Here is a 72,089-nt window from a genome sequence, read left to right on the forward strand (position 1 = left end):
TTGAGATTGTGTTAAACAATTTCAGCCAGAGGCACTTTCATCAAAGTTTATTACATAATAAACAAGCGGGACAATGGTGTTTGTGATATTGCTCTGGTCTGGAAGCTCCCTGCCCGTCCATGAAAGCATGTAAGGTAGAATGCAGGGAGTAACTCAAAGCTGCTGCAACATTTATGTATAGGTGCAGTGACACTGGCAGTTAGGAGTAGGGCAATGAGCCAATACATAGATAATGGAAACAAAGGTGAGCATATAAGATTTTGGCCAACTATAGCAGTGCAGAGGTGCTTCTCCACTCCAATATCCCTGCTGTAAACCACAGCTGATTATGATTGTGTTTACAGTGCTCAGTCAACAAAACGAAAATATGTTTTTCCACAACAAGAAATATATATATCTGTTACTCTAAACTAGCGACTAAATTCTTTTCTCTCTACAGGTGTCGTCTTATTTAGTAAACGATAAACAAAAGCAGGTATTCAAACTCCCAATCTGCTTCAGGATGTGCTATTAATCTCTCTTCCTGTACCAATTTTCTGTATGCATGGCATGCACATTAATTGCTTATTTGTATGTTCGTCAGCATGTCATTTTTTTCTTTCTCATTTCCTATGTGAAAATAATTACAAGTATGAACTGTGTTCCTTAATCACTGTCATATTACAGCTGTGTTTGGCCTCATCATTCTGTTGTAAACTAAAATGTAAATCTGATTGGCCTTCTTTTCTAGTTTAGAGAAGAACGATGGGACCAAAGCACAAAGCTACAATTAGAACCAAGTGCAACTTAAGCGGAGAGTACTGTTGCCTTAATTACTGAGAATTAATAGAGCATGCCCGGAAAAAAAGGCTATTCAGGGAACACAAGCCATTTTCTATGCTTTCATATCCACATATCCACCTTTTGCTAAGGCTTTTCTGCATGTTCATGTCTGCGTACCAAATGTAACGATGTGTAACAGTTTGTTTTGTTCCTACAGTGAATAGTGCTACTCTTGCTGTGAATCTCCTTGGCTGCTTTGCTTGGATGTTTGGGGGAGGTGGCGTGACCAACTTTGGACTGGCTATCATCTGGCTAATCATGTTCACTCCCTGCTCCTATGTCTGCTGGTTCAGGCCCTTGTACAAGGCCTTCAAGTAAGTGAAGTATGAAGTAGTAACATTATATGATTTTGTTTAGTCAGTATTCCAGCGGTAACTTATTAAAAAGTTTTCTGGTAAAGCTATTGTTGTTTAAAGTAGAAAGCGACACAATGATAACCTTATACATAGCACATACCCTGTACTAATAATGGACTAATGTGTCATATATGTTATCAAGTAACTGAGTGAAAACAAGATTATTCCTATTATTATAGGAATAATTATAGGATTATTCATCATGGCTGCGAGTACTTCTGTGATCATTGCTGTAGGCTTTTGATAGGGCTTCTTGGGTTTCCTCGCTTCTTCTTATATCCATATGCTAAAAGTATGTGCAAATCTGGAAGATCAGAGGACGACTACAGTTTACAGACTATTTCGTAACAAGGAACATGCACTATCCCTTCACTGAAGGGCAGCATAAAATATCTTCTTCAATCATTCCTTGTCTTCTGGGCTTATGCTATCTCCTTCTTGACCAGTTTTCTGAGTCATGGACAGCCAATATTTTGTCTAGTACAGTAGCTGATGCCCTGATGCCAAATTTGGGTCTTACCCGCCTCTCTGGTGAAGATCAAACCAGACCGACCAAAGTACCGAGCCAGAGCAAGAAGCCCGCAGTCCAGCACAGTCCTCCAACAAGGTCGTCCATGTCTGGTGATCACTACAGAAAGGCAGATGTGGGAGAAGTGACACCATGGTTTTAGAGGCATGTGATTGAATAGTTTCATCATGACTGATTTAGAATAAACCTGGAAATTATCAGCTTGTGTATTCCTAAACATAAGCGATGTTAGAGCCACGATGGAGGATGAGGCCTGTCTATATTACTCCTCATGGTGCAGAGTGGGAATAACCTATATCATCATATGGGCTTAAATGCCTTCAAACCAAATGTATAGACAACATGAATAACATCACGTAGGACACAACATATATTCAATGTATAGTAATGAAACATTTTGTATGCAAATGTAAATATTTTTTGATCATGTTTTTCTTTTCTTTTTAACTTAGGAGTGACAGCTCCTTCAACTTTATGCAGTTCTTTTTTGTGTTCATGGCCCAAGTTGCCATCAGCATCATCCAAAGCATCGGCATCCCTGGATGGGGAGTATGGTAAGAGTCTGAGATTTAAAAGCCATTGCAAATGTTTATCTTAAATAGTTTTTAAATAAGTTATATTTGAATAAGGAATAAGATTTAAAATCAGATATTTTGCACGTTTATCAATCTTTCATTAAAATTATATATTGTTATGTTGAGTGAAATGAGACAACACATTCTAAAGTGAGTGCTATTACAATAAGGAACAGAAACTAATACTTAGAGCCAGAGGTGTCAAGTAACGAAGTACAAATACTTCGTTACCTTACTTAAGTAGAAATTTTGGGTATCTATACTTTACTGGAGTATTTATTTTTCAGACGACTTTTTACTTCTACTCCTTACATTTTTACGCAAATATCTGTACTTTCTACTCCCTACATTTTAAAAATAGCCTCGTTACTATTTCATTTTGGTTTGTTTTCACTCCGGCTTGTCATCGTTCAAAAACACACACACAAAAAAACCTCTCAGCCCCGTTGCCCACAGATACGCACACAGGTGAGCGCTGAGCACACACCAGCGGACAGAGAGCGTCGACAAATATGTCGCGTGAAAAGTAGACCGCTATATCTGCGTTTTTAAACGCTCCCAGGGTGAAGATGCAACAGCAGCTCTCATGTGAGGAGCAACCGGAGTTCTCCTCGCACCGGAGCAGCTCTCTGAACCCGGAGCAGCTCTCCTGCTCCAGGTGAAACGAGCCAAAGTGCTTGTGTCTTCTACCAACAATGAGCTGCTGGCTTCACATATTACAAAAGTAAAAAGTACACGGATATAAAACTAAGTCATTAATAAATACATGGACAAATGCCTGTACTTTCGGGTAAATGGTTACAGTACGCCGTTAACAGGTTACGCTTGAGCATGCGCGATTTGACGCGACGCTATGAGCTCCGTGAGCTCGTCTTTTCCTGCTGTTGCGTTTCTCAAAATAAAAAAACAGATCTAAGCTCAATATTGAGCATGAATTGAGAGAGGCCGTATCAAATCTACAACCCCGTTTATAACATATGTGTCGAGGAAAGCAGGTCACTGCAGCCACTAATACTGATACAACGTGATGGCTCACACATCTGCACTCATTCTGTTTTGTTTAGCAAAAAAAAATAAAAGCTTATTGTTTTCCACAATGAGCTATTTAGTAGTAACTAAATATGAGTATTTTTTGCACAGATAGAACTTACACAAAACATTGTCTGATGGGGCAATCTGATTTACTTGTAAGTGATTGCAATTTTTTTTATTCTGTTATTTATAAAAGCACAGATGAGTCACACAATTATGTTATTTACAGAAAAAGTTTGAGAACCACAGCTTTAAGTGTTTGTGTCGGAGTCGCCGCCGCCGCCTATTTTGCACTATTACAATACTTATAGGCAACTAGTTATCATGTCTTCCGCTCCATGAAACGCATGTTAATGCTCAGTACACATATGGTACTTTAATGTATTTGCATTGTAGTAAAATGTGATCATTTTAAATGGGCATACAGTATATGCAGCTGAAACGGGTAGCCTAGTGCATCCCACATTTTTCAACATAACATTTTAAAACATTATAGTCATTATGGCCTTTATAAAAATGATTGTTTTACTTTTACTTTTAAACTTTTAAGTAGTTTTTAAACCAGTACTTTTACACTTTTACTTAAGTAAAAAGCTTGAGTTGATACTTCAACTTTTACAGAAGTATTTTTAAACCCTAGTATCTATACTTCTACTTGAGTAATGAATGTGAATACTTTTGACACCTCTGCTTAGAGCCAGCAAGTCTAATGCTCAACTCAAATACCAGAGCCATTGTTGAAGTATAGATATTTCCACAAGCGTTTATTTAATTAATTCATTGCTAAACATTAATTAACATTTTGTATCAGAAGTTGTTTGATCAAACTACAAAATCTACTTTGAATAAAACATTTTGAGGTCAAGCAATACGTTCTGTAAGGAAGACTATATATTTTTTTAAAGACCTTGTGCGCTGCTTTCATTAACACGAGAGTGATGGAACGTCAGAAATTGCCCTCATATAACTTTTATGATTGTCCTGTCATTAGATTTTGAGAGGCTGTTAAAGAGATCCTTAAAATGTCACCTTACTCAGGCTGATGATCAGAAATGAATATTGTGATAGCCTCCATAAAGTTTATAAATGTCACCATGTGCAACTGGATATTCTCATGTATGAGCTATAACACTTTTAAACTTTATATTGCAGTACTTAAAGTCCACAAAAAATACTGACATTTAACATCCAGATGTTCAGTAGTGGTATCATGATGAGCAACACCAGACAATCCAATAACAGATAATTATGGTTCATGTTGTGTTTATAATCAAAAATTTATTAAATTAAATTGTGTTAATGGTCGTCTGTTTCTTTTTCAGTGGTTGGTTGGCTACCTTGTCCTTCTTTAGCTATAATATTTTGATTGCGCTCATCATGTTGGTCCCTACTATCATGTTCACTGCAGTGGCCTCGCTGTCCTTCATTGCCCTCACCAGGGTAAGAATGTCATATTTTAAAATTTATACAAAAGGAAACGTAGACAGGCAATTTCTTAGAATTTGTTTTCCGTCGTTGTAACTTCCATGTTGTCTTTTGCCAGAAGTATCATTATTTATTTTATTGTGGTAGAAAATAATGTTACAGGTCTTTTTCAGTCCAGGATTTGAGATATCAATGTAGCAAAGTAGCGTTGTTAGGTTGATAATAATAATAAAGCCCAGAATTACATTAAATCCTTTGCTGTCCCTGAAAAAACAGTATTCCCCCAACGGATTGGGGGAATATGGTTGCATAACTCGGAAAATATAATGAAAACCACTTACCTTCCTCACGTGAAGGCTTGTTGATGATACCTTGTGAAACCGCCTTGCCTACAGATCCATAATTACTACCGTGGCAGTGGGGCCAGCATGTCCAAAGCTCAGGAAGAATGGACCACAGGAGCCTGGAAAAACCCTCAAGTCCAGGCAGCGGCCCAGCAGGCAGCCATGGGGGCAGCTGCTGGAGCCATGCAGGATCAGTACACCAGCCCCCAATATAACGACAACCAGATGTAGCCTCTTCGAGTCAGAGCTGTCAAAGAAATGATGTGACAGTTATGCCAAAGTGTGATTAACAGGATTAGGACAATATTACAGTTTCCAACAATAGTGTTGATTATTAGGTTAAAAACACTTGCATATTTTAACATTTCCAGGTTTTACATTTAGGATAAAGCATTGTAATTTAAAGCAAGTTCATCATTTTGTAAACACATAGCTATGAACATCTGTGGGTTGCTGGTTTTCGTCTTCCTGTATGAAAAGGGCATGCTGATTATTTGTAGTGTTTTATATCAGTTCATATGTTTTGTTCTGTTTGGGAGCTTGGAATGAAACTAGTCTTGAATGTTTATTACTTTGGTGTCTATGAGAGAGTTTTGTGTTGAAGTACTCTTTGTGTTGATCTGCAATTTTTTGGAAAGTAAGCAAAAAGATTATTTTTGATGTACATTTTGTTGTGATGAAGATTCAATTATTTAGTATTATCTTATGTATTTACCAATGCACAAGTATAATGATACATTGTTGAGGGTGTAAAGTTACTTTAGTTTGTATTGTATTTTGAAGACAAAGGTAAACCAAAGATGTATTAAAGTACCTCTTGTTTAAATCATGGTACTTTGTGACCTCAGCAGTGTTTCACCATATCTCTATACAGTGTATCAATGGTTGCACTGTAATGTTGAATAGAAGTCTGTCTGTGTCACCATAAGAAATACTATTTTTGCAAGACTTCAGCTGGAACAAAACAACAACAAAATGTATACTTGCTTGATGCTGACTCCTTGAAGTACTTGGAACTTCCTGTTGGCATTTACATCTGCTCTTCACATAATTACCTCAGTGTTAATGGCTGTATTTAAATTAAGCTGAAAACAAGTGAAATATCGGACCGATTATGCTCATGTCAATCTAATAAAAATGTTCTCCTGCAGTGTGGCTATTTGACCACAGAGAGGCGCTGATGGTTTTTAGTATGAAATAAAAAGCTCCAACATTTACAGATTACCTTCATTTATCCTTCACAGATCATATTCTGTATTTAGGATAAACCCTTCTATTTCCTGATTCTCTCTTTGTTTGTGTCTGTCCCTCAAATCTGCATTCTCACTCTCCCTCCCCATCACAATGAATGAGTACTATATGGAAATCAAGGTATTATATCATTGTAACGTCAAGTATTGTGTTAATTTCCGTTATTTGTTTTGTCAAATTCTGTATCACATTGACACAGTTACACATATGGTCATTTGAAGTTGCTGGGGACCTGTTGGGTGCTAAGCAGCTATAGAGCAGGTGGCTGATAAAAAACCTTGCCCGAAGCACCTCAAGGACAGTAGTTTATATAGTTTTAATAGTTTATCTCTGACCTCTGGTAACCGCCATTGTAACGCACATACCGTCATACCAGGCTGAGATCAGAGATCTTATTGAAAACCCTTATTGTTTACGTTTAACCTCGAGAGACGAGCTGCTAAGTTTAAGACTGCAAACAGTTCCCTGTGATATTATTGTGCAGTTGTTTTTTTCTTTCCTGTTTGAGTATGTTGTTATATTTGCCCCATTTAATCAAGACATTGTACTCAATCATTAAAATGTGATTTTGAATAGTTTCCAACACATTACACACAGCAAATGTTACTGCAGCCATATTTAAATAAAAGTAGGAGCCACACTATTTGCCTTCATGTGGTAGTGGTGTCTCTCTCTCTCTCGCTCTCATGGTCACAATGATTGTCCACTAAGGGCACTATATGGCCGTTTTTTCGCCTACTAGAGATCTATTTATATAATCTGTACAAGTGCATAAGATATCTGAGATACTGTGTAGGGTAATTGATACCGCTTGCCTAAATGCAATTTAGTTTTTTAAATCATACACAAGGGCCAACACAATTTCTCCCATGACATCCTGTGAGCAGGTGACCATCATAGATGGTCTGATTCAAAATACACTTTAAATGGATTTAGCTGTGGATGTCCTCTTCCGCAGAGTCTGCTTTTCCCTGTGCTGTGAGAGTGATATAATTACGTTGTAGAAAGGGGAATGAAATTATACTGCAATATATATACCCAGAGGACCGACCAGCAGCCACCAACAAACACTGTAATTGCTATACACATGGAAATCTCTTGTGACAAGTGGTGACAGCAAGGACTTGTGCCTTCAGGTATACAGGACTGGTTGTCGGCAACAGAATACAATTATTGATTTGTAACAAATCAAGAATGTACCGATACTTTTCATTTTTAAATTCTATTATGTCCACTTGTAAAAACTGGTTGGTCTTGCTGATTGTGGGCTAATGTCACAACCAGTTGGTTTATGATTCCCACACAGGCCAAAATACAAGCCAAGATACTCTTGCGTGACCTTTATGAACTTGTATAGCCCCGACTTGTGTTGGGGGTGCTGCACTAGCTTGTTTGTGACACATGTGGGGGTGAAGAAAGCAAAAGTCTCAACACACTCTGTCAGGTGTTCCACTTGTGTTTCACAACATGTATGTAGTGAGGGGTTTTTGTGTTTCTAAACCCACTTATTTTAACAATAGCAGAAACGTTTATCTTGTTTCCACCAGACAGCTGTTTTGAGTCCTTTGCATAGACATACTATATGCTGCTGTGTCTGGAGTGAACCAAAGCAGCAACATTTAGGGGGCCTAAAAAACAAAACAATGAGCATGTTAGCACATGTGACCATGCCCCACTGTATGAGCCCCCCGCTCTGCACTGGGCGGTTATCACTCTATTTACGAGTGATAACCGCCTAGGCTTTAACCTCTGGTTACCCATCAGGTAAAGATTGTCACCTGTTACTGTTAGCAATGTTCAGTTGTCGTCATGTTGAGAGCCCTGTGGAGGCACTAGGTACACAGTATGCTCTGAATTTCGAATTTAGTGCCTTTAAAGTTGGGGTAGACGACTTTGGAGAAACCAGCAAGAGTAAGCTTGATATTGAAAGTATCCAATTGAAACAATCCCCACCCCTCCCTTCAGACCTTCCTTTATAGCTACTCCAACAAAACACATGAATGTTCACTTGCCTGACTACTGCTAGAGGGCGAGTGCACGAGAGGGTGTTGGGGAGCAGAGCTGTCATTGCTATCACGATGTAAAGAGATTTTCAGCAAATATAAGGTAAAATGCTTTAAAAAAAATGTGCCTGTCCTAGTTTTAATGCAACACTTACACCAATAAGAATGATCTGGTACACAACGCCTCCTCATTATCAGTCAACAGAAGAGAACAGAGAGGTTGGAGAAAGGAAGGAGGCGGTGAGGTCCACATAAAGGCCACAGTATGACCTCAAGTTGGCGGAGCACAGAGGGCCTTTGTTTAATTTCTCAGGAGAGATGGAGATAGAGTGCCCTTTCAGGCTGTTAAACACACACCTTACCATCTGGACAAAGCTACACAGACGTAAAGTCATGCACTCACACAGGCATGCATTTATGCTCGTGTATCACACACAGATACACATCTGCACATAGAGCTGGGGTCCCACCACCCAACATATTTTCTATAAAACATTTTTTGAGGTCCTGGACCGTCTCAGACTTCCTGTGGATGAAATGTAACAGAGGGGTAGGAAGTGTTCTCTGTTTAACAAGGTAATTCAAATAGTGTGAGAAATATACACTCACCTAAAGGATTATTAGGAACACCATACTAATACTGTGTTTGACCCCCTTTTGCCTTCAGAACTGCCTTAATTCTACGTGGCATTGATTCAACAAGGTGCAGAAAGCATTCTTTAGAAATGTTGGCCCATATTGATAGGATAGCATCTTGCAGTTGATGGAAATTTGTGAGATGCACATCCAGGGCACGAAGCTCCCGTTCCACCACATCCCAAAGATGCTCTATTGGGTTGTGATCTGGTTACTGTGGGGGCCATTTTAGTACAGTGAACTCATTGTCATGTTCAAGAAACCAATTAGAAATGATTGAAATGATGAATGCTTTGTGACATGGTGCATTATCCTGCTGGAAGTAGCCATCAGAGGATGGGTACATGGTGGCCATAAAGGGATGGACATGGTCAGAAACAATGCTCAGGTAGGCTGTGGCATTTAAACGATGCCCAATTGGCACTAAGGGGCCTAAAGTGTGCCAAGAACACATCCCCCACACCAATGCACCACCACCACCAGCCTGCACAGTGGTAACAAGGCATGATGGATCCATGTTCTCATTCTGTTTACGCCAAATTCTGACTCTACCATCTGAATGTCTCAACAGAAATCAAGACTCATCAGACCAGGCAACATTTTTCCAGTCTTCAACTGTCAAAAGTCAACTAGCCTCTTTTTCCTATTTGTAGTGGAGATGAGTGGTACCCGGTGGGGTCTTCGGCTGTTGTAGCCCATCCGCCTCAAGGTTGTGCGTGTTGTGGCTTCACAAATGCTTTGCTGCATACCTCGGTTGTAACGAGTGGTTATTTCAGTCAAAGTTACTCTTCTATCAGCTTGAATCAGTCGGCCCATGCTCCTCTGACCTCTAGCATCAACAAGGCATTTTCGCTCACAGGACTGCCGCATACTGGATGTTTTTCCCTTTTCACACCATTCTTTGTAAACCCTACAAATGATTGTGCGTGAAAATCCCAGTAACTGAGCAGATTGTGAAATACTCAGACCGGCCCGTCTGGCACCAACAACCATGCCATGCTCAAAATTGCTTAAATCACCTTTCTTTCCCATTCTGACATTCAGTTTGGAGTTCAGGAGATTGTCTTGACCAGGACCACACCCCTAAATGCATTGAAGCAACTGCCATGTGATTGATTGATTAGATAATTGCATTAATGAGAAATTGAACAGGTGTTCCTAATAATCCTTTAGGTGAGTGTACCTCACTGGCCATTTTGCCATTCACTATCAGCTACCTGTTAAGACTTTCCTTTTATGGTCTAGGGGAGGCAAAGTTGACTAAGACTAATGATGAGCACATGACAATAATCGTAAACAAATGCTTGGATTGAGTTTACCAATTGACCGAAAGAAACCGAATGGAATCAATGTCTGGAAGTGAGTCATTTACCTCTGCCTCTGTGAATGTGTATCCACAGCGTGAGGTTTTTCAAATTGAGCAGTTAATGATCAAGATGGCTTGAAATAGAATAACAACTAAAGGGGAGCAACACAATTATTATGTTCATAATTGTTTGCAAAATCGCTCATTTGCATCTCTGTAAAGTGGTTTCTGTTAATTATAGCCCTTAAAGCTGGTGACCCACCAAAAAACTCTCTGTCTTTGTTCAGTCTCACTGAAAGATGTCATTAGTAACATAATAACAACTCAAATCAAATAATTGTACTAAGATCATCAAAAGTTAGCTGTGACCTGAAATAGTAGCATACTGTATGCAATACTGTTGGAAAGTTTACATATGCTAATAGAAGATGGCAAGTGATATAACAGTGTCACTTAGGATTGTGTAGCTTTATAATCCTTACATATAATTTGACTTTTAACTATGTTTTATTTGATCACAACATATACATAACACATGTTAGTTAAAGTCCAGTCCCAGATGGACATATGCACAGTACTGATTTTGGCTAGCTATAGTAAAATGCACGATTACTCCGCCACACTGAAAATGGATAGGTGTTTACGTTCCCCTTAAAGGAACAGTTTCACATTTTGGGAAGAACGAGAGACACAGTAGATGAGAAGATTGATGTCGCTCTCTGAGAATCGATCCAGTAAGAAGTGAAGTTTCGATCCCGCAAGAAGTGTGTTTCCCAAAATATCAAAATAGTCTTTTGGCAGTGGCTTCTGACATTTTCCAGCTTTGCAGTCCCAGCTGATTCTGATATTTGTGTTGACACAAAGAAACACACAAATCAGCAGCTCCCAAAAGCTATTGGCATCAAGCAGCAAAAAATAAACAAAAAGAATCGTACCGTACCGTAACCGTGTGGACTCTTAGGGATGCTGGAGGAATTACCATTTGCATACTCCTTAAAATTGATGAAAGTCAGCAAACTAAGCTGTAAGAGAGAGTGCTTTTTTTTTCTCCAGCCGACACCAAATACAAGCCAGATGTTTCAGTGATGAAGCAGGCGGTCAGGCAGTGCACTCAAGTGTGTCTTGTGTCTATGAAATGAGCTGCTTCTTTGTCTCGTATAACGCCCATAGCTTCCGATGTGGAGCGTTAACACAAGAAGGGAAATGTTTGTTAACTCAGATATACAGTATATGGTGGAATCAGCTTTGTATAAAGTGTGCACAGGATGAGATATTATCAAAACAAATGAGCCAGCAACTGCAACTGCATGTAAATCAGAACACAGTTTTTCCCCCTCACTATTCAAGAGTCTTCAGCCATTCAGTATCTTCCAGCCAGTGGTTTCAAGTCTGCCTCTATTCTACCTTTACAAAACCAACCTTTCCTCTTACCTTTCCCATGCAGCAATGTGTTTATCCCAACGGAAATGAAGATTTTTTTACATCTTTATTCATTTAATTAGGTTGCAAAGCAGAGCTGGAGCCAGAAGAGGAATTACCTGTGGCCTTGATATTGTGCCACAGAATCTCTACACAGTAGGCTCTGCAGAAATTAGACCTCAAGTCTGGAGGTGGGCCTTTTGGCAATGTCGGCTCACAGATAGTCCCCATTCTCTCTTTCTACTAAATTCAATTATCCTCACATAAACCTGCTGGAGTGAAGAAGGAAGGTCTCAAGTCATGTCTTTTAGCCTTTTGCAAGCTGGTTAGGGTGGAGGGGTTTGAGTTTTTATCAATAATTAGTCTATTAATCGAAATAGGGGAAAGTCTAACAAATGTCTAGAAGACTTTGTAAATGTGCTGGACAAAGAGGGAGTTAGTACGTTTAACACTATGCTTTAGAGAGATTAAGGTATTTAAGATTACATAAATCTTGCAAATACCATAAAAAATTCAAAACTGCCTGAGAGATAGTCTAAACTATTAAGTACAGATGTATGCATCCAGTAAAAGCTTAATTAAGCTCTTTCACATGCTACATGCAGATTATAGAGGCAAAGCTCCCCAGACAAAACGTCTGATTAAACACAAATAAAAACTATAATTTGAACAGAAACACTCCCTCATGACGTGACCTCACCATGAACTAATACACACATTGTGGCTAAAATGGGAAAGGGGTGGGGAGGGCAAGCAAATTACAGAAGCTGAATGTTGTCACCTTGTCATCAGTGTCACCACAAAATGATGATTATGCGCTGCATGAGTGAAATAAATGTCAGATCAACTAAACTATCATGTGGGAGGGAAAACAAGAAGCTAAAGAAGATAGGAACAGGAATGCAATTTTGGAATGATCATTTTTAAAGTGAAGGAAAAGGTTATTGGGAGGAGAAGCTTGTTTTATTATTCACTTTATTTACTGTATTTCATTAATTATTTTTAGTTTATTATAATTTTCACAACTAGTGTGCCACATACATAGCAATAATGGTTGAGCAAATATATGATGGATGTTGGAGAGGGACTGCATAATGATAGGTCAAATGTGTCATGACAGGAATAGCAGCCTCCACAATCTGCCGGTCCTCATCACAGATCCCAAAGGTCCCACCTCTTTCAGCTCCATCACTGTGCAGGCAGTGCGACTGTAATGGCCCACCATCAGCGTGCCTTACTCATGCCAGGAATTCAAGCAAAAAGCCATTCCTTATAACCAGCCCTCAGTTGGTGGTGACTGGCAACTTCAAACACCGATAAAAGGTGTTTCCTCGTGGTTTTCCATTTTCAGCATCAACAGCATTATGGCTCCAGCTCCCACGGGGGTTCTGTGTATTCAATGACGTCTCAGCACTGAATATGCTAGGAGATCTAATCAGTCTTGCTTCACTTCACTTGATCAGTTCCCTCAATTAGGTTGCAAGCTTGCAGCTGCAAAACAGTTGTTGCTTTACATAGGTTTGCTGGTAAAGTAAATGTGCCTTGTTGTGAAGGGGAGTTATTTGTCTTGAGGTTCTTTACAGCCCTCCCTACAGATCCTCTGCTTATCGACGATCAGACACTTTCCTGCCCGAAGCAAAAATATTTACATATGTAATGGATTTGCTCTTATGTTGCAAAGAGGGGCCTGCAACAGTCAAGGGGAATTACAACATGCATGTTGCTACATATAGTTAGAAAATGTATTATTAAGGAAGGAGTTTCAAGATACTGTCTGCTTCTTGAATTCCCTTGGGATGGAGCCCCAATTGTAGAATGTTGTATGCCACATGGTTTAAGTTTTAACTCTTGGATCAGGGAAAGTGGTGACACTGCACATCCTGTCAGCTGATCAGAATCATCATATTTTTATAATCACCTTGTAATCTGACAAGCTGCTCTGACCATGTATACAAACTCTTCCTCCTGCTACATGCAGTTAGTTGTACTTATCTGTCCCCCTAGTCTCCTCCTGCTCTAGTTTCTTAAGACCATACTCGCGTTGGCATCTCTGGCATTGTGCATCATGTATATTCCATATCTCAGTTATACATATGCGTCTGTGGGATTTTGTTCCGTACACCCCTTGGGGTATATTTATGTGCTCCACTCAGAATCGCACATTGTTTGGATTCACTGGGGAAACACCCTCAAGCACATTCCTGATGAATACAATTGCATATGTATTTGTTGCAAGAAATGGTCTTAAATCATTTAAGAAATTAAAATAATGGCAGCACTGTAAAAGAGGCTCTCAGTGGACATTGTGCATTACGGCCTGTACTCAACATAGGGCTATAGAAGGCTTCCTTTAAGCTGCTTAACCACAAGCTGCTAGAGAACACATAGAAGCAAAAACAGAGGCTTGCTTATCAAAAACAGATATATAACAGTAAGACTTTTCAACAAGACAGGCAAAGACTGCCCATTCTTTTTTGGAAAAGAAATACCTCTAAGTAAAACAAGGACATGCATCATTCTCCACCTCATTAGGAGTTACCTCTCTGTCTTTCTCTCTCTTACACACACACACACACACACACACACACACACACACACACACACACACACACACACACACACACACACAAAGCTATACAAAGACACACGCAAACATATTCATATCTGGTCAAAGTCAAGTACATGGCTGCAGCACTTTCACAAAACAACATAATGTGGCATAGAAAGCTGGAATGGGGTGATTTCATGTGCACAGCCTGAACAAACAGCCCATACCAAAATGAAATCCCAACACGGGGGTCAGGGTTTAGTTAGGACAGACCAATTATGAGAGTGAGAACAGCGTATCAAAACAACTAGATAATGGATTCTCACTCTCCTGGGGGGAAAGGAAATACCTCTACGAGGAATGTCTATGTGTTTTTCAAATATCACATTTCACAACTGAAACTAACTATTGATTGGGTACACTGCACACATAAATGCAATATTATAGCTCTGCAATATCTTTGCAAAGATAACCACAAATTTATATTTTTTCTCATTCATGTTGGCAAGATTTAAAATTCAGTTGTATCTCATTTGATAGTGAACTGTGACTCTTAAAGCATGCCCCTATGACCCTCCCTTCCTCGGTTGAGAAAAAAGCAAAATACAAGCCGGACTAACTGTCTCTCCTTCTATATTACTGCACAAGTATACACCCATAAGATGTTCAGCTCTGAAACAAAAAACGAGGCTTTAACTTTTTATAAAAAAACGCATAGTGTGAGTGTAAGATCTATCACAAAAACAAACTGTTAATTTCGTGCAAATGCAAATCCTCCTTACAGATAATCACATCATCACACAAGCTGTGTGTGCACTTCAGCAGAATATGGGCTCATGACAACCACCCCTCCTACCACACAAAAACAACTACATTGAATAAGCCCACACATCCACGCATGCACACAGCCAGCATAAGCAACACATGCATATTAATGACTGTTTCCTCAAGTAAACTGTAACATACACAACAGTAGAAGCAGCGACCAGGATAATACCAGTTGGCATAGCGGCCCTAAAAATAAAATAAATTTTTTTTTTTAGAACAGCCTATAATAGGCCCTGTCGGGTGCCCTTGCAGAACGTGAATGCACATGCAGCATGTAGCCAATGTGCAGCTGCTGAGAGTGTGAAATGCAAGGCAAGATAAATGGTTAATTTAGAAGGGTGGGTATATATGCATGCACTACATCTAATGGTGGAGCGGGAGGGGGTAGGAGACACCAAGTTGAATGAGTCCTGTCACAATACAGTGGTAAAACCCTTTCTGTGAAAAGAAAAACATGTATTTAATATACATACAGTATACAACCATTTAAAGTTGTACGCCCATTCCTTGCCTCCATGACAATGTAGTACATCAAACTCTTTTCCAATCAGTGTTATCCACTAATTGATCATAATAACTTTGCAACACTGTTGGAGGATCACAAAACAGAAGATCTCAATAACTCACTTCCTTTCCTGCCAAAACTGAGAATATAACTTTTTTTTGTAGTTCTATATTTAGCTTGAAAACAGTATAAGCTTCTCTCTCACTGTTGCTACATGATGCCAACTGAAATAAATGTATCTTTGGCAGTGTGGTGACAGCATGTGACCCAAGCAGATTGGTTTTAAGGTTGTCTTCATGTTCGACTATAACATCAACATTAATGTGACTGCACAGCACTAGTGCCAATACACAGTTGTTGTATTTACTGTTTGCAGGCATCCTTTATGCAGTGGGTTTTTCTGTTGTCAAAAAGTTCAGATTTGCAACCTTGCCTGAATCATGCATGACAAATGACATACATCAGCTGTGAAAATGCCTTAATGAATTAAACATATTACACCTAATCTCTTATGAAGGGGATGGGGATTTCAGGAACTTGTCACACCTGTCACACAGCATTTCCTCAGAATCTACTGATACGTATTCTGTGTAAACCTCATATGAAGCCCAGGGATCCACTGCTGGCACATCGTGTCTATATTCCAATGAGTGCACACAGCAGATGTGTAAATGTATTTATTGTAAAAGACATTTTTGACAGATGTTCATTGTTAGAAACATACAAATGTCATCACCACATGCCAAAGATGCTGCATTGCTGTCACCTGCTCTTGTTTTGTCATTCCACTGAATATCAGAATCACATGTTGTTGCATCTCATCAATGAGTGCGGTATGATCATGAGCTGAACTACGCACATCAGGAAAATACAGATCAAATATAAGAACTGACTATTTACAGTAAAATGAGCAATACATTGTTTTAAAAAACAACCTCAAAACCACTTTGTTACAAACTGTAACAAACAGATTTTGGTGCTTTGCCATTGTTCAATCATCATTAACAGATATTAAAGTTGTAATCTTTTAAAACCCCATTTTTCATACTTTTTATGGTTGGCTTTGTTTTCTGGAATAGCTATTCAATGTATTTAGATTCAGTAAATCCCTCTCTATGTAGTAGTTTAAATTGTTATATCATAGTAATGCTTAATTAAGGGAAACAAATGGGGTAAAGCAGTCTTAGGAATCTTTTTGTCGCCACAATTAGTGTTAACAACGATTGTAGACAAAAATGTGATAAACAAAACAAGATGTCAGCAAGTTTGCAGCGGATCAGTATTATATATTGCAGGGACTAATGGAACAAGAAGTCACAGTCACAGTGAGCTGTTGATGAAGAGCTGCAGGCGACGAGCAACTACAACTTCTCAGCAAGATAACCCATCCTGTTACTGTGCCTTGCTGTTGAGTGGAAAACTACTATGACATCACATCACAGTTGCTCATGGCATGACGGAGGAAGTCCAATTATTGACTGACTTCTTTAATAAATCTCTGGTATGTTTGGTTCCACTGTAAACAGATACACAAGTTGCTCTTTTGATGTACTGCTGCTTACAAAGTAGTGTTTGATGAAGTATTAAACCACATTTGTTGTGACCATCATTAACCACAAGTGTCACAAACCAATTAGAACTGAAATCCTTAAGAATTCTTACTTGAATCTTTTGGAATATTACTTATTTATTTGTTTGCATTCCAACATTGTGTGATCATTGATATGTTCAACAGAATTGTGAGTTTTAGCCATGTGCTGCAACACAGTGGTAGGAGGCCATAGTGAACCATTGCAAGGATTTTCAATGGAAACCAAACACTTAACAGGAAACAGCTCACTCAATTGGAGAGGTAGGTAATGACGGCTTTCTTACGCTCTGCATTATGATGCTTAGTCTGTAGCCATAGTTTTTTTCCCAACAACTATTTGAATAACTCAGATTGTCAAAGAAAAAGAATGAGTTCATTGAATTTCACAAATTACAGTAACAGGTCAAACTGGATAAACAAAGTACAATCAGTTACAGTAAGACACTGAAATATGTGTATATCCTATTTAGGTATAGATCATCTATGTTCCATCCGACCAGTGTTGGTAGTTCAAGAACAGACCCCAAAACAGTGTAATTATACAGCTTACATAGTGTGAGTATTGTGGTCTGGAAAGCACCATTTTCTGCCAGTTGAGTTTCCTGTTTGTGTTTTACTGAAATAAGAAAGGACAGACGGGGACAAGACACAAATATGCAAGGATTAAGAGGAGTACAGAGACCAGTACTGACGATCTTTTTTCATGTTGACTTAAAATTTGATGGACTTGACAAATGCAAATATGACCTGCACTTTTCCTCTTGCTGTTAACACAACATTAAACAGGATGTGAACCACAGTATCCCAGCCTGATCCAATAAGGCAGTGAAGATAAAAAAAATTAAAATAAACTAACGCACAATATAGTTCATCTGAGTCACTGGGCATCTCTGTCTGTCCCCACACGGCATGGATGAATGCTGCTGGGAAGACTTTGTCCGCTAATTTTAATTGTTGGATTGCAGCTAAACCCTGATTTGTCGGGAACCACTCATTTCAGCACCGGCACCGTTTCACGCTTTATTTTATAATTTATAATTCGAACAGAGCCACTCTGCCGGGAGTGTGCATATGTTTGTGTGCAGATACAGTAAACACCTTTTATGAAAGTCAATGATGTGTTCCAACATTAACCAAACCAGACTGGTAGGGATACAATATGAGACATATAGTTGGTAGCACAATCTTTTGAGGTACGCACATTGAAGGAATGTGAATTAGTAATTATTGGGAATACAAGATGAAATTATGCATTATGCTAAATTGTATGTGTGTGTGCATGTTCACTTGAAACCCCCACAATATTTTCAGTGCCAGTGGAACCCTTGTTTGCCATGGGCTCAGGATTCCGAGACAGCACAAAATAGTTGAGACAAACAACAATGAACCAACAACAAATGGATTCCATTCACATTTCAATGGAATAGCAAACAGGGTCACCCATGGCAGCCGTCCAGTGCCTGATCAAGACCTGGAAAATAAACAGACAACATTCAACACTGTTAGAGGAACTTTGACATTCCAGGCTCATGAAATATGAGCTACTGTACATAATTAATACACTGCTCTGATAAGGTCATCAACTGTCTTTGACTATGAATTACAAAGTTAAATGTGTATTCCAGACACAGGACGTATGTTTAATGTTCACAGTTTATACCATTTTATTCACACTGTGATGCCAAAACTATAAAAAGAAAACATTTGCTCTTATAATTTTATTGTGGTTAACCAAACACTCAAATTGGTGAAAGGTTTTGCTGTTTACTAAGCCCCGCCCTCCCTGCTTACTGTTGCTATGCCTGTAAATCTGTATGTTCTCGCACCGTACACAATGCAATTTACTGAGATATTAGTGGCACTATTATTCTTGAGGGATTAAACAAAACATACAATATAGGTCTTTGGTTTTAGGCAGAGGTAGACTCGCTGGCAACATAAATACTGTCACTGGCAGTTTTAAATCTACAAGAAATATGTAAAATTAGTCTTGCACATGTCCCATATCCAAGGCAAATAATCAACATCCTTTTTTCTGGTGTTATGAGTATGATAAGTAAAAACATATGATCAGGCTAATATTTAATTTGAACACAACCCGTGGATAGCTGGATAGCTTCAGTGCTTGTTTATATTTTCAAACAGTATGTATTGTAATGTATATGTAATATATGTAATGTTTCATGCAAAAAAGCTTACAATGAGGACTAACCAATGTGTTGGGGGTTGCTGGAGTGCCAACTTCCCCACATCTAACAAACTGCAGGACAGGGCAGCTATATAAACTCTGGTGTAGGCTTCTAGTTGCTGCTGATTAGCCAATCATTCTTCAGGGGAGGGACTTGGCATGACAAATAACTGGTATTTCTTGAGCTACTGTATTGAAACCTTAAATCAAATATTTGTGATACTTGTGCAATCATTTTACAGCAAAACCTTTGTTTTGTGGTCAGTTACAGAAATCAATATATAATACATCAAAAACTATTTTCAAGTGCATATATATTATATTTGAAGCCAATTGTTACAATCAAGATGTATTGTTATCTATATGTCTGTTCTTTTGTTTCAAATTAAAACATATTCAATAATTATGTTGTAATAATGACAGACAATGTTTGTAACCATAATTAGTCTGGATATAATTACATACAAGATGTGAAATGATTATTTTTTCAAATATCGAATCCTTTTAAATATCAGACATTAATGATGGAAAAAGGGCTTGTAGCATCTGCTAGTGCAATTATGTTATTGGCATCACTACCTAACTATTATATTCAGCTTTCATTAACTCCAAAAATGCTTTGGCAAACATATTTTTAAGTGTATCTTTCACTGTACCAGTGAAATTGAGGGAGGCCAACTAGTGCACTTGAACCTAATGATGCTTTCCTCATGTATAGACACTCTCTATATAAAGTCTTTTCAAGAGGATACAATAGTAATGTACGAGTGCAATGATACACTTCCGAATAACACTATTTAAAAGTTCAACACCCCTTCATCTCCAGTTGAGGGAGAAAATTAAAGTTTCAAAGACTATTCATCTTAACTGGAGAATGAGAACATAATTTATATAATCATCAAATATTTCAGACAGAAACCCATTAAGTTCACTAAGTAATTAAAAACACTATGAGGCTCTTCATAAAACTGCATTTAGCTGCCACCTTTGTCATGTGGTTCAGTGTAACTCTATGGGATCCTGACACAAACCGATTTATGGTTTGCCTTTTAGTTCACATTCTACAAAAACACAATATCTGAAAACTGCCCAGCCTTTACTTGCAGCAGATTATGAGAATATTGGTAATACATATAACACTTACCCAGTGACTTCACTAATTATTCAATTACCAACTGTGTGTGAAAAGTGTTTACGTTCAGTTTTACTTACTGTGTTATCTTGCAGTTGTTTGCTGTAACAAATCGTCCTGTGTAGTGTATGTTACACCTGACCACGTTGTTGGTGAAGTCTGATTCCAGCACCAAGAATTTGGGATTAACCTGGAGCTAAGAGACAAAGGATTACACATTACAACGCACCATAATCCCAACACAATTGATGGGTCCAACACTCCAAAAAGGAGAGTATTTGAGATAGATGACAACAAACAGGATCATGTATACTGTAGATATTTTGTTTGTCCAGCCACACTGACCAAATAAAATATGCATGGAAAACTGAGCCATGAAGTGCTTGCAGATAACTAGAAACCTAAAAATGTCAGGAACTTCATCATTCTTTTACTACCCCGATCAATTTGTTTTGGTGGCCTTGAACCTCACCGTCTTCCATGAATTATTTGACCATGTCCACGCACACTTGATTCTCACATAACTCTTACCCTTAGTATATATTTTCCAGGCTGAATGTCCGTGATATCGATCCATTGGCAGTCAATATCAGCATTGTATGTATCGTAGCAGCCTGGGCTCAGACCCTGAACGAACAGAGGGGAGGTGAGACGCTCATGAGGAATACTGATCCGAGTCAAAAACAGTTCTACTAAGACTATTGCGGGTTACCAAATTAAGCCTAAATGCCTAATTTCATGTTTTGGTTTGCTGTGTTACCTGAGTTTCAGTGGTACAGGCATAGCGCTTCAGGTGGCCAAAGTCACAGGTGGTGTCCTCCAGACAGAAGCTAGCTTTGTGTCCCTCTGCCACTTTACGGCCAGTACTGACCTCCAGTAAATCATAGTGGCTGAACTCATCCATACTGTGGTAGTGCCTGTCGGAATGAGCAAAAGACTGTCAATGTAGCAAAGGTGAAAGAAACATCTACGTTTAGGTGGGAAATCAAGTTAATTCTAGTGTTATCTGTTAGGTCGTGCCCGTATCTGGGCAGAACATATAGTCAGTTTATTAAATGTCTTAATTACATAGTCATTTTTATTTAAATTTGGCATATCCAAGTTGAGGTGTGTAACTTCAACCTTTTGAGCCCCGAGTCCCTCCTTAGGGGGGGAGAAGCCCTTCTAGAGGCCTTAGTGAGGTCTGTTCAAGTAGTCATATGAACCCCAAATGAGTTCTAATACTTGTGTTATTTTATATCATTTTATTCAGAATTCATTTGTGAAAAAAATTATATTTTCAAAAGAAAATCACTTTTATAACATTTTGATCATAACTATGAACATCCAGCATATTCCCCAAATATTTTCCCAAAATTGCCTCCTCGAGCCGCACCCGCGTTTTTCCAGATGCATGCTTCATGGCCTAAAGCAGTGATTGTCAACCACTGTGCCGCGGCACACCAGTGTCCCATGACAGATCGTCAGGTGTGCCGTGAGAAAATTTCCAATTTCACTTAATTGGTCCAAAAAATATTATTTAGCTGCCGCAAATAATTTTCCATTGTTGAGCGTCTGAGCCTGCAATATAGTGGCTGGCCTAGTAGTTTCCTATAGAACAGGTCTGCACCTTGTTCTGCTATTAAACAAACTAAAAGGCCGTATGTTATTGATCGTACACGACAGCTTGTAATTTCTGGGTCGCGTCTACAACTCTTTCCGCCCCGATGCGATGCACACAGGAGAGCACACAGTGGACAGAGAGAGCGGCGAAAAATATGTCGCGTGCTTTTCACAATGGGATTTGCTGCTATAAGCTATCACTATTTTAAGCTATGAGCTCTCATGTTTAAAGCCCAACAGTGAAGGTATTTGTAGGTCAAGACAAACATCCAACAGGCTGCAGCCTGGCGCTCCATCAATGACGTTTCTGACGTTTCTGAGGCTCTGGAAATATTCTTCCAAAAGCCCGAAAAACACACTCGAGTGACAAAGCCTGCTCACTTTGTGGTCATCATTAAAATAAATGAACACTATGCTTCCTTTAAGTCAGTATTTATCAAACTGGGGCGTATTTCAGGTAGGGCGCAAGAGGAAATGCAGATTTTACCGTACACCGTTAATGGGTCACATGCGCATGTACAACTCGCCGATTCTTGTCATTTTGCCAAAAGCCGATCTTTATTAGATCTCCGTGAGGTTGTCTTTTCTGCTGTCGCGTCGCTCAACATGGAGCATGAATTGAGAACGGCTGTATCAAATCTACCTCGTTTTAAAAAGAGTTGTAGAGGAAAGCAGCTCACTGCAGCCACTATTAATGATACAATGTTATGCTCACACATCTGCACTCATTCTGTTTTGCAAAAAATAGCTTGTTGTTTTCCACAATAAGCTATTTAGTTGTAACTAAATATTAGTTATTTTTTCCACGGATATAACTTTATTTTCATTTTTCTAACAAAGTGATAACACATTTGTTTTTGTCTGATGGAGCAATCTGGTTTAATTGAAAGTGATTTCAATGTTCTATTATTTATAAAACCACAGACTAGTACTGTGAAGTATTACTTTGTAGTACTGTGAGGTGCCACGATGTAGTATGTCCGTAAGTCGCTCCCCCCCCTAAAGCTGTAAACCTAGGGGAAACACTGAATACTGTGACATTCTGTAACTTTTTGGGTTGTTGGTGTGCCGCGGGATTTTTTTATTGTAGAAAATGTGCCGCGGCTCAAAAAAGGTTGAAAAACACTGGCCTAAAGAACAACCTAGAGAGCTGTAAGAGCCCTCTTTGTAAAGATAATGACCTAAAGAAGCACAATAAAACAAAGCCTTGTGGTGTTACCAAGGAGTTTTAGTCAAACAAATGGTGTCGTTAGGTTAGAAAATGTAAAAGTTATAACCTTTATGCCTAAACACCATCTTTTGTGGCATGCTGGGTATTAACATTTGCATACATTTTAGCTTAAGACGTGTGGCGCGTTCTAAGAAACCTCTCACGACCACGGAAGCCTTCAGAGTCGAAATGGTAGAAGCGAGGAGGGGAACAAAACAGTCTGGCCGCATTTGGATTTTTCAGGTACTAATATACTACACACATATCATACGTTATTAGACTCCTATAAGTTTTTAGGGCTACGAATAAGTGTCTTTTATTGAAATCTGACTTTGTAAAGTGTACTTATTAATGATGTAGTGTAACGTTGCGGCCGCCGCCCGGAAATGACAGAAAGGTTACGGGGTTTATGTAATTACATAAACTTAATGGTAAGTTTTTTTTTTTCTGAGCGGTCAGAAATCTTCCCACAAGGCTTTACTGTATTTCAGCAATTTAAATGAAGTTAATCAACCTTGTGGTTCCGAACATCCTTTAGGAAACGTCACTTGACTTATTTGCTTTGTTTCTTGTCCGATAATGGGCGCTGCGGGGCGCGGGGAGGCCATCAGTGAATTGACTGACCTGTTGACCTCATCTGCTAACAAGTGATGTTGCACCTTGACTGAACACATTATGAAGTATCAAAGGACAATGGATACTAATTAATAGCAACAATAAAGTACTGCTGAAGCAGGACATTAACACCCTAATGATGCATGCATGTTGTTAATTAGTAGGTCAAGACAAACATTAGCTTAGTTAGCTTGTATCAGTCGGCAAGATCAGAAGTGTTTGCGTGTGAGTGTGTACTCATTCATGCCTGTGCCCATGTGCACTTGTGGCTATTTTCATGTGTACGTGCTCATATCCGTGTTTGTATCACAATATGTGTGTTGTGTGCTGTTCAGACTGTGTTTGTTTGCACAGCTTTAGTGGCTTAGGAATGCTTGGATGCACATGGCCACTGATCATCTCAACTGATCCGGAATATTAACCAAGTGACTCTGTGTATGAGCCGGTCCATTTCAAATCATCTGCAATATTAACAGCTATATGGCTAGCACCTCTCCCAAATATCCAAGTGACCCGGGATGCTATTTAGTTTCCATTTGGCTAGGTGATTGGTGCATAACAGTAAACAAATAGTACAAGACATAAATACAAAAGTAGAAAATATTGAAATGTTCAATAAAATAAGGTAAACAAACAAACAAATAAGAGTATGTTAAAACAAGTGTATTATTAAAGTGTCAAGTGTATAGAGAAAAGATGTGCAAGGGTGTGTAACTAAATTGTCCAGGTCAGTTGGGGTGCCGCACATTATTGATGAACCTGACAGAATGGGAAGAAACTGTTTTGTGGTGTGAGGTCTTCGTCCTGATGGGCCGCAGCCTCTTGCCAGAGGGAAGGGACTCAAACTGTTTGTGTCCAGGGTGAGAACGGCCAACTACAATCTTACTTGCCGGACTGAGTTCTAAGTCGATGAGTCCACACAGGTCACCAGATGGTCAGTCTCCCACCTGTAGGCGGACTCGTCCCCACCAGAGATGAGTCCAATGAGGGTGATATCATCGGCAAACTTCAGGAGCTTGACGGACTGGTGACTGGAGGTGCAGCTGTTGGTGTACAGGGAGAATAGCAGAGGGGAAAGAACGCAGCTTTGGGGGGGAGCCGGTGCTGATGGTCTGAGAGGCTGAGACATGTTTTCATAGCTTTACATGCTGCTTTCTGTCAGATAGGAAGTCCGTGATCCACTTGCAGGTGGATCGGGCATGTGTAGCTGGGAGAGCTTGTCCTGCAGCAGAGAAGTCTACAAACAGGATCCTGGCGTAGGTTCCTGAGGAGTCCAGATGCCAGAGGATGAAGTGAAGGGCCATGTTGACTGTGTCGTCTACAGACCTGTTGGCTCTAAAGGCAAAGTGCAGGGGGTCCAGGAGTGGGTTGGTGAGGGTTTTGAGGTGGTACAGGACAAGGCACTCAAAATACTTCATGAGCACAGAGGTCAGGGCTTAGTTTAGACATTATGTGCTGTGATCTTTGTTTTTTGGGGACAGAGATGATGGCGGAGGCCTTGGAGCAGGCTGTGTGTACACGTCAAAACGCCAAAGGTGAACCATGTTGTGCAGTTGCAAATTGCAGAAGTCAACATAATGGCAGAAAATACCCTTCCAACGACATGAGCAAACTTTGCTTTTCCATACAGTAGCTCATAGAAGGTGACGACAATCAACTTTAAGCTAACTGGTATGCTGTTGGTGACGCAAATTTGAGCTAAATCTATTCCAGTCGAATCATTGACTGTATGTGAGAAGTGGACGTAGCCTTGTGGACTGCTGTTTTGAAGCCTTGAGTTTGGGATTTTGGCCATTACCATCTTGGTTTTGGCCATCGCCATCATGTTGTTTTGCAACCAGAAGTGACACAAGAGGGTGGAACTAAATACAAACAGATGCTAATTAGGCCATTTTAGGCATCACTGTCAAACACACTGTGAGAGGTTTAAATTTGTAAGACAAAGGCACGTACAACACCCAGACCAAACCAGCCATGGCAGTGACCTGTCAATCACAAATATGCCACGCCTGAAAGCTTTGGAGTCTATTTTACTCTAAATAGGACCATAATTTAGTAAATTAACATCTTATTGAACCAGCGGTTAAGACCGTAAACTCATGTTTACAGTATTAACTGAGGTAATAAATCAAGTGAGAAGTGGGGAAATTTCTCACAGACTTTTATCCAATCAGACTTCTTGTTGCACAAACGAGGAATCGTCCCCGGGTGGCTATTAGAAAGATTTGATCTTTTTAATTACTCCATACAATAAATGTAAGTAGTGTTGACTTTAGTTGCTGCAGCAGGTGAGGTAAGCACTGGATCTCCTACAGTCACACAAACTCAGACTATATCAATATTGCCCTTTCGCCTTACTTCATAGCCCATGTTACAACATAGCAACAGCTTTTACTGGAACACTCATTAAAGATTGAAGGATGACTTGGAAGGAAACATGGGTACTTTCCACTAATGGAGCAAGTGACTATTCAAGGACTCATTTTTTCCATAGGAGAGGCAACCAATTATGAACTTCTCTCAGGTACCTGCCAGTTGTTATCTGCAGCTGAACATTATCTGTATTCTGACTAATGTACATGACTGAGTGTGTTTCCAGGCTTATTCTATGTAGGGCACAGGGGCAAATATGCATTTTGTGCAATACATGTGTGAGTCACACTGTTCATATCACGTGTGTGTGTGTGTGTGTGTGTATGTGTGTGTGTGTGTGTGTGTGTGTGTGTGTATGAACCATGAACCAGGGCAGGAGGGCCTTGAAGGTTGAAGCACAGTCTTTGTTTTCTCAGAACTGCCGTTCATTTCAGTGGCAGTCTTGAGATGATTATCAACAGTATATGTGTGTGTGTATGTGTGCGTGTATGTGTGCGTGTATGTGTGCATGTATGTGTGCGTGTGCGTGTGTGTGTGTGTGTGTGAAATAGAAAGAAAAAGTGCGGGACGCAAAGAAAAAGATTGAGAGTGGGAGGTGCTGGATTATGAGGTTCCTGGAAGGGTCCCTTGCCTGGATCCCCTCACTGACTATGTCAGCTATAGAGAATGTAGTGTTGGAAGGACACAGAGGATTTAACAAGAGTAATTTGTAATTGTAACAAATACAATACAAAACATTCCAATCCTTCTTTGAAGTTGTGAGTCATTTTCCACTTGTGTTTTAACAAACAAGACTTTTAGGGTTTCTCAAATTGTAGCACGGGTTGTAAAACACAGAGAACTATAGTAGGTTCTGTGAGAACTATTTAGCGGTGGCCTGACATTTGCACTCCACAAACAGCAACCAGGATATGAAGACATGCATCCAAGCCCCTGTACAAATATCAGCCATGATCTCTCACCACTAAGGTCACAAACTTAAATAAAGTTGGACCATAACGGACAAAAACGTTCTACCAAATAAACAGGCCATTTTAATGACTTATACTTGTTTCCCACACTGATTGGCAGACAAAAATAAGTTCTCATGGAATTCTTTGTGTAAAAAAAACGAATAGAATTCCAACATTTTCACAGCACCACGATACTCAAGAGGATGCTGTTCCTTTCCCTTCTTCAAATACTCCAGGAGAAAAGATGGGGGTGAGTGTAATGAAAAGCAAAACTGTCAACTGCACAGCTTATTCAACAGAAATGTAGGGCAGGAAAGTTTATTGTAAGAATCTGGGCTAGAGATGTTCTTCCCCTAAAGAGAATTCTTTGTTAACAAACACTCTGTTCCAGTAACCCATATCCATGCCATCATACTTTAGCAGCTGTGTGATCTGGTGTCACAGATCGACAGGAAAAAATGGATTGATTTGTCATTCTAATCACACAGCCAGTGGAATGATTGTCTTGGCTTTCTGCCTCCTGGGAACCAATGTGTAAATGCAGACTGATGTCAGACAGAAACAACACTGCCAATCTCCTGACGGGCAGTACACATTCTTCTAAGATGAGAATAGTAAAGCAGGGCCTGGCACCAGTGTCAGTGGGCGGACTTGCTGAAATTGAGATAAAAGCCAATCTATGGAATATATTGTCATAAAACACTGACGAAAACCCCCAAATCACCTCATCAGTAGTCCCCTGAAGTCACTGGCTACAATCTGTCCACTGAGAAAGACACAGTGAGACATTTGCTTTCTAAAGTGATCCAACCCACAAAACTACATAACATTATTGTTCATGTAATGTTGAGTATTTTGTCCTGTTGTTTTATTTCTATACTTCCATACTGTTGGTTTTGCACCCCAATCTCCTCTTTAGACCAGGAAACTGAGATATATTTGTACTTTCTCGGCCACTAGGGCAAGTCTTGGCTTTTTTTTGCAGTATGGTGCACAATAGATCTTATGGTGCACTGTGAGACTCAATCTGCATTTACCTTCAGTAAAATTGCATTGCCATGTGCTTAATCAACTTAGTGGACATGAACTGATACCTCCTTGATTATGGATGTTTTTCCCCTTTAAAGTTTTTTTTGGGTGGTGTTTGCTCATCCAAAGTGAGGGTCCAAGGACCGAGGTTGTCAAAGCCCCTTAAGGGCAAATTTCTGATTTGTGATATAAATGAAATTTACTTGACTTCCCACTGTGTCTAGGCTCATATTGATTGACACAGGGAATGCAAAACATCATCCATCATGGTTCAGTACATTCATTTAAGGTGTTATATATAAGATTGGGAGCATTTCTATTTCTCAATATGGCAACGGCTGATCCGACAGCTCGCAGCTCACGGTGCTACCAGCATTCATGCTTGGTTTGAGCTTGCTGTAGTGATGCAGGCGCAAAGTATACATGGCAGAAAATGATGTCATCTCAGCTTTGCAGTTATTGTATAAAGGCTTAAGTATTAAGTATGCCCATGAATATGAGTTTACAGTTAGTTCTAGTTCAACATTGAGGAGGTTGGTTTATGCCATTCTGCTGGTAACACTCATTGAATCTTTTATTCTTCACAGTATATTTTGTTTTTATGGAAAATACTGAAACGTACTGAGTGTTGAGCATGAATGCGTAAGATGATCAACATTTATCAGCCTATGTTTACAGATATTATTAGTAACATAAATAATTACAGTCTGTAAGAATACAATCAGATAAAGATGGCTGCTGGCTATCTCCCTGGTTGCCACAACAGACAATAATATAGTCAGTAAAGCAATAATATCTGATTGAGTGAAATCGGTTTAGTATGAAGTACTTACTGGTGACAGCTATGCCACTCCCAGGTGTGATGTGGCCTGTTGGGCATGAAGTCGGCAGTCCCCTTGTTCTTCACCCTCTGAGGGAATCGCAGCAGGACCCTTACATCGTAGTCTGTGGTCTCAGGGCCATAGGCAGAGCTGAATGGTGGACGCATATAGCAGGACCAAAAACAATAAGGAAAACAACTGACTGCAAAAAGAATGTCTGCAAGTCTGTTTCTTATAACTTAGAGAAGGAAAGAAAAAAAGAGCAGGACCGGAAAGGCTTAGAGGCAGGAGCATATCTGCTAAATAATTCACTCTACAGATTACAACCATACACAGTTTCAACACGGGGAGGGGGAACATGGCGTTGCACGATTCCCTTTTTTGTGTGAAAGAGGATGAACAACCTCAAGTTCGCAATGCCACTGAAGATCTAAGCCATTCATCTTGTGGCTGTTGTTGACATTGGAGTGTATGGCAAATTACAACAGCCCATCTGTCGGTGATTGCTGCAAACTCAGACAGGATATGAAAGGGCTTTGAGGGATGGTTGGGCTTGTGATGGGAAGAGGGCAAATAGAGCAGCCATGGGGACAGCACACTTCCATAATTTCAATAGTGTCTTTAGTACAGAGGCAGGCAAAGGGCCCAGGCCCGGGGCTCAGGGGATGCTATTCACAACACAGAGAAATTAAACCAACAGTTTCTATCCCAGAAGGGGACCAGGATTCGGTTCACTTCAATTGTGTTGTTGGTCAACTTTTTTCATTATTTCTTTCAGGTATTATTGCACAGAACTGGTGTGATCCTGAAGGCTACCTTGGACTTGTGGATGGTTCACTCGCTGGTTAATATTGCCCAAAGGTGAAGCAGCTTATAAAGAATACTGTTTCACTAAAACTAATGCACTTTGCTGTTAAAGCATTATCTGCAGCAGGGTAAAACTTGGACAGGACATTAGAGGGCTACATTGAAAAGGGAAATAATTCATTGTTTCTTACATACTTCAATTGATTGTTTTTCAGGTGTGCAAACCTCTGAGCCACCAAGCTACCCTGAAGATATTATAGAAACCATTAAAATTAGAAGCCAGCAAAGGACATCCAGTATTGGGCTTACCTTGAAAGACATTTTTCTTCAGAAGCACAGCGGAGAGAGTACATATGGACTTTCTGGATATATGTGGAAGCCTGGACATAGTTGGGATCAGGAACCAGGTCAGGCAAACCTGAAATGATAGACAGACTGCTCAACCTATATGGTAATTCAGACACTTTAAATAACACACAACCTTGCTTCAACAAGTGAAAGTAATTTGCTCACAAACCCTGAAAACAAAAGAGAAGCTACTTATTAGATTTGTCAACCTGATGTTTTAGACTCTAACATGGTGGTATATGCCATATTTAAACAATGTTATAAACTGTAGTTCACGCTGACAAACTACATTTACAACACTGCTATGTCACTGGGATTTTACTTGATTCAATGATTAGTAATCTGTGACAGGTCACCTTTTGATCTCTTTGAATTCCAGCCCAGTCACTGCCAGCGAATTCACAAATTTGTCATCAACTTTTTATTACCTGGTATTTATGGTGATGCTGATCGGCAGATATGATGGGCCCACAGTTCAAGACTGGGTCACTCTACAGAGAGCTTTTGGCAACTGATTACTGTGAATTCCAGTTTAATTTTATAGTAACATAGAATACCAACTCATATTGGTTTGGGATAAGGCTAAATGTGCAAGTATCTGAGTTGCAGTATCACAGGAGAGCTTGTTGCAATGCCCCCAGTGTTTTTCATACTTTGAGTTCTGGAAACAAGTGACAGAGATGAAGAGATGAGGGAAGGCACAAGCGCATATAGTTACAGCAAGAGAGCCAGACAGAGACACAGCGAGGGAGAACGTGCGTGCCAGGGCAAAAACAACAGTGATCTCACACCACTGCTGTTTTGAAAGTGGGCGACTGACCAAGTCTGTCAGAAAACCTGAGGAACAAGTAAAAAAAGCAGGCCTTACTTGTCAGAGTGAATGTTTGTCTGTCCCCTTCCCAGTAAAGGCCATGCCAGCAAGGGTCTCTGGCGCAACTTATCACCCCTCTCTGTTTAGCATACAAAGGCCAGACACACTTTAATGTGAGCTCGTACAAGCAATTGAAAGTCAAACCATCCAACCTCTCATCCTGGAAGTGTTAATAAAATCACAAACAATTACGAACAATTTGAATTTCCGTTGCAGCCATCTTAAACCATGGAAAAGAAAATAGATAGTAAAATAAAACACTGTCTTTTGATTTCGGATTAACACAAAGGGTTTTAATAACAGGAAGTTTTTGATTTTACATTTGTCCAGTTTTTTAATCCTGGTAAATCCTCCCTCTCAGCTCCAAGTTGAAATTAGGGCTTTGCCTTTGCAAGCATAGTGTAAACATCCTATATGACAGCTCTCTCCGAGGCAGACGTAAAGAACAGGGGAAGCCTCCTGGGGCAGACCATGATGTAAACACTGTAAAACCAGTGTGAATGCAGAGTTTTTCCAGCAGAACTCTCAAGCTATTTTTTTTTCTCCCCACCCTAAAAAGGCTTTGTTCTCTGCTTCCTAATCTTTTGAAATGTGAAATCGGGTGTCTACAGAGGGATGAAGTGTATTGAGAAGCCAGAGCTGATCAGCTCTCGACAGCATGTGACAAAGCCACACATTACACTCTAAGTGGGGCACGGAGAAAAGAAACTCAATCTTACCATGTTTTTTATACCATCTAATATAATAAAATATATGAGGGCTCCCGCTCTAGATACTGCTTTAAGCACCTGGCTGTTAGCTGCAGGGGACTGACAAATCGGAATACTTGAAATTCATTGAGGTGAAAAATCAGAATAGCGTTTCATGATTAAGTATAAAGTATATCACAGATTCTTTTGCTAGGTAGTTTATTTTACAGTCTATGCCCTGTCGTTAATACAGTGTACATCCTATCATGATTATTAACCATTTTACTTTTGGTCAGTAGATACATTATAGATTAAGTTCAGCAATGGTGAGATGCTAAAACCGTTTTTCTTAATTTGAAGATATGATGTTGAAGCTAATGATTGAAATAACAGCAGCTCTGCCCTTCAGCTGCCTAATTAATTCATTTTACAGTCTAATTATTCTCATGTATGGCTGCTTGTGGCTTTGTCACAGAATATGAGAGCAATTCATGGTGAGTTGAAATGATGTGGGGACAATATGCAAAGTTTTTTAACTGATCGTTGCCATTTTACTTAATTACAACCACTGAAACATAAGAGCTTCCGAAGCTACACTCAAAATAGTGCACAATCCAATTCAGCAACTGGGCTAGAGTACTAACAGAGAAAACTATGCACGTGAATAGAGTTGATTCATCTGAATGTGTTCTCAAATTGAACTCATTGTTGATCATAGTCTGTTCTTTGTCAGTTTGCCTGATAACACAATACAGGGATTTCTCAGGGGGACGAAAAGAGAATGAGCCTCAGGAGCACGCCATCTATTTATTTAACCTTAGTATTCAAACTTAATAAAAGGACCTTGCTGACTGATGTGAAAGCCAATGTGTATTGAGAAAAAACACTCACTTGATCAGTTGATCCAATTTTGCACATATGGCACAAAATGATCTGTTTTTACCACTTTGAACATACAGTGTACTGTGTACTGTTGTTGCTTTATTTATGCCGCACCCAACGGCTGTGGGTCAAGCCCTATTCATTGTATGTGATTATAGGAACAACTTGTATGTCCAACCATTTGACAGTTAAAAACAATGACTAGAAAGTGGTTCTGGTTACAGAAACTAGTTTAATGGCCCTAAACTTAGTCATTGCTGTTATCTGTACTCTTTGGTTGTGAATGGTAACACTTGCCAGCTAGTGCACCAATGCTAAACCTGGGTGTTGTTGTATTTTCATGCATTAGAGAGTAGATTACATTCAGATAAATACATTTCAGAATGTATTTTTATTATTTTAGGAGCATCGTGTTCATTGAAACATATCTTTATTTTGATATATAGTAGTGTATCGTATGTACTTTACTACCTATAGTAGGACACAACATTGTCCTTAGAATAGGCATTAATATGATACATAAATATGCTTGTCTGTTGACTAAAGTTTTAAGTAGATCTAAAACTTGTAGATCACAATATTTATAGTACTGTAACAGCTTAATGATGTGCCATGAAGCAGTGCAATAAAAACGTCAGCTTTCCAACAGCTCCCAATGGTGAAATCTTTATCACAATGATTACTGGGAGCACTCAGGCATCTGCACACATGTTGGCTTTTTGTGCTGTAGAAATAGCTTCCAGCAATAGAGTGGCTAATGAATGATGGTTGCAACACATACAGTACACCAGAGAGACTGCAGCACAGTTAGGCAGATCATTGAGTAACACAAAAGGTAAATCTACATTATTAAGAGTCTGAGAAATTCATTGGAGGTCCTCCTCTCCTGTCAGCTCAGACCAGACACAGCTTCTGGTGGTTAGAGCATAGAAAACCTTCACATGTTGTTTGCATTTAGTTAAGTCATGTTTTCCTCCAGCATTAATAATAAGCTCAAGAAAAACAGAACTTTATGAAACTATATTATTTAAGCCAGGGTATTTCAGGTTTTAACATGCCCTCTTACCCTAAGAACTCTGACTATAATATTTGTTTGATTTCCTGTAGCTGAAGCAATGGACCCCATGTGTAACAGGGACTTTCCATGCTCCCCCTCCCCCTCAGAGAGTGGTGAATTACTGTAGCCCCCTCCCTTGTTTCCCCTCTCCTGTCCTCAAGCCCAGGAGGCAGACATGGCCCACCAACACCCCCTGTCACCAGACCCCCTATGAGGTCACCACTGCCATTACCCAATTCTACACACCGCGTGAACCAGTCAACTTTTGTGTAGCACAGACCTCCCCACACAAAAAAACACAGTGGTTTGTGTGTGCTCTCTGTACATTGGCAGGGTTTGCTCAACACCTGGTTTCAATAACCATACAAGTGGGAAAAGATGAACCGTGGGTCCACTTTGCTCTGTTTGTAAACTAAAAAATAGGCTGAACTTTGAGTGGACATTTTATTCTTATTACTCAAGATATCTGACAAACATGAAAGAAGAATATTGTAAAAACATGACTGCTGGCTTAAGGGGGTGGTGAGCTCTCTACTCCCCTAGGTTTTACAAATTATAAATCCATGTGTCCAGCAACGACAGAAATTAAATCAAAGACAGAAACACCTATAAGATGAATGCCCACAAGTGAATATGCTCCCTGTTACCACTGAAAATGTGAAATATTTGAAGTGCCTTGGAACTGGCTCCAAATCAGACTTCCCACCCATGTGCCTCTCCTAATATTATCAAGATTTGACATAGAGTATACATTGTGTTTGCTCACAAAACCCCAAACAAAAAGCTTACCGTACCTCTCTGTTCTGGCCTGTACACACTCCCGACATTCATGCTGGGGTTCTCAAGGCCAGTGTTTGGAGAATTTCTACCTGGAGAAACGGGCTGCAGGAAAGGAGGCTGGGGTCTTCCGAATGGAGGAAACTGCTCATACTGAGGGCTCCTGACTTGTGGTTGACCGGCTGTTCCTGTCCTGTCCACTATTATTGGAGCTGCCTGGTTGGCATCAGGGGCAGAGACAGCAGGGTAAGCAGGGACAGCAGGGACAGCAGGACCAGTCTCCCCATTGAAGATACTGTGGGTGTATCTGTGGTCCAGACCATCTACAACTGGTGGTTGGGCAGCACGTGCAGGTACCACAGGGTTGGGCCCATAGCCATAAGACTGGTAGTAACGGTAGCCATCGTCAGTAAAATCAGTGGGAGCACCAGCGAGCACTGGGGCCAGACCTCCATACACTCCACCAGTATACCCCTGTCCAGCGCCATACCCTCCAGCACCATATCCTCCACCACCATATACTCCACCGCCATATCCTCCACCTGCAACCGGCTGAAACGGTGGCTCATAGTTCCTGACTGCCCCTTCTCCAAAACTAGGGTCGTAAGGTACTGGTTGGAAGGGAGGCTGTTGAGGAAATGGATTCTGTGGGTAGGGTGGTATATAAGAGGATGAAGAAAAGGATGATGAAGATGATGACGAAGATCCTGTGGAGGGCCTGAATCGTGTATTAGAGGATCCTTGGAACTGACTACCCCCTGTGCTGCCTGCAGTTTGTCTCCAGTTATCAGGCACTTGCCCAAATCCAAAAGGATGTCTTGCCTGACCACGGACAGTTTCAGAGGATCCTCTCGGTGGAGCCTGCCGGCGGACATTGCCTCCCTGAGGTCTATGTGAAGAACGTGGACGAGTGTCTGCCACAACTACCCTGGGACCTCTGTCCTGTGCCCCTGCTCCAGCAGGGACATATTCAGCTCCACTATTCAGCAGGCTAAACAGCCGGCCATTGTTCTCCCATTGTATCACCTGCCTCCAAGGGGTGGCAGAGCCGTCCTGTCCCTGGCCCCGACTCTGGCTCTGCACCTGAGTCTGTGTAGCAACCTGAGCCTGCACTGAGCCCAGCAGGACGAATACCAAACATGCCACAACAATAGACAACATACTGGCTCCAAAGACGCTTCAGCTCCCCACACGGTAAAAAAAGCCTTCCAGTCCACCAGCAGCTCAAACTCAAACCACCTGTAGCTATGTCAATAAAGCATGTGCATCTTCTTCCCGCAGGTACAGCTTTGGTGAGAGTGTGGAGACAGACACAGGGTTGAAAAGTAAGCCCGTGGTTGAGTGCATCTGCAGGTCTTCACTGCCAGCAGTAGAGGACCAACGGGTGGTGTTACCGTCTGTTGCTGTGAGAATATGTCCTGACTTCTTGTCGGTCTGTTGGCTTGCCTGTCAGTAGACTGAACATTGCTTTCTGCCTTCTGGAAAGAAAAGTCTGTGCACTGCACGACTGCAAGCTTCTATTTGCCTGATTGCTTACAATGGGCTGTGAAAAAATCTCAAACTTTTTCTAAGCAGAGGTCCCACATGGCCCTAGTGCTAGTGATGTTTCCTGGCCTGCAGCAGCCAGGGCTACGTGAGGCTTCCACAGTCAACATTACCATCTGAAAAGGCATTCAAATGTATAATACATCTCACTTTCAAGGGTTATGCTTTCTCTTCTCATCCTGTACAGTACAAGCAGAGATGCTTAGAACATGGCCTGTATTTTTCTAAAGGTGTTTCAAAGGCTTGTTGTGTTTTTGCTTTGCCTTTAAACCTTGGAGAAATACAACAACCATGTGCAGCTGGGAAATTACAGGTAACAGGCACACTGTCACAGAGAACCTCACTGATGCGGTTCAAACAATAGACAGCAGGTTATTTTTTACTTGATCCTCAAGTAAAACTTTCATTAAGCGATGTTGACATAGCACAACCAATTAGCATTTAAAAAGAATATACTGTCTGGTAATCTGTAATGTGACTTTATATGAAACATAAAAATGTGTCTTGTATCTACAATACAATTGGTCAATATTTATGTGCTGGGTATGTTACGACATGTGGTCTGTATTCTCCACCCTAATAAATTTCAAAGTGAGTCAATTATGAATGTAGAAAACCCTCCTCCAAACACACACACACACATACACCAACACCTCTCTCCAACCCTCGTTCCCATTGCTGCTTGTAGTAAGCTGAATGCACAAAAGACATGCATACATCAGAGCTCCAAAGAAAGACAACACTGTGTGTGTTGTTGTCTGTTGATACTATCAAAGCCCTGTTGCACTCTGAGACCCTCACTTAGACTAATGTTCTGAGAGACAAGTCATTAATAAACATTTTCATGTGGAATTTAAAACCGCTTGGTTACTGCTTGCCTTGATAGAGTGAGTGCATGCAGACACAATTCTCCCCGTTTTCTCCCCGTTATCAAAGTCAGCAGTTTGCAAGGTATTTTCCTTGGCATGGATTGCAAGGGCAATGGCCACAATGTGCCACAGTCCAAATAGAGAACAACATTTATTTCGGGCTTTAGGCAGTCAACATCCATGTTGCCTCTCTGAAACAGGATCCAGAAAAAACAACCTGATGTGCACATGCTGATTTCAATTGAAGTCCTCTCCCACAAATGCACAAGAGAAGCTCCATCATGATCATTCCTGCACAATGGAATGTAGGGAGAAGTCTTCAGGGGAAATAGTTGGCCGTGCAGAGCAGAATATCAATATGGATATGATCTCATTACTATAATGCAATACATCTGGGTCTACAGACATGAGCTGCTTTCTCATACAGTTATGTAAGGACTCATAACAACTTAAAAGTTGACACACTCATCACTGAACATCAAAAGTTATTCACTTTACATTGTATTTCTTCTTCAACTTAAACACAATTAGTTATACAAAATCAGCCTGTTAATAAAATACTTCCTAGTCCCACAAAATACTATTAACTGTTATGCTAGTGCTCTATATTCAGATGTTACAAACACACCACCACTAGCATCTATTATATTGCCATGTGACAGGTGAAGTATCTTCTTATTTTGAGCTTTTTGCTGTGATACCCCATGAGGGGATTTAGCTTGAAAGTGACACAAAATGGAGAAATTCCTTGAGGAAAGACAGTGTCAGTTTATTCTGGGCTTACACTGTCCCACTTTGTTCAGTACTTTTTTAAAGACAGAATTCTTGCCATCTTTTGGATCAATCTTGCTTTCACCTCTCATCCTGCATTAGTAATACAACCCCTTTCGGGCTTTTTTTCCTTCTTAATTACAGATTGATCCCAGGGGATTTTCCTCAAGAGACAGAAATTGCTTCTTTAAAGAGGCAGACCAACAGAGAGCCTTGAAATCCTTTCACTGAAACATTCCACAGAGATTAGTCTAAGTTGTGAGGCAAGGTTGGTTGTTTTTGTGTGACTGCTGTGTGCGTCTCCTGTCTGCTGGAAACACCATGTACTCTGTGAAGTTCTGTGAAAGAAGGCATTGATCTGAGTGACTGTGCAGCACAGGAGGAAAGCCCAGGGAGTAGGCATCCTGCTGAGAGCCACCTTTAGCTGCACAGAACCAGAGCTATAGAGATTCTAGTATTTACTTGGAACTACATTCATTCTCTCAAGATAGTAGATGGAAGTTCTCATAATATGTGACATTTTACCTACATTATTCTAGTGAACTAAGAATTTTGGACGATTATATACTAGACGTACAAACTACTACAATATGTATCAAACCAAACTATGTCCTGGTTTTGTGTCCGATAAAGGAAACTAAAGCAATATTGCCTACACCGACCAATCATAGTCTTGTGATTAATCTGACAAAGGTTTTTACCTGATGCATCTTTTTTTAATCAGGCCAGATATCACTTCTTTTTTTTCTTCTTTCTGTCAAAAGAGACGCCTGTTCTCCATGGAAACAGGTTTGGAGCAGTGCAGATTTAAAGCTAATTTTGACAGCTGACAACACAATGTTAAATAAAGAGAAGGGATCTCATAATTAGGGAAAATATCTCTTTCTTATATGACAATCTTTCAACTTTGCAGCTGTCAGATGTTGCAAGTGTTGCACTTTGCAATATACTTATTTGATCCTTCCTCATTACAAGAGGAAATTGTCTGATATACAAAATGAAAGATAGATGACGAACATACAGGAAAGCAAAAATTAAGACTGGCTGCTTGTGTAGAACAGCTCCTATCCTGCACATACCAAATCCATATACTGCATTTGTGTTTAAGGATTTAGAATGGAACAATGCAGCTACGGTTCAGTAAACTTGTTAAAAACCGAAGAATCATATGATGTCGAAGTTTGTGTATTCGATGTCAGACATGATAATAAACCACTTCCTGAAGTTGGTCAGGGATTTGACACATTCAGCATTTAGTTGTCCTACAGCTTTCCTTCCCATCTGTAATCTGCTGGAAAAACATTAAACGTTTGCTGTGGCTGCATTTTCTGTGGAACATTTCCAGCTATTTTGTAAAGAATGTTTTGGGTCATGGGAGGGGATTCTGTTCATTATTTTTATTTAATCTAAACGTTAAGGAAAGTGCCTGAGCTGTTAAGAAGCACTGATTTAATGTAAGTGTTAAAATAGGTCAGTTGAATTAATCAAACACGGCCGCACTAAAATGAGTTTATTAGTGCAGTGAAAGCAGTAAGATGTAACAATACAAACTGTATCTGTAGTTTGAACCTGTAATAACTGTTGACTCCAGAGGAACATATCAGATCCCTTGTCTTTCATCTGGTTTACTCCCCACTCTCTCCAATATCAACTAATTACTTCCATTCACAATCCTCACTTCCACATCACCATTGCAGAGACAACAGCTGAAGTTGGCGCTTGTGAGCACATTTGGTCATACCGTTGGAGCAGCCAGCCTTTGATGTACCCACCTGCTTCCCATTAATTCAATTTTCATTCAAGGAGAGTCATTGCGCACCTGCACTCTGTTTTGGGCTCAGTATCAGAAACAATGAGACAGAAACAATACAAATGCAGAGAGACAAGTAGTTAGGGCACATATCATATAAACACCCTGAGAAATAAATCCCGATTCGAAAACCCAACTGGCTGGGCCGTTTGCTGCATGTTATTCCACTAGTCTCTTTTCCACATTTCCTGTCACTCCCCACGATCGTTATCAAATAAATGTAGAACATACCCCAAATAAATGTTGAAGAAAAAAAGACACGAAGAGAAGGATTATTTGTTTCACCCTGAAGTAAGTGCACTCCTGCAAAGTATAATTTTTCGTGGAATGTATCCTTTTCTCTGAGCATATTTATAATGTCTTAAATTATTATTACACAACAATAGGACTGTGTTATGAGGTTTCTAAATGCTTGATGTAAATATGTGTAGTATAACAAGCTACCTTAAAAGCTAATAAACCTGCAGCAGATTAGGATATTGTTTTACCACTTGCTTCATAGTACAGATTACAGCAACATATATCATTATATATATCATGAGTCAGGATGAAAACTCTCTGTGTTTTATGTGGTATTCTCATGTTTGAGTCATGAGTTGAGTAAAATTGCGTCTCAAACCCCCTCCCTGTGTATGACTGTGGGGAGGGAAGCGCCAAGATTGTCTTGATTGTTCCCAGTTGGATCATTTTGGACACATTAGTGCTGCTTACGTTGTTTAGATTCTTCTGGTAATCAATTGGATCAGTCTCTATTATTCTCCCTAAATAGGGAACACATTTGCTTGAAGGAAGACAAATCACATCTGTAATTAGGGCATCCAGTTCACGGGGCCCTCAAAATACAGTGTGCCAAGAAAGTGAGATTATTCAGTCCCCGGATGATATTGACCTAATACAGTGGAAATCATGGGTAAGCATAGAGGAGGGAAAAGACAGAGGCCGAATTCTAATCCAGGCCATACGCCCTTTCCTACCGTTTCCACACCGCGTGCTATAAAACCCTCTAACGGGTGTAAATTGAGGCTGACTTAACTCCCTGAGGTCTGAGGTCATTTTCTCGATTTTACATAATTTCTTAAATTCCCCTTTCAACCAGCTACCCTTGCTGACCATTTGTAATGTTGGTTTGTGTTCGTCATGGAACACGCTCTGTACAAATGGTTCGACGACTACCTGCTCAAAAATGTACTTGTAAACTGCTCAAACTAATATAGACATTTAATATTGTCATAAAGAAGTTAAAAACTTCGAGGTTACTTTAATATACCCTTGTCTGGTCTAGAAACGGTAGATGTGTTCATTTGATTGTACATTGTTGTATATTTACATACAACACGTGTATACAACATATATGTATTATTGCCTACCCAAATCAGCAGCTATAACCCCATCCTTTATAGCTTGTTGTGCAATACTGATTTAACAGAACACACATTTAGTGGAACAATTCAACTGTCTCAATAGGGGTTTACTCTGTAATCAACACTGCATTTATTTGTACTATACATTTAAACTTGTATTCTTATTTATTTACACCTAAACATATATCCAATGTTTCTGTATTATTATTTGCACTGTTATCTATTGTAGTATACATGTTTTTTTTGTCTCATTCATATTTTGTATATGGACTGTTGTTATATTGTAGTATAACGCACATATATTGTACCGACTAAATTATACCGTCTTATGGTTCCTCCATGGCATATTTCTGTTCTGAATGGGAGCAATTGTAACCCAAATCCCCCCCCTGGGGATCAATAAATGTTTCTGGTTCTGATATTTATTTAAAGTTTTCTTGCCAGAGAGAGGGCAGTTTGTCCAGCTGTATTGATACCCAAAACCTTAAAAAAGGGCGCTTCATTCAGCTGTGAGTGTGACAACAAGCTGAGTCCAGGGAGGGAAGGAGTGATGTGATTGATGTTAAACTCTGAGGTTAGCCAAGGGAACCCAGAGCTGTGGGGGACATATGTGCTTGTTTGGTGCTGATGTGTTACACTGATGAACAACCCAACAGAGTGTTGCAGGCTGACAAGAACAACATGCAATTGAGCAATGCACAGATATACATTCACAAACACACATAGCCGACTCACACATTCAAACACAGGTAGTACAGTATATCCCGAAGCTTCATCATTCCTCTTGTGTTCCCTCAACAAATCATCCAATTTGTGTTATTAGCACTTTCACTTCCCTCTTGACCATACAAATGACTCAATGAACCTTTAGATTGGTGGTGTTCACTCCTCACACACTATGAGAGAAATTTAGGGGATATTAATCTGCTCATCTGATCTTGTAAAGTGTGAGTTCACGACCCGTAAAGCTCACCTCAGTTACAAACTTCAGAGGCAGGGGCTAATTTGAGCTCGGATCCCCAAGGACGGTGACCTTTTGCACACACAGCTCAACCTAGCGGGAAGGACATGGAGGCAACACACAATCTAAATCAGAGATTATAATGCAAACAGCCCTGTGGGGCTCACTAATGACTAAGGTGAGCCTGAGATGCAGCTTCAAACCTGCTTCGGAATATCAATTAGGTCTCTCAGGGACATGGGGATGGAAGGAAGTGACTGGCATAGTAAGCACCTACCTCTTGTCTGTGGGCACCTCCAGCACACGCTATGCACCGTGATGACTGCCGGGAGATATCGAGCAAAAAGGAAAAGAGGGAAAACAAAGTAAAGATGAGTAAGGTGGTGTGGGCGGGGGCAAGTGATGCCAGAGAGAGAATTCCATTGTCATATGTTTCGAAAAAGAAAGAGGAGCCTGGAAATTTGTTAGAGCAGCCTATTCAATTAGCTCCAGATTTCCACTGCTGGTCCCCAGAGAGTCATCTCCACAGATGTGTTGTGTGCTGGTGTCTCGACATACCATTGAACTACCCATCCTCTGTTCTTTCTCTCTTTTCTCAACTCTCATGTCCCGTCTTTGTTACATTCTATAGACAACACAACAAGGTCCTTGTGATCAGATCCTGGCTGAGCCAGGATACAGAGCATAGAGGCAACGGGCTGAATCTGAAATCATCTCACACCTCCGCTTGATATTGTTCAAGGAGAAAGCGTCATCAAAGGCCCTCCTCTGTACAGACACAAAGGCAGGCACACTCAAACACACCCACATTCAGAATAATGTACAAAAAGAATGGAAAAGCCTTCGCTCAGTGGATTTGTGAAGGTGCGGAGGGAATTATCACTTAGAGGGCAGGGAAATGTTATTATGCCATTTGTGCGATGCAATACCTGTGCTGGGAGCAGATTAATCACTGGAAAATCATCCTGTGGGTGCTTGGTTTCAGATAGAGGTGGACAAAGCTCCTCAGTTCCAGCCAGGACCATTGGTTTAGCTGGTTGGTTTCTGTCCGATTTGATTAGCTGTAGTTAGCTAGCTAACGAAGCGACCATTGCCTCCATGGTGAAAACATTGTCTCCTGGTGACTTTTAACATTTCTAGTTGACTTATTTTAGCCGGGTTTTGACTTAAAACATTTCAGGAGAAAGGATGAGCAATGTTTCCAATGATTCTCTCATAATCGTAACACCAGTTAAGCATATAACCATTTGTACTCTTTATATCATTGGAACTATTTTTATTGTAAAACGTTTCAAACTAAATACTTCCGACCTGTTACCTAGGGATTAACGGAAACCCCTGCTTGTTGTGCCTTGACGGATGTGACGGATCCATTACAGATTGACGTGATATGCAACACATTCTTTCTAGCAACTCGTCAAATACCACAGCTTGGTCAGTGGCTCTACGCTTCAAACTGTGAAGCTGGAGGTACTTCTCTAGCGTCAGTTTTGGACTCAGGGAGGTCATGCTTCCACCATAGTACCTTTTCAAAATAAACCTCTGTGTTCACAGAAAATTGTCATTTTCCGCCGTTCATTCCATGCATAGTCTCTTTTCAAAATAAACTACTAACATAGTTTTATTTTAGTTGGTTGTATTACCGTGTGCGTAGATGATAATGGTCTTCTGAACCTACTGATAGGTGTAGCAGGCTCCATCTGACCCATATCTATGAGAATGACTACTATAATGCCCATTCAGTATTTAGCAAATATGAATTCAACTAACAAACTATGTTTTCCAGCTTTTTCTAAATGAATTGTGGGGTTATTATGCACTATTCCTTAAATGCTCTGTTCATATGTGTAGGTTTTTATGCATACTAATGGTTATCACTGGTCATGCTAACATTCTAATTGTATCTCACTATTTATAAATGCAATCCCTGTATTGTGTTAGATAAAATAGCAATAAGTAGAAGGTAAATGTAAAACAAAAATCAAATTTTTACTGGAGTTTAGCTTTTTCCTACATCTGTAAAGTGTCCTTCTTTCTTTCTCCCTCCCTCCCTCCCTCCCTCTCCCAGACAGAGTGATTGATCTGATACGCCATTGAGTCAGATTATATTATGCAGTTCTCACTGATAAGAGAATAGCGAAACAACTATTTTCTTTCCCCTTATCTCTTCCAAGAGGCTGTGTTTCTAAAAGAAGAACTAGCCTTGCTGCCCAGATATCATTATTCATTTTGATCTGAGGCCTGATTACACTTTATAGGCTCTGACATTTCCCACCAATGGTCAGCAGTAAGACTAAAATCCCAAACATCTTGAAACCAAGTTACACAAGGAGAGAATCTGCTCAGAAGCATTTTAGTAATGTCTCTCAGGTGTAGAATGTGGAGCTTCTTTCTGAAATTCCACCTTTGAAACCTTGTCTTGCTTAAAGTCAGGAGTTAGGACAATGTGAAAATCTTACCTTTATTATACTTTGGGAAGAACCCAGATTATAAACCTTTCACTTCCCAGAGGGGTTGACAGCGTGATGTTTATTATTCACAACGATTACGGCAAATGAATACAGTGTTCCACAAATACAAGCCTCAATCTTACTATACAGTATTTAAAAATCTAATTTCCCATTGATTCAAGACATGTGAAATCAATCTTAAACTAATAGATGCTGGATTGTCAGGATGACGGAATATCCCTGCTACATATAATGCAGTCAGAGGCCAAACCTTGTGTGTCTTTTTTAAACATTTATTTATCCAGAGAGGGCTGTGCTAAGAACATGTTCTCTGTTGCAATAATGTCCCGCTTCACAGTCACATGCAGTCATACCTAAAAGCTGTCCACACACAGTCTTCTACTGTTGGCCCCTGTGCAGCTCCACTGAAGGGTTTGGTGCCTTGCTCTTGAGCACTACAGTTGTAGGAAAGCAGGGGTGTGTAATAAATATTTCACTAACACATGCTGCCTTGGCCCAGTGGAATGGCAGAGTATTTCTGTAATGTATGCTGCTATGCGGGATCAATGCCAAAGTGCTTCAGAGAAAAGAAAGAGAGCGAGAGGGCTATGCAAACCCACTGCAGAGGCCAAGCCAAAAAACAACTGGAATATTTGCTCTGGGCTGCCTGATTTAGTGTTCTGGCATTTTGAATTAAGACGGGCAGGTTAAAACACTTCCCAGACATTTCCTGATGATCACATTGTAGGCGGATACATGTTGGCAGACAAATCTATGCACATGACCTAAATGAGATGAAGATGTGAGGTCATGCTCTCTCCTCCCTATCTTCACTGTAGGGTCCCATGGAAGACTCACATCTATTCATTTCCTCTAACTGAAATTGGATCACATACAAGTTATTTTCAGTGAGAATGCTTGTAGAATTAGTGAGGTGGGGTATTCTAAACAGGGTCTGAGAATTTGTCAAAGTAAGTATGTTATTTTTCCCATATGTGACTAATTGTATAATGTGACCTATTGATGGAAAAGGATGATGACAGTAACATGCTTGGTCTAATGGTCAGAGTGTAGTGGTCTGACAAGGTTTCTTGTTTCAACCCATTACTGGTGCAGTGGAATGCTCCTCAACCTTCCCTTACAGCAACATCTAAACTGACAAGGACATCAACAAATGACTGCCCCCTTGTGGGTCTATTTATGGTTAAATTAGTTATTTGACACTAATGCTCCCTACACTTTTTTTTTTACAGAACAGAATGGCGTTTTATTGGTACCTAGAATTGTTACCTTTTAGACCTGTCAACACACATCCCCTCATAATCCTTTCAGACTTTTATTTATCTTGCTTGCGTCAACTGTAGACATGAAAAGGAAAATCCTCTTTGTAATCATAAAGATAATCTGAAATAAGTGATAGAATAGCTAGCATTATTCTCACTTGAAAATCCCCAAAATGCAGAAGTCTTATCTGTCGCTAGATGTGATGAATTGCACTGTGTGTGAAGACAATGAGCTCACATTTTGCTTTTCTTGGTGAGCGATAAGCACGTAGCAAAGATGAGGCGATAGCATGCCAAGGATGTCCAAGTATGCCTGTTGGCCTTTTTGCGATTTGCATTTTAGAGCGTTTCTTAAAGCTCAAAATGCTCATGAACATATAGATAGACTTGATGATCGATAATTTGAGTCTTCAATAAAGAAAAAAACAACAAGTGAGTAGTTGTAAAAACAACAGACTGCAAGTGCTTCTTCAGTATGCCTTTTTCGGCTAGTGGTATTCCTTGAGCAAATAACAAATATGCATGCAAAGAAACCAATGACAGGAACAACTTATGATTATTGTCATGGTGCACTTTTTTTTAATCAAGCTGCATCCTCCCACCATATTTTTCAATGCCTTACCGCTCACACCTTTCAGCCCAAGCGGCTGGACTCTCCTCTTTTTGCCTGATAAGCAGACTGCCTTTTTCTTCACTGGGGAAATACGAGAATAAGAATAAAGGATTTGTCCTCTGTGTAAAAAAACAACAACACAATAAATAAAAAACAGGACCCTGTCCTGCAGCTGAGAATGTCATCCTGGCCCTGCAATAAATCACATGGGATTGTGATGTGTTTACTTATTACAGTGAGGTGCATCGCTGTCATCCACACTCCTATTTACTCCCCTGGCCCTCTGCACGCCCCCCAAAAACACTTCCATTTCTGCTCCATCGCCCTTCCCCTCTTCTACCGCATCTTTCCTCTCTTGGTGTCTCTCTCATTCCGATGGTACGTGTGAATCAATCCCCACATATGATCACAAGCATTTGTTTAAAATCACACACAGCACACTATTCTGTCTGAAAAAGTATAATCTAGCAAAGACTTTAACACGAAAAGAAACTCAAATTGAAAGCCTGTACCTACACTACCCCAAAGAGAATGTGCTGCCATTAAGAATGGTGCAGTCACTGTGTAAGTGTCTTAACAAGTTGGCACCTGACACCGAAACCAATTCACTGTAGAGAGAGAGGAAGGAAGCCACTTTTAATCTTGAGATACAAGTTCTTGTCAGAGGAACACAAAACCAAATTGGTAGTAATAAGCACAAAGCCACATTTCACATCAGTGACAAATACATTTTCCTCAGTCTCTCATTAGTCTCACTGCACTAGTTATGCCACACTGCATAAGGTGAAATAATATAACAGCCTCTCCTGTTGAGCTGTCTTTAAGCAAAGCATCTACCTTCCTCTTGCATCACCGATGGTCCTCAGTGGTCAAAACTAAGAGAAGGATGTTTGCAATAGGATGAGAGTGTTTCTGGCTTTGTAAATGTATCAGTGGCGCTTCGCAAAGTCTTTCCTCGGGTAAGAAAAACTGCATTGTTTCTGTTTACTCTAAAAAAGGTTCCCAAGGGTGAGAGTAGGGCAGCGAAAGGAAGCGCAACATGAAAGTGGCAGGAGTTTGATAAGAGCAACAGAAGGCAATTACAGTTCAGCAGCTCACCAGAGAATTGGAGGCTGTAACCTGTTGTTGGGACAGAGCCATCACTAAATATGTGGCAACAGACACTTGATCTGTGATTTGGCAGCTCTTACTTTTACCTTCAAATGTTCACAACTCAAAATATAGGTCTGGTTTTCTCCAGTCTCTCCACACAACATAGCAACCCCAGTACTCAAGTATTTTCTACCTAGCATTTCTAGTTTGCAACTACATGTGCAATATATGTAATCACAATGTTCATAGATTTATCGGGATGTGCAATCACCATAATTTTCCCCATTTTATTTAAACAGCAGGTAATGGAATGGAATTTAATCCTACTATCTTCCCTCTTTATTTGTAGGTACGGCAGCCCAAGTGCCCTCCCTCCAACTCATTTGATTTTAGATTAGTTGTGGCTGTTGTTGCTGCAAGATGCTGCAATACTTAGTGAATACAAGTTATGATTCTGCACATTTTGTTTTTTAATTTAGTACATAGTAAATTACTCAAAAATAAGACAGCCCTTTCTGTATCTTTTTTCACAATAGGTGCAACAAAAGTTTAACTCTAAAAAGTAAATGCATGGCAACTTTACGTGGGACTCTAACCAACATTATGCTACAAAGGTTTAAAAACATCAACATGATGGTGACAGGAGTATCTGCACAGTCTCTCTTGATGTTATAAAGCAGAACAGGTCAGTGAGCCATACCTGATAGCAAGCTGTTTATCGAAGCACAAACAAATGTATCTGCATGCATCTATGGTCAAAAATGGTTCTGTTCTATAAAGGTTAAGACCTCAAGAAGTAGCCGATGGCTCCTGGGCATTTGAGGAGCAGACCCAGACCTGTGTGACGCAATGGGGTTGAAATGGATTAATTTGCAGACTGCTGAAAAACTTGCGTTAGTATCTATGGTCTGTATACTCTGGAGGGTGAGGTGAAAGTGAAGGGCCAGGAGAAAATAAGGGGGGGATGTTCTGCTCCCTCTAATTACTGAAACAGAATCCTTAAGGGAGTTTTGTGGTTTTTCTGATAAGGAAGAACACAATTAGGTAATAGTTATACGTACAAAGCTGTGTAATAAATTACTGTAAAAGAGTTCAAAGAATGATTTATGCATTTCAGGATCACTTTCCATTGACGATAAAGCAAAAATGAAAACGAAAGAGTGCTGCTAATTTATTGGTTTTGTTGATAACTGTAAATACCATAGTGTATATATATATATAGTAACTGCAGTTATTTAGGTCATTTACTTTTAAAGCCCAAAACATAAGACCATAGTATCTCTCTGTTTGCAGAAGGTTGATCAGAAGCAGGTTGTACAGAATGAGTGAACTCGTGAAATAATAGGATGCTTAACTCGGTGAGGCGAAAAAACTTCAATATGTGCAATTAAAGCACGGCAACACTCATTTTTCAATCCAGTCATGCCTATCAAATTCATCATGCCTTTTTCCATTTTGTATATATTTCATTATTCAAGTATTTTTTTTTTACACATACTGTATATAAAACAGATGGGTCCGCAGTTTCTATTTGTGTACCTTTCCTGTTTAATACTGGGTGTTTCCAGATTATGATGTAGTGCTGCCAGCAGATGAAGGATTGGAGAAGGGGAGCAGGGCCCTCAGCAGTGCTGCTCAATGGTTACATTGTTTGTGTCAGCAAGGTACCACAAATGCCCAGCACACACAAACCTGTCTTTTAGACGATGCCTTGTCTAGAGGAAGGTCAGATAAATGTGGAAAGTAGACAAATTACACATCACCACTGACAAAGGAGCAGGAGAGCAGGAGAACAGCACTGCGAGTGCCAGAGCCTGGATTTGTCTCACATGAATAATGATACTGGCCGATGGTGGATCATACATGTCATCAGTGTTCAAAGCCTCAAATCCAGTCCCTGAAAGGACTGTTAGTTTTCCTCGGCCCCTGGCTGTCCCCCCTGGGTGGTCATTAGAGGTGGTTAAAATCGCTCCATCTATCCACCAGTAGATGGCGTGGGCGATCTGACTGTTCTGCCTGAGGTAGTGGCTAAAGATGGAGGCATTCTACCGTCTCCCTGACTGTCTTCATAATGATGTTGCTGAGTTACATAAGAGTGCAGTATCTCTCAGCAGGCTCTCCATAAGAAATTATGCGTTAGATCTCAACCCAAACTCCCTGCTTTTATTTCTTTTTGTTACTGCGCAGAGCTATAGCAGAGTGCTATCAAAATGTATTTTTTCCTCCCATCCCGAGTGATAGAGAAATCCTGCTTTGATCACTGACCTAATTAATGAAGCAATTGATGAATGTAAATACCAGATTAGTTATGCAAATGATCACACCACAGAAAAAAACAATAATAATACATTGCCCCCGTTAGGAAGTTCTGAGGGCACAGATATTATGAATGCATGAGACAAGATCTTGTTCATGATAAATTTAAAGAAAATACAGATAAACAAAAATAAAGCTGTGGATTAGAGACTGTGGCAGAGGAGTGTTAGGGCAAGAGTGTTCTGAATGACGATGCATGATGAGGGGCGTTGCCCTTGCACTGCTTTCCGTTTTCTAACTGTGTAATGAATCCACTTTGTAAAAGTAATCTCTGACATTTGCAGCCCTGTATTAGGCAAAAGAGTGCTGTCGATTTTAGGGGTTTTTTTTTTTTTTGATGATGTCATTAAATTAAACTATTGTTTCACACATGGACAAGTTATTTCTAACTCTAACATGCTACATATGTGCGTGCGTTCTGGTTTGTATGTTTTCTCCCCCTTCAAATTACAATCTAATAGCCTACTTAACACTAGGGCACTAGGACCTTGGGGAGGCTCCTGCGCTGGCTTTCTCACTGCCAAGTAACGTCTCTCATCAACCACAGCAAGATATTATACCAAGGAGTTTAGCTCCAAGTAAACTATAACAAGGAGTTTAGCTCTAAGTAAACTATACCAAGGAGTTTAGCTCAAAGTAAACTATACCAAGGAGTTTAGCTCAAAGTAAACTACACCAAGGTGTTTAGCTCACAGGAAACTACACCAAGGAGTTTAGCTCACAGTAAACTACGACGAGGAGTTTAGCTCACAATAAACTACACCGAGGAGTTTAGCTTACAGTAAACTATACCAAGGAGTTTAGACAACAAAATAGATGTAAATGTTGATCAAAATCTTATTCCCTTCTGCTTAAAATAAAACAAGTAAACAACTCAAACGTTGACACTGTCCGGTCCATTCTTCTTCCATTGGATTTGGGAGTGACGCGGATATGAAAGCTAGTTTATCCGTCTTTCCTTTACAAGCTCTCGTTATTTGAGAAAAGTTCACTGTTCACTATGACCCTGAAATTCTGTCTCTTCTGTTATCATATACTGAATGAATGCAAGCAAAACTACAGAGCAAAATCACACTCGTTCTGATTGAACCAATCTATGAACTGTCTGCGTGCAAACATGCCAGTTCCCTAGGGGCTAAGCCCCATCCCCTTTCCTTGGATCCTAGAAACGCCACTGCCTGTGTGTATGAATGGATCTGTGCGTTTTTGTGGAGGACAGACAAGGTAAACACAGCCATGCTAGCAAGCTACCGTTTGCTACTTTGTACTTTTTAACTTGCAAGTATTTGGCCGTAAACCCAATTTTTGTACATTTTAAAATGTTTGACCTGACAATGCAACAAATTCTCACACCCAACTACCAACATATCAAAATATAGTGCCTTGAGAGACGCACCTAGGCACCATTTCAACTACTGTAACTCCAATGTAAAGCCATCTGCTTCGTTAATAGACTGTCAAAAAGAGCAAACAAGTCTGTGAAGATTAGATGAGTCAAACAAACAGGACTTTCACCTGGAAGACCGTTGTACATGTACCATGTGAAACCAAGTTAATGTTGACTTACTTTACCCTAGCTATGACCACAGGCTTGTCACCCTGCCTTCAAGTGTGGCATTTTTTAGACAGCTATAAACATTCACATCCGTCAGGCTCCCACCCTATCATCATTCAAACAAGCCCTCAAAACACACCTCTTCAAACTCGCCTTCACCTGCTAACCCCTACTCCCTACCCTTCACCTATTTTTTTATTTATTTTATTTTTTCCGTATTGTTTAGTTGTTGTTGTTTTTTTTGGATTGTTTGTTTTGTTTGCTCCATTGTCTTTCTATTTTTTTTTTCTTTTGTTGTTTCGTTCTGTTTGTCTCTGTCCTATGTAAAGCGTCTTTGAGCAATTTGAAAAGCGCTATATAAAATGTTGAAGTATGATTATTATTATTATTGTTGGTTAAGCGACATGTTGTACAATCTATGTATTTTCAGTATACTCACACCTTTCGGTCAACTAGATGAACTCTTTATGGGTATTGTATATCGACCCTCTTTGTTTGTATAGCATTGAACGGTGGTTTGAGAATAGTCTGAATATTAAGTAAGTAGTATTTAACTAACTTAGATGGATCCACTCTGTACTATGTACATCAATCTGGGGATTCAAGACTTTATATAGATGGTTTAATTTGGTTATTAATTCTTGGTGGTTTTGTTTTTGTTCTTATATTTCTGTATTTGAATCAAGTAGAAATGGTTTTGGTTGGGATCATTGCAAACAGCTTTACCGTGTAATTTTTAGAGATGTGATCTCAGATATGCAGTTTGTGATTGGGAGAGGTGTATTCATCCAACACAGTGAATCATAGTTCATTGTTTTGAGCAGTGGGGTGACGTTAAGGCTGAACCACTCTCGGTACGAATGTTATTAATAGCTAAACATGTGATGTTGCCGGTACACAGAACGATAGGTGGTGTTTGGGCTGCTGCATCGCAACCACTCAGGCAGAGTGGAAGGATTTATTCCAGACGATGGAGTAATTTGTGATTTGTGAGAACGCTTCACTAAGCTGGATAGTCTCTTGTTTCAAATTTTTACAGCTATGGTATGATATGCCAGAGGAAGTCAAATGGACCAAACTGAAAGCCAATGGCAGCAAATGTGTGACTAGAAGGTTGCTGGGTCAAAAATCCAGCAAAGTTGGCTTTGAAAGTGAATGAATAATCCCTTCTTCCTAACCCCAAAAGCTTAAATGGAGCTATTTAGAGACCTGCAGTGAAAGACTGTGGTCTTAGTGGGCAGCTCTAACACATGAATGAGCAGTGAGCGTAAAGTAGGGCATTTCTGCAAAAGGGAACACGGCAGAAAAAAATCTCTGAACAAACGAGGGTTAATTCCTAACTTTAAATGTTAGGAAAGACGTGAGGTACAATATATATATATATATATATATATATATATATATATATATATATATATATATATATATATATTTCATCTCCCCTTTAACCTTCTTTGTCAAATCTGAAGAACTTGTTCACTGAAGTAAGATTTTACAAAAGAAAAAAAGGAAGCTCCATTAGCCATGATGTGAGGAGACATCATTCTAAAACCAGAAAGGCTTTAAAAAAAGAAAAATCCAACTTTCTAAAATTACCTGGATTTTTCCGGCCGTCCGTGCCATGTACTAATAAGGATCAGGGGCCCTCCATATGCTCTTCATGCCCCTTTCTACCCGGGAAACTCCAGGGATTAAGAGGCTTGTGCTGCAAATGAAGCCAAACTGGCCTCGGCTTTACCAGAGCATATAGACAGAGAGAGATCAAGAGAGCATGAGAGAGGCAGAATGATGCTCGTTCTCACCACTGTATTTTCACTTTTTGTTTGAACGCACACAGACTTGTGGCCGCCTACTGGCTTAAATTTTCAGTCACTGTATACTGTTACTTCCAGGAGTTAAAGTGTTGGCTTCTTCATATATGAATTTAATCCTTCCAAACACTGAATAAGCATATTCATCTTAAACCTTTTAGTCTTGTATCTTCTCACTCATACTACGATGGTGTACAGACTTTTCAGGGTTATCGAGGTAGTACAGAAACTGGTATGCCTGTAGGTGCAGCCATTAATACCATTATCTGGGCAGATTTGTATGTAAGTGAGGTAGCTTTCTTTTGTAGCTAAAGAGTTGTGCAGGAGGATCTGACCCAAGGCCAAGAAACTGAGACACAAGTAGTCTACCCGCCTGCTAGAACAGGGCATACAAAGTATGTGTTGAATTTGAGCCAGAGTTTAATTCCGATACCTTGTGCATGGATCAACTTTAAGATGATTTCAAGGCTCCAGAAAAAGCTCTCTATTATGCCTTGCCTGTTAAATTGTTTGTTCAAAATGACGATGATGCTGGAAAGCTGAGGAATCCAGGAAAGAAGTGTACACCTTGCAGAAAGTCCACATAAACTTAGATAGGCCTAATGCTATGATATGTTATTTGTAAAAAATTAATTAGAGGATAATCCATGTAAAAAGCCTTATTATCGACAGGACTAGTGTGTGTGTATATATATATAAAATTACATCTTTAAAACTTTTAAAGACACAAATCCAACCATAAACATGATTTGCCTTTTGATGAATATTACGCTTGGTACAGTAACTTATTAACAACAATCATCTTATATTTTTAAAGAATGGGACCAAGACTTTCAGTGATCCAACGCATTTACTCAGACCTCCACAGATAACGGTTGTCTTCTTTGGATGCGGTAGAATTGCCTGTACCCTTTCCTTAACTTCTCCAGGGTCCTGATCCATTAATGACTGAACAAAAAATCAAAGCAACGAGCAATGTGCTTTACTCAGCCATTCCAAAGTCAACAGGGGCTCATGACTTTAACTAACTCCATCAAGAAGGGCTGTGACTTAATTAAGCCTTGCAAACAATGTCACGGACCACAGGGGCTGGCACTGCTGCCTTGCCAGAACTCAAAATGTGAGAGAAATGCCATTATCTTAAGTTACTTTACAAAGATATTTTGGAACTCACTTTGCTCATGTACCTTGAGCAGACAAGCATCACTATTTGTTGGCCACTAATTAGGTACTTACATTAATTTAGTAACCTAAACATTTGAAAATGTAATGCAGATGAGATCAAAAGGTCAAGACCGGGTGTGGTGGGGCAGAGACTCAGGAGAGAGAGGAGACGACAGGAGTCAGTGTAGCAAAATCAAAAATACTTTAATAATTCAGAGTTACAAAACAAGGGGAAAGACTGGTACGGGAAACAAACACTAGAAAACTACAACTCGAAAGCGACGCAACATGCAGGTATACAAAGAAGACACACACAAAAAGAGGCAATTTCACAACTGACAAAGGAAAGACACTGATTAAATGCACAGGGGAAGGCAGGCAACAAGGCACAGGTGTAAACAATGAGGGCGTGGCTTTACAATCACACAGGGTGTCTGAAATGCGCACAGGTGACGGGAATAAACAATCAGGAAACACTGGGACGACACAGAATACACAGGGTGTTACACAAACTGAGTCAAATGTCTCTGTGATTTATAATAGCAGCAGGTGGACATTAGTAATGCCTTTGAACTGACTTTGAAAGGACTGCTGAGGTTGTTGCAGTCTGTGAGTGTGTTTTTAATTTTTTCATTGCATACTTTATAATAATGTTTGACTGTACAACTTTGATTAAACCTGTTGACTGCTGGCTTCACCACCTCAGGACTTAGTTATATGGTGTTAAGCCATTGTTGACTGATCATTAGAACCAGTTCAGAAACGTGGAAAATGGGATGTTCAGCGGTTTGAGAAGCAGATTGCATTAGCTCTTGCCATGAAGTAACACAACTCGGAGGTTGCTTAATTAAAAGAAGCCAGCATCTGTTCAGTGAGCGGTTAAATATGAGAGGCATGTTCTGTTTAAACTGAATTTGGGCTCTATGATTTCTTTAACAAATGATTCAGCAAACAGCTGTTGGTTTTTGTGAAATTAGTTTCCATCACTCTGCCAAGCCACTTTGTTGAGATGCCATTTTCTACGCTTCAGGTGCTCGTAGTCTATATGTCTTGCTTGGAAGTGATGAGTAGTTAAGAAGTTGCTTCTTGCGTCAGGTTGGCCGACCTCAGTAGCAAATGTCAGGCTCTGGACTGCAACATCCTTTAAGAACCCGTCACCATCTCATAATGCACGGTTTGCCAAGATGTTAGCAGTAAAACAAGATTAAACAGTCCACATACACCCTGAAAAGTTAAGAAAAATAAATAATTTTGATTGATCTATCCAGTGACTGAAACGAAGTCTATAAGGTGTGGGATGTCAATCAATGACCTTTGACTGCTCATCATTTTTCAGATAGAGTTTTGATGATTACATTTGAAGAAAAATGTAAGCCCCAGGTCCTCACAAAATACTTTTTTAACCTAGAATCATGTATGAAGACAGTTTTCTTGTAAGACAACCAGGAATATGTTTTTCTGTGGAATTGTCAATATACATTTTACTTTTTAAATTTTGAGAATTTATCCTGGTAGATTAGGACTATAGAACATCCAGATGTAATATAGTTTATTACAATAAAATAGGAAAACCAGATCTGGGAAGAATGACAACAAGCAGGTCATTCATTCATCCTTAAAGTCTGTTTCACAGCCCAATAGATGGCTAGATATCTATCACAAGGATTTGTCGTTTTTATTATTGACAATAATAGGCGCAATCCAATTGACTGACCATGTCAAGGACACTAATAGTGAGAGTATAAAGCAAAATACAACAAGTGTGTGCATAGAGCATCCATCTCTGCTGAAGGACCTTACAGTAGGAGTCTGCTGTTGCATCTAGATCCCCGTTTGAGTGATTTTTATTAATTTTCAGCCCGGCGCATCCTGCTCACCATCCAAATGCAAGCCGACAAAGTAGAGACTCTTGTCACCTGCCCCTTGCCAGGGACTGAGCCGTCTGTTAGTTACACAAGATTGCCCTTGACTGCGTCAACAACACACCAGTCCTGATGACTTTAAAACACACCATAGAATATTCTCATTTGTATGTGCTTCAGCAGAAGATGAAGACAAAGGTTTGTCGGTTCCTTACATTTCCTAACCTAACTTTATTAAAGTAATAATTTCAACCTCCCTATCCGTAACTATAGTTATTTTGCCATTGAGTCAAAGTGTTTCTGTCAATTGAAATTAAATAGCATGTATACATTCCAGACTGTACTTCTGTGAGTATGATTCTGTCTGTGTGTTTTCTTGTCTGTCTTGCTGTATCAAGCAACAAACTTATTTCTGAGTGGTGACGCTGATGCTTAAGTGCCCAGAGGTGTATTCAGACTAAATGCAAAGTGAAGGTTTGCCTTGATTAATTCATATGATCTTGGCTGCTGTGTTTGAGTTAACACGTAATTTTTCATTGGACTTTTTAATCCAGTCTCTGTGCATTTAGAAATTCAGTTTACAGAAGTCAAGGTGCCTTTTTTTTTTTTTTAAATGTCACTTTTTATCTAAAAGGCCGTTTCCACAGCAGTTATTTTGAAATAATTAAATTAATTTCTCAGTCGTGGCTTATTGGCACACTTTAAGAGAACAGAGCCATCTTTAAGTTTATTCGTAACACCTCTGCCTGCTAGAAGTAAAAATGTCTGCAGTGAAAAGGGATGATCCCTATAAGTGTAACTTCAAGTCTAAATCCACCCAGTGCATAATTTTGAAAAATGTGTGGGCATAGGGTTGAACGATAAACAATTGGAAATTAGCAATTTGTGGCAGTGGATTTAATGAATTGAATGTTCATCACACAAATGACAAGAATTAGCAAGCTAGTGCCCCCCATGGTCTCTTCACCTCACTCCCCACTGGAGGGAGACTACTTTTCCGTGAGGAAAATGGCCGTTAGCTCTGGAGACTGAGTGCAGCCACTGTAGCAACTCAAATTCAGCCAGTGCAAACCCCTGCATCTCCGTCCTTGGAGCGGCTAACCGCTCTCCTCCCGGTGAAAAAGTTTCATTGCAGGGCACAAGTACCCAGCGCTGCCACTCAGCCTGCTGTTCCGCCCCTTTTATGTAACCAATGTGACCAGGTGCTGCAACAAGGCCCAGATCGGGTTCAAATTATACTTCATACTGCACATTTAACACTAGCTAGGATACATGTGGCAGTGGTTGACTTAATGAGACCAAGGATTACCTCGAGATTACATTTATTACAACAAGAAACACTTTGACAGGGTATTAAAATACAGGACGTCCATCACATCCAATAGGTTAAAAACAACAAAACAAGTATATATAATATACTTGGAGATACTGATTCATAATTAAAAAGGGTAACTAAATGAACTAACGAACATAAAACCACACAAAACAATGCAAACAAAAACTAAGCAAAATCATAAATAAGTAAATTAGTAAAACAAAACAGCAGTGGCAGTCAGCGTCTCTAGTCTGCTCACTGCATAACCCCCATCCTCGACCGGGAAATGAGAATCTAAGGGGCTGGACCTAGAGTAAAAGACAAAAGGGTGAAATCCACGGCAAATATGCCTCAATTATATCCCTCAGAGAGCGAAAGAGGCAGCTCATGGTGTGGCTTATATGTGGTGGCCCAAACAATTGTGAATCAGGAAGTAGGAGGGTCTAAGGCCTACCCAGCGCTACAGTAGCCCAGGAGGAACATTTCATTAGACTGCTACACCAGCATAGCACGAAGGCATGATGGAATTAGCAAGCTAACTTTCGCTAGCTAACTAGCCAGCTGCGGAATGAGTACAATTTACAAAGTTAATGTTTCATCTACACACTCTTGTATACAGCATTGGAAACCACATAGTTAATGCCAGATAATCACGGGCATTAACACTGATCACACACTGATTGACCAGATTGTGTAATGTCTCCAAATCTCCAAATGCACAGGCTACTGCTAGTAAGCAGGAAGGTTCTGTCAGACAGAAATGGTCACACTGCTCTTTACGACCAACCAGTCAGTGTGTTGCGGATGTACCACCATGACAAATCAATTTGTCATCATCACCATCCTGCAACCTACCAGCTGTGATCCTAACGTGAGTCAATGGACACTCAGGATGACTGATCCTGCATCAGTTACTTAGTGAGGCCAATAAACCATCAGCCTGTACGGCCTGGATACAGTCATTAGTGTAATATGATAAATAGAACCCAGATTAAGAAACACAATTTCACTCTTCTAATATGACTGGAGGTCTCATTTGGAGATATGGCTAATCTTTAAACGGCTCTCCATCTCCATCATGGTGCCTCTTCTGAAGCCCAGTGAGACAGTTTCTCTCCTCCTCCAATGACATCCCCATTAGAGCAATGCTGTTGATAAATGCGAGGCAGATCACAAAAAGGGTGGTTTTATTTGAACATGCTCCTTAGGCTGCACTCCAAGACAGGCCAAGCCTCCATTTCCCACCCTTTTAAATTACACCCTGTTTCTTCACACAGTCAACCGACTGACTGACTATGAATAATGCAGCAGGGTAATCAGGGCCTCTCAATGGATGTGCAGAGCATGGAAGGGATTGATAAATCTGCAACCGCATACTATATGCGTAAAACATAATCTAAACACCATTGTAAAGCATCCTGAATGAGGAACAACACTTAATTATTGATGAGGACACTTACAGACTTCCTTCAGATCGATAGCATACCATTTTCTGGATTTGAATCATCAACTAACCAGCAGGATGCAGATTGTCAAGAACATGGCTGAGCTCTTAATGTACACTAAATCTTCGCCCCACCATGACTACTGGAAATACAGTAGTGAAGAGAATATATTGTTATCATTGGGGAGAGATCAATCAGGAGCATTCAAGGGGTGCCAACCTCACGCCGCAGGTCTCCATACTGGAAAGATCAGTTGCAGTGGGCAGACTGTTATCAGTGCAACTAGCACTTCAATTATTACAGTAGCAACGTTTAGATTCAAGATAATGGCAGAAACAAGGAAGGGCTTTGCCACGGAGCAACAGTGTTTTTCGCAGGTTCCCTTCGTAATTAAAGCCACTGATACATGCTGCCCATCAAATGAACTGGCTCTGGAGTCTAAACTGTACACCCTGATACCTAAAGGAACAACCAACTGTTATAATTGCTGAGCTGCCCTATTTCTACCTTTTCTCACATTTAAAACAAGGACTACTTTATGTGTAAACACATCCCTTTTTTCCAAGAAGAAATGGAGATGACTACCTCCCGACACTGCTCAAATCACTTGTGCAATTTAAAAATATGAAGGTTTTTAAAAGTGATTTGAATGCTTTGAATGTTCTTGTAACAACAACAGTAGCTTACCCATTAATCTCCTGCCAAATAGTGCACCCTCAGTGGGTTGCAGTGAGCTCACATCACCCACCTTGTTTACAAGCTATGACCTTCCTCATTGGTAGTGAGGGCTTGTGTCAGAAATGGTCACACTATAGCAACAGGCCAGTAGATCTCACAAAACAGCAAAAAGTGGTCACATTGTGTTATAATTATGATCATTATGCATAGTATTTTTGTATATATTTTTGCGTTATTTACATTGTTGTATATGAATTCCTGCTGAGTTGATTTCTGATTTGAGCCATGAGGGGCATTGCTTCACCAGTGAGAGATCTTACAGCACATACGACCTCCACCAAGTAGGTAAGGCAGCTTGTATGTTGGCTGAGAGATGAAATCTGGTTACTGCTTGTAATGCTTAGAGTGCACATGCACAGTAAAATGACAGTTGAGTGGTCTTTTAGTGAATAAATCAAACCACAACCTTGATAATCTGGCGACAGGGATCTGTGGGATGTTGTGCCTGGATAATGTAGCGGTGTCAGTCCAATAAATCGGATTGAGACAAGTTCAGTTGATTCTGCTGACATTTTCTAATTTATTGTTATGGAACAATAATCATGGCTCTCAAGCCAGCCCAGATGTTGTTGAGCTGGCCACTCTTCCCAGCAGTCAGTGCTTGCTCCTCATTCTGAGGAAATCATAGGGGCTCTTTGTTGCACACAGTGTGAGGAATTATTAGGTTTGACTGGACATTTTAGTCACCAAGGAAACTCAGTTATTCAGCTATTGAGACCAACAAACCTAATGGTTTTGTTTCTCTCTTTTAGTTACTAAACAGTGGAAATGTATCTTTTTTTTATTTATTCAACTGTTTAGTATACACACAGAATGCCTTTATGCAAGAGTGACCGGTTGAAGGAGAAACTGCATTATTAGGAATACATCGTGAAGTTTTCTCTGTATTTTACATTACAAATTTCAAACAATGGTATTGAAATCATATTCCTTCTTAAGCATTCAACGATTGTTGAAATAGTATAACATGCCACACAAGAAAGAACATGCACAATGTGATTTCCTCTGCAAATGGCAGCATTTCATCATTGATTGCTTGGTACTGTTTTTGCCAATGAAACGCACTGGGCACAGTTGGTAAAACTTGAATGGCCCATGTAAGAAAAACTAGATCACATCAACAACCCAGAGCGTGATTCTCTGCAGTGGTGAGATTACAACGCTGATAATAGACCACCCTTATGCCACATACACACAATCACACAATAGAGCATGGGACCAAAATGCAATTTCCATGCAAATTTTTAAGCACCCTTACAAACAGATTTCCATATTCTGTGTGATTGTGACTCAAAGTCTCTGTTTATTCTGCTTAACCTTTGGATTTATTAATATATTTTTATTTCCCCCTTTTGCTCCATTCCTCCTTCTCTTCTTATGTCTTGACTTAATGCAGGTCTTGTGCATTGACCAGAATGTACGGACACAGGGCTGTTTTACCCTCCTGTTCTTGTCGCTTTATTTATTCATGTGACATCCTGTCCTTTTGCCTCATCCAGCTCAGTGCTTTGCAGAGATACAGATGCTGTAGATTGCAGACACATTTGGGTTGCTCAAGCACTGATCTTATGCCAGCCACTCAGACAACACCATTAATCTCTCTTATCAGCATCTCAGTGGGTGCTCTGCCCCCGGAATGGTATGTTCTACGTTGGGCTACCATTTCTCAATGGATGCTAAATAAACCACGTTGCTTCCTCTGATTTACCCTCAGTACTGATGTACAGCCTATAGCTGAAGAGACCAAAAAGGGCCATCGCTCTCCCAGTGGCATTGACCACTTTGTTATTGTTAGTGCCTTCAAAGTGTTCCTGGCCTCTTACACAAACGGCTTGACAATTTTGTAATTGCATTGTGTGATAAAAAGCTAATTAAGTTATGGAAGATCTCTTATCTGTTTTATTTTCCTCGACGCTATCCAGGGGATGACCTTGATAAGATCCGTTGGAGGCTGCTGGCTTTTTTTCACTGGTGCTCTGTGTTAATAGGGACAGTGATAACTACTGTGGATGGAGATGAGAAAGGGCTCCTTGATGACAGTAAGTTTAACACAAGATACAGAGATACAGGCGATTAAAGACATGGAGTGCCTGTGGGAATCACCCACCAAAAAAGTTCTGGTTCTTGTGATCTCATGAACAACTTATAAGACTTGGAAGCTTAATGAGTTGAATTATTTTACTGACACTTGGAAAATAAGGGTTGACTGCTGTCTTATGAAGCAAGACAATATGCTCACGCTTGCAAATTTGCACCATAAGCAACGGAAAATGACTTTGTGGAGCCCCTGGTGCTTTACAGCAGGCGTTGGAGATGTGGTTACACTGGGAGCAAGCATTAAGCCGAGACAACACTGCACACACTGGGTACGCTGCACTTCCACATGAAAGGCGAGATGCAAAAATCATCCAAAGCAAACTCATCTCCGCTGGGCAACAGTGCCCGCTGTCACTCAAAAACCAACAGGGACACACACCGCTCAGGCAGACATGCACACATACACCCACTTATCTATTTCATTCAGACTGCATCTCTTTACTCCATTCAGTTCAGTGTGGTGATTCATCAGGAACCACACAGAGCTGATAGCCTGTGATAGCGTATTAGGATAGATTAGGATTGTGCTGTCTGCGCAGGAAATACATCTTAGTCTGGGATTTATTGCGCCTGGTGGCTTGTTTACGGTGCAAAGCATGGCTAGCTGAGCAAGCGTAGCCTCAGACATAAAACATTGTTTATTTTAGTTAGGGATGCCCTGCTGGACATATATGGCACAGGAATGGTACTAACTAGCGTTTTCATTCAGTCACATGCACAACAGGGATACTGTAATCCACCTGACACTGCAGGAAACATAGACCTTGCCACAAATGGCCCTCTCTTCCATCTAGAAAATCAAAGATATACAAGTTGTATACACACACACATTCGTGTAAATCAGGATATCATGATAAAGTTGTGTATATTAAAACCACACTAATAAACACAAATGTCCATCAAGGAAGAGTTTAAGATCTCCACACCTCATTGTTTCTACACTTGGCTATTTTGCAAGAGCAGACAATGTGGCTTTATAGTTCTATTGTGTTGAGAACGTATCTGGGAGAAAATTTGACTGCTCTCAACATGTATCATCTAAATGAACTGCTATCCTCAGCGCTCATCCAGGCCTTGTTTGGTATTAAATAATTCAGAACATTCTCTTTTGCAAACTTCCATTGCATGCACATTACGTATGTGCTTGCAGTCTTCCTTGTGTTTCAGAGGTGTAATATATTACATGGACCCATGATGCATTGGAGACTGATGCACATACTGGATGTATATATTTCAGCCTCACCTGCCCAAGGGTGGTTTGGGCAGGTGGGGAAACTACAATCCTGTTGTACATCATTCCCTGCACTATTCTACAATACTGTTCTAATTTTATAGGAAAGCAGCAAATAGCAAAGACAGTAATGCTAACTTTAACTGACAGTCCACTCATTTCCTTTACATTAAATATTGCATTTTGTTTCCAGCTATTCTTTAAATCGCGGAAAATTAGCTTTTTCTTAATGGCTGACTGTGGTCTTTTTGTATTCATGCAGCAGGAGGTTTGCACTCTAACAAAGCCTCCATCAGCAGGACTTGTCTTGAACACCTCTTCTTGCAGAAATACAACTGTCCAACAGGCTAATTATTTCTTTGGCATGTGGCCTTTCCAATACAGAGAGAGAAAATCAGAGCCGTGTTATCACTGCTACAAGATGACCTGCTGACAGCGACTGGCAGGGACCCTACTGGGATTGCTGTATTGATCAGATGTGGTAGAACCCCCATCACAGTGGAAATAGACTGTTAACATGTGAGCAGACCCAGGGGGTCAATTAAAAATGTATACTGTTTAACTAACTTGAGTGAGAAAAAGAGGAAAAGGAAAAAGACAAACAATCAAAATTGCCTACATGGCAGAGGCATAATTCCACATACAGTACATACACATATCATATCATCATTCTTAATTTCATGCAATCTTCCACAGAGACAGATATTGGATTTTTCTTTTTTTTAATATTGGGTGAACAGAGCCCCATATTGACGGACTATTGGAAATGTGCCCTTCAATGACTACCCACAGCACACTGAAATTTGTTCTTGACAAACAGGCTCATTATTGGATGACTTAATGAAAGCCTTCTATTCAGAATAGATTCCTCTTTTAGACAAATTATGTACACGTGGCACCAATAAATTAGAAGTCTAGAAAGGCACAGCAAGGCTCTGTCAGCACCCACTCATTTGGACAAATTCCTGCATGCAGAAGGAGTAATGAGCCCAGATCACCGCAATGATTGTAATTATGACATTGTTTTGATCAATTAGTCCTCAATATTAGACTGGTTTCAATATGATGGATTAAACAGTCCTTTTGGATTGGACAGAACAAAACATAGCCTTTTGGACTCGCTCCAAATACACTAATTCCCCTTTAACTGTTATGTGGAAGGGCCTGAAGAAATTATAAAATATTGACAATTTAACATTTAGGAAAAAACTCAAAGACATCTTCCTCTTCAAAACTCCTCTTTTATTTACTTTACTCCTTCTAACTCTGTTGCCATAGTTCTTCCCACCATAATCACTGTCCTTTTTTGCTAAATTACCCTTGCTGTCTGCAGTGTAGTAAGCAGAAACCCACCTTGCCCTGAGTGGTCTCTGAGTTAGAACTTATCTCTGCTAAACCCCTGCATTTCCAAAGATCCAGGTCTCAGGAGTGCCTTGTCTGTTTCTCCGTCACTGGCTTGTATCCTTTTCCCTTAATAATGTGTGTGCTTAAAAGCATTCTCTTGATACCTAGCTTGACATCAAGACGACATCTGTTTTTAATATTACACATAACACTGAGAAATGCCAAAACAGTAAGCCTATTCATTTCAGATTACACAAAGAAATAACTAAGTCCCTTTTTTTGCATGCACCAGGTCAATAACAAAAGTGTTAACGAAAGTGATTACTCATACAATGACAGCCCACTCATCAAAACAGGCCTAAATGAAGCTGTGGCTTAATTAAAAAAAAACAAAAAAAATAACTACCACAACCCTTCTTGTGTGAGACGTGAATAGTGGAGGACTTCAAACATCTTCCTTTCCACACATTGCCAAATACTGTAGGCTGCATGATTCATTGTGGCATTATAATACAAAGAAAGGTGACATATAACCACCTTTTGAAATGCTGAACAACACATCCGTCTGATTCGGAGCAAGGTTAGCATTCATTGGTTTCTGGTCACCTGATGAAATAAAGTCCAATATTCATTCTCCTTTTTGCTCGGCTTTCACTCCACACCAACTCATAATAAAAATATTCAAAACAACTACAACAAACACAATAATAACAATAATGATAGTAATAATACTAATAATAACATTAGAATCATATATAATGTATTGAGTTCCATTCAGAGTATAACACAACACCATTGGCACCACCTTGCTAACTTTTTCTCTCTGCAAAACAATGCAAAGAGAGCCATGAGAATGAACCACAACAGTAGCGTTGTAAGATAGAAATACAACAAAAATCCACTGAAATGTGCTTCAAAGCTGTATTGAGCTGGGGATATCTGCAGTCATAATTTCACATAATTTTTGACTTTGTACAAATGTCATTAGTTTGGCTCAGGGCACATTTGAGGTCAACGTTTCCGTGAAGAAATTAAGTATATGCTTCTGCTCATGCAAATGCTTCAAGAGTCTAATTTGTTTTACCTTTAACAATTTACTAATGTTGATACTGTTATAAAAATGCCATAAACCCATGTTTTAGCCGAGTAACTTAATATTTGGGTACTTTTTAGAAGAGCTTATATTTTTTACGTATTTGTAGGCCTTTCCAGCCAAGAACACACACTTATATATTCCTGTAGCCCCAGAAAGTAAAAAAAAATAAAATAATTTCTTTATGAATAAAATTGCTTTGATGCCTTGAAGGTACCACACTACTTTTCCTTGAATTGGATTTTAATATTTCAGTAGGCACTCCATCTTTAGAATATTCAAGGTTCAATATCAATAAGACATGGTTTACAAGTAACTACAATTTTGTTGACAGCCTTTTGACACACATGAATGATGTAGACCACACATGGACATGCATATTCTTTGCCTTAAGTCACACATGCTTGTAACAAGACATATGCATATAAATGCTTCAACACCATTGTCCTAGAAAACCAGTATTATTAGCACTGTACCACATATACCTGGGGGATCGTGAATGTATTTTGAGCATATAACGACTTTGAAAGTTATCTCTTTAATTATTTTTATTTGATCGCTATCTCCTTCCATATGTATTTATTGCAAATTTACTCATTCATAACTGATGCAATTAATGGCATTACAGTATGGGTCAGGCAGCAACTTATCACTTGTGAAGATTCATACTGGGGTTTTCAAATATTCGTTACAATGTCCCTTCCATTTATTAAGTGTGGCTCCAGCTACAGGGGTCATAGACCCCTATAGCAAAGCGCACTTCATGTTCTCCTGCGGGCTTAATAATCATCATAGTCCCACAAAAACTTTGGCGCGTATCTCCTCCCACAGCGTTGCCAGCACATGCGTAAAAAATACATTAAAACGTGCGGCCTGATCGGGAATCATGTGCTATGACTTTTCTAAGAGATTCGACCGGCCATTTTCCAGAAAAGTGCGAAAAACAGCGAGAAATTGTCCCATTCACTTGACTGGGGTTTCGGACTGAAGAGAGCAAAAAAACATACATCTTTGTGCCCACAGTGACTCGCCATAATTTATCGTAGAGAAATGATTTGAAGTTTAAAACATTGACAAAAGTCTGGAGTTTATTTGCCCAATTGGGCATTTTTTGATAGCTAGCACAGTTTTCATGTAATTTATTGTTCAAGTTTAGGAAAATGAGGGGAACCATTTCAGAGTTTACAATGGGTGTGTATGGGGAAGGTTAGAGCTGTGATGTCATTCCTAGAGCACGAGGAGCTGTGTCCTAACGAACCTTTTTGTATTTGTATTTTGCCATTCACTCCACAATATTGACTTTTGAGGCAAAATTTGTATATGAAAACGTTGGAAATATTGTGCCGGTGGTACACATGCGTCGTGGAATCCAACAAATTTATACTGTTTTGTCAGCAAGCCTGAAAGCGACATGAAGACCGGCCAACTGCTCCATCAACCTCCATGTTAAATCGGACCACAATTTTCTCTCTTGACGGAAACGTGAGCACTTTACAAACTGAATTTACTCTCTCATTTATAAATCCTTACAAATATTTAAGTAGACGGAAACGTTCTCAGAAGTCTTGTTCTTCATGAATGAACTTTTCTGTCTACCTGTCTGTCTTTCTGTCTTCCCTTTCATCATAAAAGCCCCATGATTTAAGTGTATCTTAACATAAAGCTCAAATGAGGATTATTGTATTAAATAGAACATAAATACACAATTGTACACACTATTTTGTTATGTAATCACGTGATATGTTGCAGCAAAGTGCTGTCCCATTCATATTTACACCATCAAGCCCTCACAGCTAATGTTGGCATATATATATATATATCCAATCCACACATAGGTGCACGCGCGAACGGGCGTGCACGTGGTAATATGGTCGCGTGCACTCAGACTCTTGACTTTTGATCATATTTATGCAAAAAATGAATAATATATATATATATATATATATTTTTTTTTAAGTCAAGGAGTTATTGATTCTTTAGAGATCAAGGACAATAGGGGCTGGTATTCATATGTAATCATGTGATATGTTGCAGCAAAGTGCTATCCTTCATGGCTCTACTACTACAGCTTCAATAACAATTGGACTTTGATTTGAGAATGATGTTCACTGTCATGGATTATATATGTAAAGCATGCAATATTATATAATAATAATACTAAATTGTATTTGTATAGCACTTAAAAAAGGTATTCAAGGCACTTAAATATAAATTCCAATAATAAACTGTAGAGGGCAAATGATATTGGATGTGATTGATAACAGTCCTGCTGCTCTGGTCTTTGGAGAACAAAAGTAGTAGATTTGATTTGGCAAAAACGAGGTTGGCAATGCATTGTACTGATGTTTTTCCATGAGGAGAGGTGCTTCCCCCAGAAAAAAAAACACCATTCATTTATTTCACAGTCATATGTGTAGCAAAAATTAAGGTTGTATGTTTTTCTGTGTGAGGAAGCTGACCTGATGCCCAGCATGTCACGTACAAAGTATAGTCCACATCAGACATGTTTTTGCCAATGCACTTCTGACCCAGACTAAGCAGGCAGGATATTTGAGTGCAAAACAACACCAAAATCACATCGTAATCAGATTACTATAGACATGCCCTTTACTGTGCCTCTCATACCATGATGGCAGTTAAGTTCACAGCATTTTACCAACATATCACTCATGTGCTGATGGTCAAAGCCCTTTGTTTAGTCAACATCAAATGAATTGCATAGTCTCTAATAAGGTTAATGTCTGTAGATTGCTAAAATATAATTTGTTAGAATTGTACATTTGTTTCACTTAAGGACAAAAAGGCAGTCTATCTGAACACTGACTAAACACACATGAATTTAAAATAGATTAAACGAAGGTATGGTGAAGGAGAATCTATGATTTATTTGCCCTTGCAAGGAAATGGGATGCTGTCTTACTTTTTTCTGCCACAGTGTTAGACAATGAGATGAATGGTTGCATTAAAAGATAAAAGAAAAGGGAAGAAGAACTGAATACAAAGGGGAACACGAGCGTAGCTGCAGAGATATGACCTATAATTCTTTTCATGATGCAAGCATTGACCTGCAATACCATTCTTCACCCTGCACTCTGTCTCTTTCTGTTGTGGCATCTGGGTTCTTTCTCTGTTGGCTCCATGCAGCACAGGAAATGCCTCAAAAGTCCCTGCAATTTAAAAGTAGAGTATGTCTATTCTGTCATTGTTCTCGCTTAACACACTGCATACAAGTGTATCTGCCCTTGTGATCTCTATTCTGCAGTTCTTCAGAAGGAGAACGAGTTTGTGTGTGCAACCGTGTGTGTTTCAGTGTTTTATTGTTGCCCACTGAGCCCTTCTCGCATGACATATCTGAGAAGTGATTATGTCTGCCGGGGATCTCATGTCTGGCTAAAGGATGGGAACAGACTCGATTGTGATCTGCTTCTTTTGTTCTTGACTAAGCAGCATGGAAACAAACATTGTTAGTCTGGCTTCTACTCCTGTAGTTATTCCTTTTATTTTGTTTCATTACAGAGTACCACATCAAACAAGTGGCTATGTGCTCTATGCCTCCAATATGCCTGTATTGATCTGGACAGTAACTGTGTGTCTTTGTGCTGCTGCTGTCACCTTGAGTCATGCCTGGAGAGCAGCCAGCCTACTTGTAGCCAGTTTGCATCACACTAACAACACATAGTGTTTTCCTAATAGGATTGTCATAGTGCTGGTATAGGGCCAATCTAAACACAGTGCTTTTACAAATGGCTGATTACACTTGGAGAAGACCCGAGTAGGGCCTAATGCCTTTACTTATCAGCAGGGAAGTACTAGCTGGAGTGAAAAGCACTTATTAGTCACATTATTTGCTTGCAATTCCCCCCCCCCACGAGTGTAGACCATATGACAGAATGAAAGATTCAGCTACTTGGAGATCTGGGTCATCTACAACCAATGCAAGTGTTAGCTTACACACAAATATGCACATGGATGGGAACACACCTAGTCACAATCAATAGTTATCATGCTACTGTTGCGGGACACAATATCCAAACGTTATTGTCTTTTGATGTTAAGAGGCTCTTACCTCACATCATTCCATAAACCACAACATATTTATTGAAGGGATGTCAATGCAGAATGCAGATGATAAAACTGCACCCTCTCCAGATTCAAATAGGATTTACCAAAATTGCAAAACACATGTGCTCTTATCTGATTATTTGTACAATGGCATGGTGCAAATATGTCAAACAGTAGAATGCATGCACACACAGGCAAAAAGCAAGATGGGGGTAAACACACAGCATTGGCAATAGTCTGTTGCATTATTTTTCTAGCGATGCGAACAACATATCTACGTCCAACTTTTTTTTTTGCAGCATGTTATTCTCAAGGTTAGAGATTCTATTTTCCTATTGGCATGATAAAAATCGCTAGTAACATACATGTTTTATATGCACATTCAAAAAAAGCACCCCTTTTTTGGCCCTGTGTTCTTTAAAAAAAATCTGAGACGCACATTTCATATGTAGTCATACATATACAGAGTGAGTACACAAAGTAGCAACTGAACAAAGTGATTTGATTTACAGCATTCGGTGACACTTTGCTGAGTATGCTTATTATTTTTATGCAATACTCCATTTCATATTCTTACTGTCAACCATATATATTTATGTGAGCAGCCCACAACACCCAATGTCTACTTCTGGCCATATGGAGTCTGGGAGAGATAGTTTTATTCAAGAGTCCCTCGTTTGCTGTAAGGATCTGATTAACTTTATTATGTTAATGCTTTGAAATGATCTTGTGTCATTAAGAGTCTTGAAATTGCCTGTTACTATGAATATCGGCCCATTTTTGTTAACCCTGCAAAGCATTGGCAACTTCTCTGCAGTCCAGCCATGGACCCTGTAATCTCTATAACGAGATATCTGCATATAAATGTGAAATCTGAAAACAAGGGAGTTTGGTTTCAGAAGCCTTTTGGTTTCCATTTGTATTCTGAGCAGTAATGACTATTCACGTTTGAGCAGACTTTGGTTGCATGCAGGTAAACAGTGCATGCAGAATCGGAACCCGTTGGCTATAACTTCACAATGATTTAGCTTTTTATTCATCTCTATATATTTACAGAACTGGGTGAAGTTCATCACCAGTGTGGCAAAAGATACATCCCTGGCAGGCCGGAGGGCTCAAGCAGGCGTAAGCATATGCTGCAGGCATACCCATAGTTCTGGAACTGAGGGCTGTCCATTCTGTCCGCCAACTATATTTCCAATCCGTAAGGCAGTAAAAGAAGATAAAGCAAGTTTTCCACCAACGCAGAGAGGATATGATCGATATGGGCTCCAACACCCACAACTGGCCATGTTCACTGGTGGCAAATCAGGTGAGGTTTCTACTCATCACCCACTTAAGTTGTTTGCTGGTAGTTTATACGAAACTTTACAATCTGTACACATGACATCCCTATCCCGGGACCTCACATCGGATCAGGAAAAACTCCCCCAATAAAGATAGTAAAAACCCTTTCACAGGGAAAAAAGGGGAAGAAACCTGAGGGAGAGCAACAGAGGAGGATCACTCTCCCCGGATGGACAGAAGCAATAGATGTTATGTGGCCAGAATGAATAACGTAACGGAGTTACAGCACATTCAATGAATGTGACAGAAATTATTCATATAAAAATTGTGAAGTATGATTGGCAGAGAAATGTGTGACCCTTATAATACCTTATTTGAAATCCTAACATTACATAGTATTTATACAAGTGACAATTTTTAAAAACAAAAATAATGAATGTCATTTCTTCCTTTCTGAGTCACTGAAATAAGGTCTGACACCGGAGAAAACTGGAGACATATATATTTATATACACATGTATTGTAAGGTTATCAACCTTCCATCAAGAAGATTGAGTGTTCAAGGTTGTTTCTTTAAGGTGCAAGTACAGATCCTACAGCTAAACTAGCATCTCTCTCAAATGTACTATTCTGACCATCTTGTGGACAAAGTGAACAAAGGTGATGCAGAATCCAGCCATTTATCAACCATACCAGATTCACCAAATCCTTAAACTAATGTTAAAATTCCAATTCAGTTCTTTATTGTGTCATCTCCCCTTTGTAAATGTGCACTAGACCTGGTTGTAGAGCTTATAAACAAATTCAAAGCAATACTTGACCAAGACAGCAGGCCTGTAACCTCTTAACCCTTCAGGGTCTTAGGCCTTTTTCTTGATTTTACATAATTTCTTAAATTCACCTTTTAACCCTTCTGGGTCTTGAAGCGTGGGGGCTTGATTGACGATGTTTACGTTTTGTAAATATTAATAGCTCCGCAATTGAACAGCTGGCGCAGGTAGAAAATCCATGGCCCGCCACTGATACATACAGAGTACATATGGTGTTCTTGTTCTGAAAACTGTTCTTGAAAAAACGAAACTGAAACATGCACATTGTGTTAACATGGAAAATAGTTTTTAGTACATATTTTGACTCAAATATATAGTAAATATTTTGTTTGAAAACAAAAACTGTTGTAATATTAATTTTTCATTTGCACACACCCCATGAAGCTTGGTCTGTAGTATGAAGTCATTTCTCAGTCCCATTTTATCTCAGTCTCTCTCTCATTTTGCTGAAAGTAGTGACAGACAACACTTCTACTCAAAAAACGATAATACAAAATGTAGCATTTATTTACATGTATCTACCATTATATTCATATATTCCACTGCTTTTGTGAAACTAATACCTTTGGTAAGCCAATTTCAAGCACCAAAACACTTCGTCCACATGAGTAAAGGTATGTTTTCACAAGAGATATGAAGAATTTAAAAAAATCGAGCTTA

At 39.8% G+C, this 72,089-nt stretch overlaps 1 protein-coding gene across 1 annotated transcript; it reads right to left on the reverse strand.

The window, feature by feature from the left end:
* Positions 1–18,451: 18,451 nt before the first annotated feature.
* Positions 18,452–35,685, reverse strand: loxl1 (lysyl oxidase-like 1; the record flags this gene model as incomplete). The annotated part of the gene is made up of 7 exons (XM_079217090.1): positions 18,452–18,641; positions 20,571–20,686; positions 21,022–21,117; positions 21,251–21,407; positions 29,106–29,243; positions 30,210–30,318; positions 34,542–35,685. 7 exons carry the CDS (start codon positions 35,683–35,685, stop codon positions 18,635–18,637), a joined length of 1,767 nt encoding a protein of 588 aa, XP_079073216.1. The 3' UTR covers positions 18,452–18,634.
* Positions 35,686–72,089: the final 36,404 nt, after the last annotated feature.

Source organism: Taurulus bubalis (genome assembly GCF_910589615.1).
Source record: "Taurulus bubalis genome assembly, chromosome: 4".
In the NCBI taxonomy this organism is placed as follows: domain Eukaryota; kingdom Metazoa; phylum Chordata; class Actinopteri; order Perciformes; family Cottidae; genus Taurulus; species Taurulus bubalis.